Source organism: Physcomitrium patens, chromosome 8 (genome assembly GCF_059467195.1).
Source record: "Physcomitrium patens ecotype Gransden chromosome 8, ASM5946719v1, whole genome shotgun sequence".
Lineage (NCBI taxonomy): Eukaryota > Viridiplantae > Streptophyta > Bryopsida > Funariales > Funariaceae > Physcomitrium > Physcomitrium patens.
In genome coordinates, this window is record NC_143417.1 from 2,647,874 (window position 1) to 2,719,962 (window position 72,089).

Genomic DNA, 72,089 nt, shown 5'->3' on the forward strand with positions numbered 1-72,089 from the left:
TGGAGTTTGTCATCTATTTCCATTTCTGACAATAGTGCACCCAAGGCAAAGTTTGATACTTCTATTTCCATAAAAAAATCCTTAGAAAAGTTGATGTAATATAAAATTGATGCAAAAATAAATTCCTTCTTCATTGCAATAAATGATGCTTCGACTTCTTTATTCTACTCAAGTTTGTCTTTATAAATCAAATGTATAAGTCGAGCTGAAACTTGAAAAAAGTTCTTGATAAAGATTCAATAATAATTAGCAAAGCTCAAAAAGCATTGCACATCTCTTATTATTCTTGAAATCTTCTAATCTATGATAGTTTGGACCTTCTTTGGATCCATCATAAGGCCTTCATTGGAAATGATGTATCCCAAAAAGTCAACTTGAATATTATAGAATACACACTTTTCCATCTTCGCATATAATCTTGCATCTCTTATTTTTTGTAACACACGGCAAACATGAACTTCATACTCTTCTATATCCTTAGAATAGATTAAAATGTCATCTAAATAACAGACATTAAAATCATTAAGAAATTCACAAAAGACATCATTCATTAGATGTTGAAAAGCAATTGGTGCATTTGTGAGTCCAAAAGGCATGACATTATATTCAAAATATCCATACCTAGTTTGGAAAGCAGTCTTCCATTTATCTCTTTTTTTGATATAGAGCAGATTATATGCTCTTCATAGATCTATTTTTGTATAGAACTTTGCTTGATTTAATTGATTAAGGAGACTTAAAATCAAAGGTAGAGGATACCTTTTTTTGATAGTGATCTTGTTAAGTCCTCGATAATCTACACACAACTACAAAGATCTATCTTTTTTCTTCACAAATAAGATAGGAGTGGCAGCTAGAGATTTAGAATGGCGGAGAAAGTTCTTAGCCAAGTTCTCATCAATGTATTCTTTGAATATAGCCAATTCATTTTGTGATAGGTTGTAGATTGGTCCAAATTGTGGTTGAATTCCTTCTTGAAGATTGATGGAACAATCATAAGGACAATGCTCTAGAAGAATATCTACATTCTTTTTTTTAAAGACGTCATAGAAATCTTGATATTAGCTAGGAATATTACTTGATATCTTTTCACCATTAGCAATGAGCGAGGCATATACAACAAAAGATGGTCCTTTATTTGCAATATATATGAGCACAATTAAAAGCTCCAATGATTATTTATAATTATTTTTTTGATTTTTTGTCACGGACACAAAATACAGACTTGAAATCTAACAAGAAGTTCAAGAAGAAGTGGCAGAACTAGATTAAACAGATGAGTACAAGAACAACACTAGAAAGGTGAGCTAGAACTCCAAGAGATGTGTTGTCGAGACTGAAGAACTCTTCAGCCTCGATCCCTATATATACTCCTACTTAGGAAGCTTCTCGAGCTACTTCTATTAACTAGGAAGCTTCTAGAAGGTTCCAGAGGCTTCTTTTCTAGAAGGTTCTAGAAACTTCTCGAGCTACTTCTATTAACTAGGAAGCTTCTAGAAAGTTCCAGGGGATTCTTTTCTAGAAGCTTCTAGAAACTTCTCTCTAAAAGGTTCCAGAGGCTTCTCTTCTAGAAGGTTCCAGAGGCTTGTTTTCTAGAAGGTTCTAGAAACTTCTCTCTAGAAAGTTCTAAGGAATATGTCCCTAACATCACTCCCTCCTTTAGCTTCGAGGTCTCTGAGAAGCAATGTTGTTGATCAGTACCAACGCAAGAAAATGAAGATCTGTCGCATAACTTCTGCTATGAACTCCAACTGTTGTTCACGAGGCAAGTGGTTCATCGACCCTTGAAGCCAACGGTAGTGGCCCACGCCTTCGACTTCTGACCAAGCATGAACTTCCGTGTCCTCATTGTGAAATTATCCTGCAAACACGCCTTCTGGTTGACGATCGTAAGCAGGCTCGATCTCAAATACGATCACCAGTGATCAGTTACTCGGTATCCTCTGTCGTCGTTGTGGTACATGTAGTTCTTCATCTCGGGGTCACCTTCGTGAGCTACTCGGTTGCGATACTCTGACTGGCATAGTATCTATCTCTTGGCTATCCATATCAAAAGACCAAACTATGATCTATCTTGGAGAAAATAACTACATCAACTATGAATTTTGCTGGTACTCTCCCCTTTTCTTATATTGTTGGGAGAACAAGCTTCAGAAAGAAGCTATCATCGAATTGATTTAGGTTTATCGGGATGTCGTTGATGAAACTCCTGTACCTTTTGTAGCACATTCGCAAGATTTTCAGCTGGCTCCCACGTTCGCTCATTAATGTCATAGCCGCACCAATGAACAAGATATTCTAACTTTCTCCACCTTCGCCGTGAATCCAATACCTTTTCAACCTCGTATTCTTCATGGTTCTCGATTTCAATACTAGGTGGCGGACATTGCACTCTTTCAGGAAAAGATGACTCTCGATAAGGTTCCAACAGAGAAACATGAAAGACTGGATGTACCTTCATAGAAGCCGATAACTCCAGCTGGTATGCCACTGGATTAATTTGCTTCTATATGATAAATGGTTCCAATCTTCGATAGTCCAACTTATCACATGATCGCTTGATCTTGATATTTTGTCGAAGAAGCTAGGCTTTGTCTCCAACTTTGAAAGTAGGTGTTGGATTCCGAAATCTATTTGCAGACGTCTTATAGGATTCTTGAGCGGATTGTAATTGAAGCTTCAACATAGTTTGAAGCTCTGATAGTTGCTTCGCAAATCCTTCAGCTGCTGGATTGTTATTTGTTGATGGACTCAATAAATCAAGCTTCGGATGATACCCATAGTTGGAAAAGAATGGTGTTTGTTGAGTCGACGCATGGAGGGTGTTGTTATATGCAAACTCGGCTAGCGGTAGATATGCAGTCCAATCGTCTTGCTGATAGTTGATGCTGCATCGTAAGTACTGCTCCAAGACTTGGTTCACCCGTTCCGTTTGGCCATCAGTTTGAGGATGAAAAGCTGAAGAAAGCTTGATATCCACCTTCAATATCCCAAAGAGAGATCTCCAAAACTTTGATACGAACTGGGTACCTCGATCTGATATGATATCATCTGGTAGTCCATGATATCGATACACATTATCAAGAAAGAGTCTTGCTCTGACTTCACTGGACGATGTCTTCTTACAAGGAACAAAGTGTGCCATCTTCGTAAGCCAATCTACCACGACAAAGATGCTGTCAAATGAGTTTGATGATGGTAAGTCCGTGATGAAGTCCATAGAAATTGAAGACCATGGTCGACGTGGAATTGGCAATGGCTGTAGAAGTCCATAAGGGCGATGTCGAGGATTCTTAGATCTTGAACAGATGTCACAAGAGAGGACAAAATCTTTCACATCCTTCCACATTTGAGGCCACCAAAAATCTCGAGAAATAAGCTTCAAGGTCTTGTTGAATCCAAAATGTCCCGCAGTTGGAAAATCATGGCGAGATTGAAGAACTCGGAGTCGTGCTAGTCCTTTTGGAATGTACAATCGCTCTTCAAAGTATAAAAGATCTCCCTCCACCTTGAACTTGTCGTCATTGGTACGTTGCTTGATATCAATGGCTACTGAATCTTTAATGGTCATAGCACGTACCTGGTTTAGGAAGTCAGCATCAAATGATACAATAGTAGCACAAAGTTGAAATCTCTCTAGCTTCAATAACGTTGTACATTGTTGATCAAACGCTGCTTCTCCAGCCTTTGGTGCAAGATACGATCTCCTTGATAAAGCATCGGATAGTCCTTGCTGCCTTCCAGGTCGATAAGTGATAACAAAATCGAATCTAGATAGCGACATATTCCACCGAGCTTGACGCCGATTTAAAACTCGAGCCGTCATGAAATACTCCAAATTCTTGTGATCCGTATATACGGTTACTGGATGTGCAGCTCCTTCAAGAAAGTGACGCCATTCTTCGAAAGAATCCACTATAGCAAGAAGTTCTTTATCGTGGATCTCATAATTGATTTCAGCAGCAGAGAACTTCCGAGAATAGAATGCAACTAGATGGAGCTTCTTATCTTCACTCATTTGTGAAAGCACAGCTTCCAAAGCAAAATCTGAAACATCAGTTTTTAAATAGAAGGCCTTTGTAAAGTCTGGATGTACCAAAATTGGAGCTGTAGTAAATGTTGTCTTTAAATCTTGAAACGCCTTCTCCGCCAAAGGTCCCCATTCCAACTTATCCTTGCATGTTAATCGAGTGAGAGGAGCAGCAACTTGAGAATAATTCTTGATGAAGATCCGATAGAAGTTAGCAAAACCAAGAAAGCATTGTACGTCTCTAACCGTCTTCGGAACCTCCCAAGACATGATTGCTTCTACTTTCTTGGGGTCCATCTTCAAACCTTCTGTAGTCGCAATGAACCCCAAAAATTCCATCTCCGTCTGGTGAAATAAACACTTTTCTAATTTGGCATATAGTCCTCGCTTGCGTAGTTTCTCCAAGACCAAACGAACATGCTCTTCATGCTCTTCCTCATTTTTAGAGAATATTAGAATATCGTCCAAGTAGATGACAACAAAATCGTCGAGGTGTTCTCGAAAGATGTCATTCATCATATGTTGGAAAACCGCTGAAGCATTGGTAAGACCAAAAGGCATGACATTATATTCGAAATGACCATACCTTGTACGGAATGTTGTCTTCCACTCATCTCCTTCCTTGATTCGTACGAGATTATAAGCTCCCCTTAGATCAATTTTTGTAAAGATCTTCGCACGTCCAAGTTGTTCTAAGAGACTAGAAATCAAGGGTAATGGATAACGATTTTTCTTTGTTACCTTGTTGAGGCCTCGATAGTCCACACACATCCGTAATGATCCATCTTTCTTCTTCACAAATAAGATGGGTGCTCCAGCTGATGATTTTGAATGACGAATGAAGTTCTTGGCTAGATTCTCGTCGATGTACTTTCGTAACTCTGCCAACTCCGTTTGCGATAGATTGTAGATTGGGCCAAAAGGTGGTTGTGCTCCTTCTTGCAAGTCTATGGCACAATCATATGGTCGGTGTTCCGGTAGTATGTCGGCGTTCTTCTTTTGTAACACGTCTTCAAAATCTTTATATTGCTCCGGTATACTTGCTGTTGAGATCTTCTCCTCGGTAGTTGGAGCCGTATAAATGACAAATGGAGTGCCTTCCTTAGATGATCTTATAAACGCTCTTGCTCCAATGAATAAGGATTTCTTTTTTCGAGGTTTTTTACTAGGTTTTTTCTTGGGTGGTTTTGTGGAAAAAGTCCGCAACCTCCAATCTATCAATGGATTATGTTTTTCCAACCAAGAAAGATCAAGAATAATAGGATTTGATGGGGTTCCAATAATATTAAAAATAATATGACTACTATGGTCTTTAAACGTTACTTCTATAGATTTTGATTCATGGGTGATGCTACCAAACAATAAAGGTCGCCCATCTATGACCTCAACATGAACAGGTTTTGATTTTTGTACTAAAGGGATCTTATGACGCTTTGTAAATTCTTCGTCTAAAAAACAAGCAGATGCTCCTGAGTCTAGTAGAGCTAAGGTTCTCAGTTTTTGAGGGCCGATAAACAGAGGGATTGTAAAACAAAGTGCAGGTTGGGCAGAAAGAAAGGAACCTGATTGTTGTTGGGATATTTCATTGTTTAGCCGCACGGTTCCTACTGTGGCTAGGCATCCTCGTTTTCCTGAACAAATACTCCCCTAGTCTTGACTATGCCTCGATTTTGCTTTTTGGGGCAGTTTCCGACTTTGTGGCCTTCTATACCGCAATACAAGCATAAATTTTCCTCCATACGTCGCTTTTTTTCTTCTATAGTAAGAGATTTGATACGTACCACATCAATTTGCATGTCTTCCACCTCTGAATGCGAATTCGCACCGCTTGCCGACATAGTTGGAGCATGGCGAATTGTATGTTGTCTTGAGCGTTGGTCTTGGCGACATTGGAATGGACAATTATCGCACTTCATAGCTTAGCTAATGGCTTCATTGAGCGTTCGTGGATCAGGAAGAGTTAACACCAAATCCTTCACATCATCTCTTAAACTCCAATAGAATTGACTCATCAATGCTTCTTCATCTCAATTGATGTTGCATACTAATTGCCTGAAATCTGAAGCATAGACTGATGTAGAACGCATCCCTTGTCGTAGCGACCGGATCTTTGTTGTAGCCCATCGAACCTTATCGTGTTCACCAAATGCTTCCGCAAATGCTTCCAAAAAGGTTTCAAAGTTGTTTAATATGGATGATCGTTTCTCAAACAAAGGAGCAAACCATGATAGAGCTTGTCCCGTAAGTAAGGTTCCAACAAGCCCAATACGTGACTCCTCCGTTGGATATCGTTCGGGCTGTAAAACTGTTATCAACCTGATTTGATGGACGAATCTTCGAAACTTCGAATGTGTTCCATCAAACTTATCTGGAAGGCTAACTTGAGGCTCCTTATGTTGTAGAACTAGTGGTTCTTGTCGAACCTGAGGTAAAGTTGTTTCTCCAAGTGCCGAAATTTGAGGCTGGTGTAGTTTAGATTGTGCTATCCCAGATACTCCATCATTATGAAGCCTTGCCACCACTCCTTCAATCTCTGCAGTTCTTTGTGATAACGTAGCGAGGGCATTCATAATAGCATCTAACTTAGACTCCGAACTTTCTGTCATACTAATGTCTTGACCTCCGGCCATTCTAAAAGAAGGACAAAAATGACTGTATAAGAGGCAATATTGGTTTATAGGAGGGTAATCCACAACCTATAAAACGCCTTAAGAATTTCAAGAAGAGGGGTAATCCACTCTCTCTAAGAAGAATAAGACTCCAATATTGTAACAGAAGAAGTATCAGTTTAGAGGAGGGTAATCCGCAACCTCTAAAAAATGCTAGTATACCTTCAAGTAGAGGGGTAATCCACACTCTACTAAGAAAGAACTAGCTCTGATATCTCAAGTTAGTGTAGTCTCGACAAACTGTCACGGACACAAAATACAGACTTGAAATCTAACAAGAAGTTCAAGAAGAAGTGGCAGAACTAGATTAAACAGATGAGTACAAGAACAACACTAGAAAGGTGAGCTAGAACTCCAAGAGATGTGTTGTCGAGACTGAAGAACTCTTCAACCTCGATCCCTATATATACTCCTACTTAGGAAGCTTCTCGAGCTACTTCTATTAACTAGGAAGCTTCTAGAAAGTTCTTGAGGCTTCTTTTCTAGAAGCTTCTAGAAACTTCTCTTCTAGAAGGTTCCAGAGACTTCCTTTCTAGAAGCTTCTAGAAACTTCTCTCTAAAAGGTTCTAGAGGCTTCTCTTCTAGAAGGTTCCAAAGGCTTGTTTTCTAGAAGGTTCTAGAAACTTCTCTCTAGAAAGTTCTAAGGAATATGTCCCTAACATTTTTAACATATTTTTATTAATTTTAATGCTAATATGATTAATTTATAGATTTAAATTAGTTTTTTAGTTAATTATGACTTAAATTATAATTTTAAATTATTAATTAGATAGATACTTTTAGTTGTTATATTGAGTGATTATTAAAAACTTTAAAATAATAAGCTTAAAAGGTCTATGATTTCTTTTTCTTAATTTGGTTTAAATCTTCTTTTACTACTAAAATTAGAATTTTAGTAGAAATTTTCTTTTAATTCTTAGAAATCATATCTTGAATTAATCCACAATCTTAATTTTTAATTCCAAGGCTAATTTCTAATTTGACTATGGTTAAAAAACTCTTTAAATCTAATTGCTCTATCTTCATAATTAATTTCAAGACTTTGAAGCTTAAATTCCGTTTTGCAATTTAAATGGATTAAAATTTATAAAATCTTATTGTTAAATTAATAATGATCTTTAAAAGATGGAGACGAGCTATTTTTTATGGTGGAATTTCCTTTCATAGTGATTTTTATCACTATTTAGAATTGAAGAATGGAAAAAAAAAAAAAAAAAAAAAATCAAAAATCAAAACCATATTAATACAAGGCCAAATTAAAATTAGGGGTTGTGATTTGTTAAGACTTTGTACTTAAGGGAGTTCAAATTCAAGAATGGTGATCATGAAGGCTTTGATAGCAAGAATCTTTACTGATCTTCTAATTAGAATACTTAGAATTAAAATTATAATTGAAATTTATAACTAGATTAGCAAATTAATTGATTTAAATGATTTAGAACTCAGATTTGAGCTTGTGAATGGTCAATATTTGGTGAAAATTTATTTTGGAGACATAAATGGTGTTATTTTTGCCAAAATGTTATTAATTTTTGAGTTATGGCATTTCTAGCCCTGAAATCTGGTTTAGGCTTAGATTTTTTGTAGGCCATAGATCTAGATTAGGGATCTTAGAAATTAAGGATGGAGATGTGGCCACCCTCCTACAAGCCTCCACTCAATTATATAAGAGTGGCTTGGTTTTCTAAGCCCTCTCTTTCTCCTTTTTTGTGGCGAAGCTATGCCAATTTTTTTCCTTTTTTTCTAATTTAATAAAAACTCCCTCTATTTTGTAACTGCTTCGGTTTTTGCCTCTCAGTTTTTTTAGTTGTATTTTTTTCTTCCAATATTTTGTGAACACATTTCTCTAGTTATTAGCTTTTCAAAGACGCTAAGTACACATAATTTGGAGCTTTAATGAATTGTTGGCAGAATTTTAAGTGAAGAAGGGTGCTTTGTCATGGCGTCTAGAAACTGCCAACTTCAAAAAATCATTGCTCAATAATCTCTATCTTGCTTCTCAAGTGGTTTTTGATATTTATTGAATTCTAAAGTCTAGTTTTAAAAAAAAAATTAATTAGAATTTTTGAAGCTTTTATGAATTTTTAATGAATTCTTAAAAAAGAAGGGATCTACTGCCGGCCAGTACAAGGGCAGTGCATTAAGGTTAGTTTTGGAATTTTATAGCGGGGTGCTTATTGAAGACTATTTTGTAAAAAATATTTAAACAAAAGCGTCTTAAAGTCTAGTTCTAAAAATAATTTAAATTAAAAATTTTAAAACTTTCATGAATCTTTAGTAAAATTTTAAGTGCAAGGAGGTTTGCTACTCTGACAATTCAGGAGGCAAATTTTAAAGAATCACATCGCAACCATGGCATACTGGAATATTACAAAAAATTGAGAGATAAGAGCTCATTCAAGTGAAGGTTTTGTGAAAAAAAAAATTCACACATGTAAGAGCTAAAGAGGATTTTTGACAGATTTCCAATTGGTCAAGGTTTGCTACGTCAATTTGGCATGATGAAGGTAACCTTTTTTTCCTAATCACCTCTTCATTACACTTGTTAGTACATGGATTGCTGGATTGACTCTTAATCCATCTTATTACCTCTAATTATTACTACTTTAGTGAGCCTTTTATCTCATTTTGGTAATTAATTGTTAATTTTTAACTTCCAATTACCTTCCAACTCTCAATTTTTAACCTTATATTATTTCAATCTTTACTTAACCTTTAACTTTAAATTTACCTTTTTATCTTTAATTTTTGATCTTTATGTTATTCCATTTTTTCTCAACTTTTAATCTTGACTTTACTTTTTACTTTCAACTATTAATCTTTAGGTTATTTCATTTTAATTTAATTTTTAATCTTAATTTATAACTTTTATTTTTTACCTCTAACTTTTAACTTTATTATTTACTTTATTTTTTATCTTTTAGTTTTTATCTTTTATATTAAAAAATTTAAATCCATGTTAATACTGAATTTTAATATTTGAAGCTAATTATTAAAGAATTTTCAACTCTGGATGAAGTTTTGCCATGAGAACTTCATCCATGGATAACTTTTTGGGTCTAACTTTAATTTGCATGGTTGATATCATTTCAGAAAGTCCTAGACTAGCACTCCAATATGGTACCAATTCTTTTTATTTTTATATTAACTCATAAGTTTCAGAGTTTAAGCCTAATCAGATAAGTTTTGGAAGGCATTTACCTAAATGAACTGCAATTGCTAAAAAATAAATCACAAAAATATGTAATTGACTTGGTCATGTTTTGCTAGATAAATTATGATTATTATATCATTTTTTTTGTTTCTTTTTTTTTCTTTTTATTTATTTATCTTGTCTATGATTTACATTTCTATATTAGTTAATATTGGATTCAAATCAAAGTTACTATTTAATTAAATTGGACTTAAGTTAGGAAAAAAGAAACCACTCACAACATGCATAAAAATTCTTGTACCTACCAATAACGATTTGAATGTACTATACTTATGGGTTTCTACTTGCCTAACAAGACCTTGGACTAAACTATGGAAAAAATCAAGATTATGAGAAATTCTGTCTATCTAAAGATTGTATTTTTCTAACTACAAAAATCCTAAAATAATTGAGTTAGAAGGAGATTTAATCACATTAAATATTACTAAACTATTATAAATAATAGTTGTTACTTCTACAAAAATAGTTTTATGTATGATATCTTCAAAAGACAATGAATGTCCATTTATTACTTCTATATGCATAGGTTTGATTTTCTTAACTAAGGATATATCTTATTTTTTTACAAAGTCTTCATCTATAAAACAAGTTGAGGCTCTTGAATCTAATAAGGCTAAGATTTTGTGATTTTTTGGTCCCAAACAAACTTCTATTATAAAACAAGGTGACGGGTCAGAGGAAAGAATAAGACCATTGCTAGATGTTGCATATGATTCCAGCCGCACAATTCCTAATGTAGCTGAAACAACTTATTTTCTGACGTATTGTCTTCTTTGGTAATCGTGCTTCTCATTTTCTAATTGCATTGTTTCTTTGGATAATATTGAATAATATGTTTAGCCTCTTTTGAATATAAGCATAAGTCCTCTTGATGCTATTGACTCTTTTCCTGCTCTAAGAGGGATTTAAAATGTACCATATGAATTTGCATTGGTTTTGGCTTTGATAAATATGTTTCTAAAAATTTAGGAATTTGCATCATTATTTGAGTTGTTCTTCTTTAGCCAAATTTTTGTTCTTGACGTCTTTCAAATAATTGATTGTCACATGTAATGGCTTGAGCAATAAATTGTTCCAAAGATTTTATCTTTGGCATTGTCAATAATAAGTCTTTGACATTATCCTTCAACCCATATTGAAATTCATTGATAAAGGCTTTGTCATTCTAGTCCACATTGCAAGCGAGGTTTTAGAATTCATTAGCATATATGGTGATTGACTGTGATCCTTGCTGTAAAGATAAGAGCATGGTCTTTGTTACTCTTTCTTGATCACTTTCTTCGATTGTGGGAGTAAAAATTTCTAAGAAAGAATTCAAATCATAAAAGAATCACAAATCTTTTTCTATTAAAGGTACAAACCTAAAAAGAACATTTTTTGATAGATATGTGCCTATGAATCCGACTTGAGTAAATCCATCGAGGCATTGGAAATGATGCAACCTTCAATAAAGCTTGAATTGTTACAAACATTCTCAAAATTTTGATCTTGTTCCATCAAACTTCTCAAGTATACTAATCCTTGTTCCCATCATACTTGTAGAAGCAAAACTCCCTAGATTTGGTTATGAAGTCAATCTACTTGCTTCCTTCAACTATACAACTTCTTGCTACAAACTCTGAACTTCTTTTATAGACATATGCATAGTACCTCCATGATTCACATTAGAAATACATGAGATTTCCAATCTAAGAATGTTAATAAGCTCATGAATATCTACAATAGTTGCAAATCTATTCTCACTTCTGCTTAAAGTAGCATCCATAATCTTTCCTTCCATAGATTACTCAAACAAATTCAAAAAATTAAATTAGAGGAGGATAATCCACAACCTCTAATAAAAATTTCTACAAAGAAGGGCAATCCTTTCTCTTTATAGAAAAGATCAATGTTATTTTATTTTATTTTATTTTATTTAAAGGTGCATAGTCCATAACCTTCAAAATACAACAATAAAAGTGGATAATCCAGTCACTTTTAAATCAAAATAGAAATAGTAGGTAAGCATTCTTGTCAAATTTTCAAGGACATGTATCTCAAATAAAGAAAATCTTCAATACACTCTTGTGTCACTTAAAGGAATTAAAAAGTCATTCAAAGATGATATAATATTAAACTAGAATGGCTATTGCCAAAAACAAAAAGATTAGAAAGTCTTGAAACAAGACTAAAGACTAAAAAGGTATTGATAAGAGTGAAGAAGGCTTCATTTTTGCCTCCATATATAGACTTAACTAGGAACTATGTAACAATGTCCTATAAGACCTTCAAAACATGTTGACTTTACAAGACACATATCTTAATTTGTAAGGCAAGTTTCTTATATGTGCACTACATAGTTAGCTTGTTTTGCAAGCTATCGACACGTGGTTAACTTATTAACCAAGTTTTTAACCTATCAATCAACTATAGATATATTTAAAGTCATAGCAGCATCTATGAAACTTTTAAAAAGCTTCTCTAAAAGATCTTATGAAATTAATCTACTTTTATCTTCTTTTACCTACTCCTATCTAATCATACAGATATTTATTAGAATACTTATGTATATCTATGACAATTTTATTGCTTAAAGATGGTAATGATATGGCTTTAAGAAAATTGATTTTTATTGATTAAAAGTTACATCTTATTCTTTTGGTGTAAAAAAAAATACCTTAAAAAGGCATTTGATTAAATTTATTGGTTTTTTTTTTATAAGTAATTTTGAAATCAAAATTTGATAAAGATATGTTCCAACAAGCTTAGGGATGATTCAAAATACATATTGCTATAAAATACTCAAGATTCATGTGATTCATACATATATATGGCAATTGAATTAGAAGCACCTTCTAGATAATGAAGCCATTCTTGAAATGAATCTATAATTCCTAAGAGTTTTTTGTTATGAATCTTGTAGTTGATTTTGACTTTTATAATTTTTCTAAAAATAAAAAGCTATTCAATAGAATTTATCATATTTTTTTATTTGTGACAATATAATATCCAAGGCAAAGTTTGATGCATTTTTTTCTATAAAAAATACCTTGGAGAAGTCAACATAAAATAAGATTTGTACAAAAATAAATATTTTCTTTAAGACTTTAAAAGATACTCTAATTTTTTTGTTCTACTTAAATTTTTTTTTACATATCAAATATGTATTACAAATATATATATTTATTTTGATAATTATCTACATAATTAAGTAGAAATAAATAAAAATAGATTAATTTTATAATATCTTTTAGAAAAGCTTTTTAAAAGCCTCATAGATGCTACTTTGATTTTATATGTATTTTTAGTTAATTGATAAGTTAAAAACTTGATCAAAAAATCAATCATGTATCATACATGTTAATAGTTTGTGGAATAAGCTAATCATATGGCGCACATATAGATAAATTGCCTTATAAGTTAAAACATGTATTTAGCAAAGTCAATACATGTTAGAGGTCATATAGAATATTGCTACATAACTCCTAATTAGAAAGTATATATGGAAATAAGAATAAAGCTTTCTTCGTTGTGATCAATGTCTTTTTATTCTTTAGTCTTATTTCAAGATTTTCTAATCTTCTTGTTTTTGGCAATAGCCATTTTAGTTTAATATATTATCATCTTTTAGTAATTTTTTAATCTTATTGAGTAACATAAGAGTGTATTGAAGATTTCTTTCTTTGAGATTCATATCTTTAATAGTTTGATAAGAGTGCTAAATTATTATTCTTATCTTGTTTTAGAAATGAGTGGATTATTCCACTTTTGTTTTGAAGATTACAAACTACCTACCTTTAAAAAAATAATTTAGTTTTCTAACACTAATTTTTTTCTTAAAGATAGTAGATTATCCCTCTTAATAGAAATTTTTATTTAATATTAGAAATTAGAGATTATCCTCTTTTAATTTAATTTTTTAAATTTATTTGAGCTATCTATGGAAGGAAAGATTATAGATGCTATTCTCAGTAGAAGTGAGAATATATTTGCAACTATTAAAGATTTTCACATGCTTATTAATACTCTAATAGTAGAAATTTCATGTATTTCTAATGTGAATCATAGAAGTATTATTCCTATATATATAAAAGTAGTTTAATGTCTATACCAAAAAGTTGTACAATTGAAGGAAGCAAAGAGATCAACCTCAAAACCAAATCTAAGAAGTTTCTTTTCTACAAGTACAAAAGAGGTAAGAATTAATATATTTCAGAAGTTTGATGGAGCAAGAACAAAATTTCAAAGATTTTTGCAATAATTGTAGCTTTATTTAAAATTACATCATTTCTCAATATTCTAATTGATTTATTCAAGTTGGATTTATAGGAGCACTTCTATTAGAAAGTGCTCTTTCTTGATTTTCACCTTTGATGGAAAAAGATTCATGACTATCCTATAATTTGAATTTATTTTTAGAAATGTTTATTTTTATATTTAGAAAAAAAAATAGTAGAGACCTAGGTCATATTACTACAATAAAGATCATGTTTAGCCACTATATATATTTCTAAATTCCAAAATCTTATGTACAATATGGATTGAAATGATAAAATTATTATTAATTAGTTTCAATATGGATTAAAGATAATATCGAAGATTTATTATTGATAATACCTAGAATAGATTCATTAGAGGAATTTATTGTTTAAGCCATTGCATACAACAATTGATTCTTTGAAAGACATGAAGAACAAAGATTTGATTAGAGAAGTATAATCCAAGCCATAAAAATATCTTCTAAATTTTTAAAAACTTATTTGTTTAGACCAAAGCCTATGCAAATTGAAACAGTATGTTTTAAATCTCTTACTGAGTAAAAAAAATATTCATTGTTATTAAAAAGATTTATGCATATATTATAAAGAATTCAAGCATATTATTCAACATTGTCTAAAGAAGCAATGCAATCTCAAAACAAAGAGCATGATTGCTAAAGAAGAAAATGTGTTGGAAAGTAAGTTTCTCCACCTACAATAAGAAATATGCAGCTAGAATCTTATATAATTCCTAATAAAGGTCATATTTTCTCCTCAGATCTCTCATGCTGTTTTACAATAGAATTTTTTTTAGGAAAAAAAAATCACAAAGTCTTAGCCTTGTTAGATTTAAGAACCTCAGCCTATTTTATAAACAAAGGCTTTGTCAAAAAATAAGATATATCTTTAATTAAAAAAACCAAACATGTACATGTAGAAATAATAGATTGTTATTCTTTTATCTTTTTGGGATATTATATATGAAATTATTCTTTTAAAAATAGATACTAATAGTCATGATAGTATAGTAATATTTAATATGATTAGATCTCTTTTTAGTTTAATTATTTTAGGATTATAATAGCTAAATATATAATATTTAAATAGATTGGATTCTAAGTAATCTTAGTTATTTTTATAGTTTAATCCAAGATTCTATTAGGCAGATAGAAATCCATAAGACTAATACATCCAAATTATTATTGATAGATGTAAGAGCTTTCATGCATGTAACAAAAGAAGAATCAACTTTTGCTATAGAAGCCAAATTTATTGTTGATAAAAAAAAGATTTCAAGTGGTATTTCAAGCCAATACTAAGATTATCAAGACATTTATGAAAAAAAGAATATAGATGTTCTTTTAGAGTATTGCCTTCATAATTATTCCATTGATCTTTAAGAAAGAAGTCAATCACCATTTGGACCAATCTATCACAAAACAAGTTGGCTACACTCAAGGAATATATTAATGAGAATTTGGCTAAGAACTTCATATGCTATTCTAAATTTCTAGCAGAGACTCCTATCTTATTTATGAAGGAAAAAAAACAAATCTTACTAGATGTGTGTAGACTATCAAGGATCCAATAAGATCACTATCAAGAATAAGTATCTTCAATCTTTGATTTTAAGACTTTTTGATCAATTGAATCAATCAAAGATCTATATAAAAATAAATCTATAAGCAACATATAATCTGATATGCATTAAAAAAAAAAAAAAAAAAAAAATTAAAAATTACATTTTGTATCAAATATGAGAATTTTGAATATAATGTCATGCCTTTTGGACTCACAAATACATCATTTTCTTTTTAATATCTAATAAATGATGTCTTTTATAAGTTTCTTAATGATTTTTTTGTCTATTATTTTGACAACATCTTAAACTATTCTAAGAACATTAAAAAAAAAATGAAGTTTATATTCATTGTATGTTACAAAAACTATGAGATGCAAGATTATATACTAAGATGAAAAAGTGTGTATTTCACACTACTCAAGTTGACTTCTTAAGATACATTTTTTTAAACAATAGTCTTATGATGGATCCAAAGAATGTCAAGATTATCATGGATTGGAAGATCTCAAAAATAATCAAAGATGTGTAATATTTTTTGAGATTTGCTAATTATCATAAGATCTTTATTAAGAATTGTTCTCAAGTTGTTGTTCCTTATACATATTTGATATGTAAAGACAAACTTGAGAGAAATAATGAAACTTTAGTATCTTTTTAAGCCTTAAAGATTGTATTTATTTCTACATAAATTTTATATTGTATTAATTTTTTTTAAGGCGTTCTTCATGAAAATAGACATAGTAGACTTTGCTATGGCTATCATTTTGTCACAAATGATAGCAAATAACAAGCTTCATTTAGTAGCATCCATTCTAAGAAATTTTCAGCAACCATGATTAATTATGAGATTCATGACAAAAAAATTCTTATATTTGTGGATTTAGTTTAAAAATGGCATCATTATTTAGAAGGCATCATAACTTTAATCACTGTATATATGGATCAAAAGAACTTCAAGGTTTTTATGACAGTACATATTTTGAATTATTGCTAAGCTTGTTGGAGTATGACTTTATTAAGATTTGATTTCAAGATCACTTATCAACTCAAAAAATAATAATATTTATTAATTACACTTTTTAGACGTTCTTATCTTACATAAAAAAAAAAAAAATGCATCTTTTGATCATTAAAGAACAATTCTATTGAAGTCAAAGCATTTTCATCTTTAAGAAATAAAATCAACATTGACTATTAATTCAACCTTTTTTAAGTAAGCTCAATTGAGTATGTCCTTTGATCTTCTTATTCATGATATTAAAAATAATTTTTTTAAGTCTCATGATTCTTCTAAATTTAAATTTAAGAATAATTAATTTTATTTTTAGAAACAATTATATATTCTAAAAGAAAAAAACATGATTATATATTCTTCAAACGTTATGACTTTCTAATAGTTGGATATTTTGGATATAATAATACTTTTGAGCTAATATCTAGAGATTTTTGGTGGCTTTAAATATGGAAGGAAATTAAAGACTTTATACAATCATATGATATTTTTTTAAGATCCAAAATTTCTCATCATCAACTTTATGAGCTTCTTTAGTCATTATTTATTTTGGAACAATCATAGTCTTTTCTTTCTATGGATTTTATCACAGATCTTCTAGTGTTAGATTTCTATGATTCTATATTCATAATAGTAGATTATTTCATCAAGATGATATATTTTGTCTTATGTACAAAATCTATCATAGGTAAATAAACAGTTAAACTTTTTCTTAACAATATCTATTGCTATTATGGATTATCTATGGATATTATATCAGATAGGAAGCATCAATTTATAGCAAGATTTTGAAGAATCCTTTTCAAGATTTTAAAGGTAGATATAAAGCTTTCTTTGATTTTTCATCTTCAAATTGATAGGCAAAGAAAATAGATGAATTAAATTCTAGAGTAGTATTTGAGATATACCATCAACTATCATGAAGATGATTAATCAATTTTTTTTTTATAAGCAAAGTTTGTATATAATAATTTAATATATTTTCCTATTCAAAAAATATCTTTTATTTTTAATTATAATTATCAACTATGACTTGATACTTTTGGCTTTTTCAAAATTAATAATTCTATGACAGAAGATTTCATAAATCATTTATTAGAACTACATGTAACAATGAAGGCACAATTAAAAGAAGCTCAAGAACAAAAAAAGATCAATGTAAATGCCTATCACAAGGAAAAATCATAATTTAATGTGAGTGACAAGGTATGGTTACTTCATTGCAATATTAAGATTACTTGTTCTTTTAACAAATTGGACTATTATAGACTTGGATTTTTTTTTATTTGTAAACAAGTCAATCTTATTGCTTATCAATTACTTCTATCAAAGTCCATGAATATCCACCACATATTCCATATGTCTCTTCGTGAGTTATATAAGACAATGAATATTTTGGAAAGAAAAAAAATGCCACCTCTTTCTACAGAAGTGGATAATAATTAAGAGTTTGAAGTAGAAGTCTTAGATTAAAGGTATTATTAAAATAGATTAAAATATTTTATTTATTAGCATAGATATGATATTAATAAATGGACATGGGAGCCAATAAAGAATCTTATAAATATAACAAAGAAGATCAAGTTTTTTCATTGTCAAAATTTATTAAAATCAAGTTAAAGAATAATAAATCTTTATTATAAAAGAAATAAGATTCAAAAAAGATAATGTTCTATCTTCTATCTTTATAGCTTTTATATATTTATAATACTAAAGAAATCAAGAATCAAGAGCTAGCAGTTTCAACTTAAGAACTATTGTTTGTTGATTTATTGGATAAGAAATTATGATTGTGACAACTTTTAAGATGAAATAATTGAAATAAAGATCTTCAAGCATAACATATCTTTCCTTGAATAGATGGCAAAGTAGAATATGTTTGGTAACACAATCTTGGAAGAGATTTTTGATATTTAGTAATTTTATTAGAGGTAAAAATTACTCTTGACGATGTTTCAAATATTTTATTTGAAGAGAGTTATGAAGATCTCAACAATGATCAAATAATAGGGTGGTCTTTCCCTCCTAGTGTAAATTATTATTGATGGTTAAAAGGACCTATCAACCATCTTCAAAGGAAATAAAAATAAAAGTATTTAGCAAATATAATTCATCACATTTTGAATTTTTTTAATGTATGATAATTGCTCCTTGTGAAACTTGTCTCTAAAAGAAGAGGATAATATTACGGACATACATATTTATTCCAATAATTACCTATATAATTAAGTAGCAGTAAGTAAAAATAAATTAATTTCATAATATCTTCTAGATTAGCTTTTTAGAAGCTTTATAGATGCTATTTTGACTTTAGATTTATTTATAATTAATTAATAGGCTAGAAACTTCATTGAAAAATTAACCATCTATCATTTATTATCATATGGTATAATTTTCTATCTAAGAATACATTGAGTACTTAGCTATAGAGAGTTTAGGTTTAATATATTGACCAAGCTATAATAAGTGATTTATTCTTATTATAGAAGATAAATAAATACAACAACATAAAAAAATATTCTACTAATAAAAATCTTTTATAATTAAGGAGATTTTTATATAAGGCTTTCTAGAGCATCTAAAAATCTCCTAACATCCTTTGCTATATCAAATCATAACTAACTATTTGTTGGTTAGTTAGATTCCTAATAAGCTCCAAAAAAGTTATAATCTCCTTTAAAAAAATAATCTTTATATCATAATTTTTTCATAGCTCTATGTCTTTATTTTTAATATATATATATATATATATATATATATGAAATCTTAGCTTCCAAAATTTCCTTTGCTTTGCATAAAATATCCAAATTGTAGCAAAATCCTTTCAAAATATTTTTCTCCTACAAAGGATTTTTTTTCTCTAAAATTTAAAATTTCATATCTTTTGATTCGACCATTTAGTTTTTATCACATTGCTAAATAATATAGCTTTTATCCTTAATATTTACTAAAAAAAGAAATAAACTATAAATCTATAGCTGATTTTTTGGCATCTTAAAAATCTTAGTAGGTGCTCTAAATCCTAATATACAAGCACCTGAATACTATTTTCTTCATATCTCACAAATTCCAAATTTACATGCCATAAAATTTGGTATATAGCTTTACAACATAGTAATATACATTTGTAAAAAAATTTAGTTAAAGATTCGTCTAAATGCTTAAGATATAGCTAGAATCAAATTTCTTCTAAATTGGTTTATTGACAAACCGAAATTTGAAAGCATTGTCTTCAAGTAGTCATTACTCTTCTAAATCAATTTCAAATCTTTTGATTTCTTATAAAAAATATATTTTTTTAAATCAAATTTTAAATTATATAGTTTGATTTTCAAAAGCCTTTCATATACGTGCACTATATTCCAAAGAATGATAGTAGGTATATAATCAATACCTTCACTTTAAGCACCTGTATCTCTTTCACAAAAAATCCAAATTATACAAAAAAATTATCAAAACCATAATTAAAATTCTAAACTTGATGATTCTATCCTTTGATGTTTGAATGGTATTGAAAAAATAACCCTCATTCTTAATAAGGCCTTGAATAGCCTCCTTGAAGTCCATTAGGCATGACTTTTGGCTAATAAGAATGGAGATTTTTATCATCCATCTCCATTAATTCATATAATTAACCTAATTATCTCTATTTATATAAAAAAATATTTCTTTAATATTTTTTTTAATAATTTTTGCATAATATGTGTCCTAAACACTAAATAAAAAAAATAAAAAAAATTCAAGAGTCACCAATGTCTAGTAAAGATTTTTTTTAAATATATAAAAATTATTATTAACATAATATCAACTTCAATAATAGCCTTTTTAAATTAATTACTTCAAAATAGAAATTTAACCATATTTTATAATTAATCAAAATTTAACATGGATCTTACTATATTATAAAGTAAATTATATATTAAATATATATATACATTATTTTTACATGGTAGCCAAACCACAATACAAAAATGTATTAGTAGCTTGTGGAATAAACCAACTATGTGGCATACATATAGATAATTTTCCTTGCAAGTTAAGACATATATCTAGCAAAGTCAACACATATTGGAAGGTCCTATAAAATATTGCTATATAGCTCCTAATTAGAGAATATATATGGAGGTAAGAGTGAAGTCTTCTTCACTCTTATCAATGCCTTTTTAATCTTTAGTCTTGTTTCAAGACTTTATAGTATTCTTATCTTTGGCAATAACCATTTTAATTCAATATATTATCATCTTTGAATAATTTTTTAATTTTATTGAGTGATACAGAAATGTATTAAAGATTTCTTTCTTTAAGATTCATATCCTTGACAACGTGTAAATAGAGCTACAATTTGAAAAAATTTATCAATCAAGATCTAATAATAATTAGAAAATCTGAATAAAAATAGTAGACATTACTTATTATTTTAGAACCTTCTAATCTTGATAGTTTAAATTTTCTTAGTATCTACTATTTGACTATCATTTAAAATGATGTATTCTAAAAAGTCAACTTAAATAGTATGAAATATATACTTTTTCATCTTGGCATATAATCTTGCATCTTTAAGTTCTTATAATATACAATGAATATAAAATTCATGCTCTTCTATGCTCTTAGAATAGATTAAGATATTATCTAAATAACAAATGATAAAATCATTTAAAAATTTTCTTATTAAATCATTCATTAGGTGTTGAAAAGCAATTAGTACATTTGTGAGTCCAAAAGACTTGAAATTATAATCAAAATATCCATACCTAGTTCAAAATGTTGTCTTCTACACATCTATTTCTTTGATATGTACTAAGTTTTATACTCCTCATAGATCTACTTTAGTATAGATCCTAACTTGATTCAATTGATCAAAAAGTCAAAATATTAAAGATAGAAGGTATCTATTTTTGATAGTGATCTTATTGAGTCCTTGATAATCTATATATATCTTTAATTATTTATCTTTTTTCTTCACAAATAAAAAAGAAGCCCATATTAGAAATTTCAAATGGCATACGAAATTTGTGGCTTTATTCTCATTAATAGATTTTTTAAATTTAATCAACTCAATTTTTAATAAATTATAGATTAATCCTAATGGCAATTGAGCTCTTTCTTGAAGATCAATTGAAAAATTATAATAGAAATGATTTGAAAGAGTATATATATTCTTCTTTTCAAAAATATTTTGATAATATTGATATTGACTTGGAATGTCATTTGAAGTCTTTCTACTATTAAAAATAGGTGTGGCATAAATAACAAAAGATGATTATTTATTTGCAATATACAAAAAAGTTCTTCTACTTACAAATACAAGTTTGATTGTATTAGACTTTTGACTTTAGACTTAATTGACAAAACTCTTAATTATGCTTTAAAAAAAGTCAAGACTACAAGAAATTTAATTTATTAGAGGATTATATTTTTTTAGCCATGATAAATCTAAAATGATTGAATTAAAAAGAGATTAAATTAAATTAAATATTTAAAAGCTACTATAATCATTAGTTGCTACTTCTATAGAAAAGATTTTTGAGTAATATCTCCAAAAAACAACAAAAAATAATTTATGACTTCCATATGAATAAATTTAGTTTTTTTTATTATAAATATATTATATCTCTTAACAAATTCTTCATCTAAAAAAAATTGAGGCTCCTAAATTTAATAAGACAAAGACTTTGTGATGTTTAGGTCCTAAATAAATTTCTATTGTAAAATATAAAGAAATTTCTAAAGAGAAAATATGACCTTAATTGAGTATTGTTAAAGGTTTTAACTGCACAATCTCTATTGTAGCTAAAAAAACTTGTTTCTAACATATTATTTTTTTTGACAACTATACTCTTTATTTTGTGGTTTCATTGCTTCTTTGAATAATATTGAATAATGCACTATCAAGGAAATAAATCTCAAAGAAAGAAAGTCCTTAATACACTCTTGTGTCATTGAAGAAAACTAAAAAGTCACTCAAAGGTGATATAATACTAACTAGAATGGCTATTGCCAAAAACAAGAAGTTTAAAAAGACTTGAAACAAGACTAAAGACTAAAAAGGCATTGACAAGAGTGAAGAAGGCTTCATTGTTGCCTCTATATATCCTCTCTAATTGAGAGTTACGTGGCAATATTCTATAGGACCTCCAACATGTGTTGACTTTGCTAGCTACATGTTTTAACTTACAAGGTAAGTTATTTATGTATGCGCCACATAGTTATCTTATTCCTCGAGCTACTATATGGAGTTAACTTGTTCTATAAGCTATCAACATGTGATTAACTTGTTGACTAAGTTTTTAACCTACAAATACATCTAAGGTCAAAATTGCATCTATAAAGCTTCTAAAAAGCTTTTCTAGAAGACTTTATGAAATTAATCTATATTTACCTACTTTTATTTAATTATATAAGTAACTATTGAGATAAATATATATGTTTGTGATATTATCCCCCCTTCTAGGGATGAGTTCTATGAAAAGCAATCTTCATATGTTGAGGAAGTCCAAGATGCGATAAATTACATTTGCTACATACTCCAATCTTTGCTCTCTTTGAAGATGGTTGATAGGCCCTCTCAACCATCAATAGTGTCTCATACCACGGTGAGAAGACCATCCTATTATTTAGTCTTTGTTGATGCCTTCGTAACTTCCTTCAAATAAAACATTTAGAATACCATCAAGAATTGTTCCTACTTCTAGTAAAATCACTAAACATTGAGAGTTTCTTCTAAGGTCATGATACCAAACATGTTGTATCTTTCCATCTATTCAAAGAAGGATATGTTGTTCATGAGGATCTTCATCTCGATTTCATGATCTTGAAAGTTGTAATAATTAAAATATCTCATCTAATAAGTTTATAAATGAAAGCTTTAGAGTTAAATTTACACATTATTGGTTTTTCATCTCCTTAGAGTCACAAATATACAAAAGCTACAAAAAAAGATAGAAGATAGAATTTTATCTTCTTTTAATCTTATTTCTCTTATAATAAAGATTTTTTATTCTTCATCTTAGTTTTGATGGATGTCATTGATGAAAGGCTTCAATTTTCTTTGCTGTATTTGTAAAATTCTTTGATGGCTTCTATGTGCATTCACTAATATCATATCCACATCAATGAATAAGATATTCCAACCTATTTTGGTGCTGCCTTGACTCTAAGACTTCTTCCACCTCAAATTCTTGTTTATTATCTACTTCTATAGGAGGAGGTGGCATTTGTCTTCTTCTCAAGATATTTATTGTCTTATATAGTATCATGATGTAATATGACTAATAAGTGAAAGAGTGTAGAAATTATTATAATATAGGAGATCTTAGTTCAAAGTATTAGAGCAAATTATCTTAGAAATATAATTAATAGTCAAAACGGTAGTAAAATTAAAAGGTACCAATGTTGCCTTTTAAAAAGGTGACTTCTACTTACTTTGTAGGACCATAAATAAGACAAAATAAATTAGATTGGAAAAATAAATTATATAGGCATCTTTGGAAGGAAATTAAGATTAAATTCTAGCAAAATTTACTTAGAAAAACTAAATATTGATATCCGGAGAAGGCCGGTTATGAACCAGGGTCGAAATCAGACCTTGAGGCACAAAACTGAGTCTCGACGACGACTCCGAGGTTCTTTTGTAGATTGATGAGTGGAATTTGATAGCAGATTTAATAAGGTTTCAATGAGTATTAGTTTTGGATGATTTGGATCTGTATTGACTTTGTAAGAGCTTTTCAAAGTCAAGGTTTGTTTTAGATGACTTGGATTTTGTGAAATAAAATAGGATTTACATTTTGGATGATTTCAAGAATTTTGTAATAGATCTATGGGTGAAATTTTGTGGATTAATGGTTATAGTTGTGTTTAATATGCGTTGTGAATTTGAGCTCGATCTAATGGTTAAATTGAGGATTATTGGCTCTGAGAGATTGGCATCAAGGTTGAAGAAGGAGGCTGGCCAATACCCAAGCACGTTTTTGAGGTTATCATCTATTTAGTAATTCCGATCCTTTTCAAAAATTTTGTGCGTGTTTTCAACTTAATTTATTAGAAGTGTGAAAAATTTGAGTTAAAATAAACAGTTCATTCATTAATTATTGAGGTTTAATTCTGTTGTAGAAATTACTAGGATTTGGTTAGGATTTGATTTTGGGTTAGGATTTGGTTAGGATTTGATTTAGGATTTAGGATTTGGTTAGGGTTTGATTTAGGATTAGGATTTGATTAGGATTTGATTTAGAATTAGGATTTGATTTAGGATTAAGATTTGATTAGGGTTTGATTTAGGATTAGGATTTGGTCAGGGTTTGATTTAGGATTTAAGACTAGGGTTAGGATTTAGGGTTTGGTTAGGATTTGATTTAGGATTAGTATTTAGATTAGGATTTAGGATTTGATTAGATTTTGGTTAAGATTTGATTAAGATTTAGTTTAGGGTTTAGAATTAGGATTAGGATTTGATTAAGATTTGATTTAGGATTAGGATTTAGGGTTTGGTTAGGATTTGGTTTAGGATTTAGGATTTGATTAGGATTTGATTTAGGATTTAGGATTTGATTAGGGTTTGATTTAGGATTTAGGATTTTATTTGAATTTATTTACAATATAAGATTTAGTTAGTTTTTGGCCTAAAGTTTGAATGAAGTAAGATTTCAATTAAGATTAAATTAAGATTGAATTGAGATATATTTGAAATATGTTTGTAATCATTCTAATATTTCATTAAGATTTCTTATTTTTTCTTTGGAATTCTTTTGACGTTTCTCTGAATTTTATTAAAGCTTATTTAATATTATTAGTATTCTATTAGAATAATATTGTTAGGATTTTGTTGTTGAAATTTCCATTCTACCTTCTACAGCTAAGTGCCTGGAGCATTCTCAAGCAAGATTTCATGTATTACGACAACGGCTCAAAAAAGGACATGTGAAATACAAAGTGGATCTTCATAGAATCTAGTAAATATAATTGATAAGCAACAAGATTGATTTGTTCTCAAATAAAAAAAAGTCCTAGCCTACGATAGTCCAAGTTATCACAAAGATGAGTAGTCTTGATATTGTGACAAAGTAACCATATGTTGTCACCTATGTTGAATTGTGGTTGCTCTTTGCGATAGGCATCTATGTTAATCTTTTGTCATTCTTGAGCTTCTTTTGATTATGTCTTCATCATTGCATGTAGCTCTGACAAACGATTTGCTAAATCTTCTATCACAAGATTATCAACTTTTGAAAAGTCAAAGTATCAAGATGTGGATGATAACCATAATTGGAAAAGAAAGCTGTTTGTTGAATAGAAAAATGTTCTAAATTATTGTATGTAAATTCTGCCAATGGTAAAAGAGTTGTCCAATCATCTTGATGGTAATTGATAATACACCTCAAATACTGGTCCAAAATTTGATTCACCAATTCTATTTGCCTATCATTGTGAGGATAAAAAGCCAAAAAAAGCTTTATATCTACCTTTAAAATCTTGAATAGGATTTTTCAAAAACTTGATATAAATTGAGTCTCTCTATCCTATATATTATCCTTTGACAATCCATGATAGCAATAGATATTGTTAATAAATAGCTTAGTTATTTCTTCACTTGAAATAGATTTTGTATATAGTAAAAAATGTGCCATTTTGGTGAAGTAATCTATGATTACAAATATAAAGTCATATGAATATGAGATTAGAAGATCTGTGATAAAATCCATAGAAACAAAAGACCATGGTTGTTCTAAAATTGATAATGGTTGAAGAAGTCCATTAGATCGATGGCGAGGAGTTTTGGATCTTGAACAAATATTGCATGATTGTACAAAGTCTTTGACTACCTTTCACATACTTCATTTCAAAAATCTCTTAATATTAGCTTCAAAGTCTTATTATATCTAAAATATTTAGTTATTAAAAAATCATAACGAGCTTCAAGGACACATAATTATATCTTGCCTCCTATATATATATATATATATATATATATATATATATATGATCTTTGAAATTTGGTAGGTTATTCTTAAACTCAAACTTTGAAGTGTCATAGGACTTAGAAGAAGAATTCTTAATATCATAAATAAGAAGATCAAAGAACATACTTGATTGAGTTTGTTTGACAAAGGTTGAATCAACTTTTAATGTTGATTTTATTGCTTGAAGATAATACTCAAACTTCAAAAGAATCATTTTTTGTTGATCAAAAGATGCATCTTCTTCTTTTGGAACAAGATAAGAATGTGTTGAAAGGATGTCTCATAGCCCTTGTTATTTTTTTGAATCAATAAATGATGTTGAATTGAATCTAGATAAAAAAATGCTCCAATAAGCTTGACAACGATTCAAAATACATATTGACATGAAGTACTCGAGGTTCTTATGATCCATATATATATAGTCACTAGATTTGAAGCACCTTCTACATAATGACGCCATTTTTGAAATGAATCCATGATTCCAAGGATAAATCATGGATAGTTTTGATCTTCTTGGGATCCATCATAAGGCCTTCATTGGAAATGATGTATCTTAAAAAGTCAAATTGAGTAGTGTGGAATATACTTTTTCAACTTCACATATAATCTTTTATCTCTAAGTTTTTGTAACACGTGATGAACATGAAGTTCATATTCTTTTATGTTTTTAGAATAGATTAGAATGTCATCTAAATAGCAAATGACAAAATTATCTAAAAATTTATGAAAACATCATTCATAAGATGTTGAAAATTGGCGAGTGCATTCGAGAGTCCAAAAGGCATAACATTATATTCAAAATGTCCATACTTAGTTCAAAAAGTAGTCTTCCATTCATCTCCTTCTTTCATATGAAGTAAGTTGTATGCTTGTCATAGATCTATTTTGGTATAGATCTTTGCTTGATTGAATTGGACAAAAAGTCTTGAAATCAAAGGCAAAGGATACCTATTTTTAATGGTGATCTTATTGAGTGCTCAATAATCTACATACATTTGTAAAGATCCATTTTTCTTCTTCATACTAAGATAAGAGTACCAACTAGAGATTTAGAATAGTGTATGAAGTTTTTTGCCAAATTCTCATCAATATACTCTTTTAATGCAACCAATTCATAATGTGATAAACTATAGATTAATCCAAATGGTGGTTGAGCTTCTTCTTACAAATCAATTGAACAATCAATAGGTCAATGCTTTGGAAGAATATTTGTCTTTTTTTTTAAAAAAATATCTTAAAATTCTTGATATTGGCTAAGAATATCACTTGATGTTTTTCCACCATTAAAAATAGGCATAGCATATATAGCAAAAGATGATCCTTCTTATGTAGCATGCATGAAAGTTCTTGTAGCTAGTAGTAAAGATTTGGATGTATTAGACTTATATACTTCTACTTCACTAATCCAATCTTTGATTATACTACCAAAAATATTAAGGTTATGATGTCATATTGCAACACAATTATATGGTGAAAATATAAATAGAAAAGTTTTATTAATATTTAGTCATTTTGGATGTTAGAAACAATGGCCAATTCTAGTGCCAATATTCAGGGGCGAGTTAATGTCACCCCATTGCAACTGTACCACCAAACGTGAAAACAACGTATGCTCCACATGACGTCATTGAATGATTTGCTATGTGAAAATACAGAGGGTATCTAGCTATAGAGAGTGTAGCTTAAACCTTTATATGAATCTTTTGTTAGCCTCCCAAAAATCTTTTATTTTGCATAAAACTCAAAATATAACAAAACCCCTTCAAAACATATTTTTTCCACAAAGGGTTTTCTTGTCTTGAACTTTAGAAAATCATAACTCTTAATCTAACCATTCAGTTTGTCTCAAATTTACAGGATAGGTAGAATTCACTCTTAACTTCTCTTAGATTGGATGCGCTAACTTCAAAATCCAATAACTTCTTCATTCTAACTTGAAATCCAATAAGTAATATGTGAAAAGTATAGCTGCAAAAGTGCTTTCTCTAGTCACGGTTGCCAAACCTCAATTACTATCCGTAAGCATGTGTTATGCCAAAAAGAGTGACAGTAGCTCCCAAATCAATACCTTAACTTTGAGCACTTGTATCTCCTTCATATAAACTCCAAACCATACAAAACTTGCACCAAAACCATAGCCAAAAACCTAAAATTGATGACCTTAGCCTTCAAAACTCAAATGGCCTCGAAAAACTAACCCTAATCCATAATATGGCCTCAGGCAGCCTCCTCAAAGTCCATTGGTCATGATTTTTGACCAATAGGAATGGAGATTTTTATTATTCATTTCCATTCATCTATATTGGTGCTCTAATTACTTCCTTTGCTACCAAAATCCTTCTTCAATCCTTTTTCTTATAAGATTTACATAATTTATGCTCTAAACACCAAATAAAAGAACCAAAAGAAGTTTTTAAAGAATACCTATGTCTAACAAAGGTGAGTCTAAATATTTAGAAGTTACTATCAATCAAAACCAATCTTAAAAGCCACTATCAAAAAGAAATTAAAATTATATAAATTCTATAGTAATCTTTTAAAACAACCTCTTCTCAAGGTAATAATCAAATTATATTCTACAACCAACTAAAATCTATTAATATGGCTCTCACCATGTTATTTAATGAATTATATATTAAGTACATAATTATATTATTTTCATATAGTAGCCAAAGCACAATACGACATCCACCCCTTCTAAACTTGTGCATCCTGTGGTATACACCAAGAAGAACCAAAGTTGTGGTCGGCATCATATTACCTCTTCAGTAATGTCTTCTTCAAAATCCAATTCTTCTTCCTCATACCTAGATAGATCAAATTCTTCTTCAACATCTTCAATGACTAGTTCTTGATCTCGTTGTTTGAAAATTATTATTTTCATATTGTAGCCAAATCACAACACGACACCATTCTCTATGTTGTTTCGGAGAAACGTTCTTTCCATGGAAAGATCCTCTTAGAGGTGAGAATTCCATGGAGGTGGTGTGCTGTTCCAATTCGGAGTTGAGGGGGGAAGAATAGGGGACCTCACAGGGTTAAAGGAAAGGAGAGAAAAAGGAAGAGGGCATTTGGAGATCGGGATTTTGGAGTCGGAGAGCTAGCTTCAAGCTCCTTCAAAAAAGATAGAATTGGATTTCATAGGATTTGGGAAGACTTTTGCAATCATTGCTGAAAGTCGATGTTTGTATTGGTGATTTGGGTTTTTTTTTGCAATAAAGTTAAGGTAGGTACTCTTGACTATTTTGTGAAATTGGAGAAACTTCTGCAGTTGAAATTTAGAGGTGTCTAGAGGATTGAATATACCGAGTGCATGCAAAAGTTTGTATTAATCTGATAGAACAGATAGAGGATATTTGACCATTAGTATAAAGAGGTATCAGAAGTTAGCAAATTGGAGTTGTTTAAGGTTTCTGTAATATCTGGAGATCTACCACCTGAAATAAGGTGACTTTTGGCTTGGTAAGTCGAGGACTTGTAGGCGGCAGTCAAGATACATCAGTGTGGATTTATGGCATTTTTTTGCAATCTGTAAGTTAAATTGGATTGAAACTTCTTGAGCATTTAGAAGGCTTGCAAAGACACTAGTGGTAGAAGTTTATAACAATCGGATGGTCAGATTGAGGATTACAGCTTATCAAAGCTCCCTGCCTAGGATTAAGGTTAGAAAAAATAAAATAAAAATAAAAATAAAAATAAAAAATAAAAATATAAATATAAATAAAAAATAAAATAAAATAAAATAAAATAAAAAATAAAACTAACAAATAACAAAAGACTTTCTGCTTATAATATCTTGAAGTTATTAAAAATAGTGTTTCTAAGTACTTTGTATTGGAATTAAGCTTTTACATTGAAATCCAAAATAGTTTCTAGTTATATGGTTGAAATCCACTAGCCTACCTAGATACTTACAAAACATTGTTTTATCTTCTACAACTAGACACCCGATGCATTCTCAAGCAAGATAGCATGTAATACGATAAGGAGAAATCTAATCTATTTAAGGGTTATATTTTTCTAGCCATGATAATTCTAAAATAATCAGATTAGAATTAAATCTTATTACATTAAATACTACTATGCTATTATGATCTTTAATTGCTACATCTAAAGGAACATCCATGGATAATATTTTCAAAAGACAACAAATGACCATCTATGACTTCTACATATACGGGTTTAATTTTCTTGACTAAAGATATTTTTTGATTATTGACAAAACCTTCATCTATAAAATAGGTTGAGGCTCTTGAATCTAATAAGACAAAGACTTTGTGATTTTTAGGTCCTAAACATACATCTATTATAAAATAAGGTGAGGGATCTAATGAGAGAATAAGACCTTTATTAGGTATTGCATATGATTCCAGCTGCATGGTTCCTAAATTAGTTGGAAAAACTTGTTTTTCAATACATTATCTTCTTTGGTTATTATGCTTCTCATTTTATAATGGTGTTGCTTCTTTGGAAAATGTTGAGTAGTATGCTTAGCTTCTCCACAATATAAATACAAACCCTTTTGGCAACGTCAAGACTTTTCCTACTCCATGAGAAGTTTAAAATATATTATATCAATTTACATTAGTTCCGGCCTTGATGAATATGTTTCAGATAACTTGGAAGCTGCCACGATTACTTGACTTGTTCTTCTTCAGCAAAATCTTTGCTTTTGATGCCTTTCAAATAATTGATTGTCACATGCAATGCCTTGAGCAATAAATTATTAATAATAAATCTTGAATGCTATTCTTTAATTCATTTCAAAATTGATTGACAAGTGCTTTATCATTCTAGTCTATGCCACAAGCGAGGTTTAGAAATTCAGTAGCATATGTAGTGGTTGATCATGATTCTTATTGTAAAGATAAGAGTTTGGTCTGTGCTACTTATTCTTGATCACTTTCTTCAAATATGACCGTAAACTTTTCTAAGAATAAATTTAAATCATAATGAAGTCAAGAATCTTCTTCCATCAAAGGTACAAACCAAAAAAGAACACTTCCAAATAGAAGTATACTTATAAAGGCAACTAAAATAAATCCATTTGCATATTGGAAAGGGTGTAACCTTAAGTAGAGCTTAACTTCTTGTAAAAATCCTCATAATTTTATCTTGTTCCATCAAACTTCTCAAGCATACTAATTCTTATCTGTCTTGAGTTTATAAAAATAAGACCTCCTAAATTTGGTTGTGAGGTTGATCAACTTGTTTCCTTCAGTTGCACAACTTCTTGATATAGACTTTAGACTTCTTTTATAGGTATAGAAATAGTGCTTCTATATTTGATGTTAGTAATGTGTGAAATTTATCATCCTAAGAGTATTGATAAGTTCGTAAAGATTCACAATAGTTATAAATATATTATTACATTTGCTAGAAATAACATCCATAATCTTTCCTTCTATAGAAAATTCAAACAAATCCAAAAAATTAAATAAGAGGAGGGTAATCCACAACTTTGAATAAAAATTTCTACAAAGAAAGATAATCTACTCTCTTTAACAAAAAGATCAATGTTAGAAAATAAGATTTTTTGTTTAAAGGTAGGTAGTCTGCAACCTTCAAAATATAAGAATAGAAGTAGAATAATCCACTCACTTCTAAAATAAGACAAAAATAGTATGTTAGCACTCTTATCAAACTATTAAAGATATGAATCTCAAAGAAAGAAAGTCTTCAATATTCTCTTATATCAGTGAAGAGAACTAAAAAGTCACTCAAAGGTGATGTAATATTAAACTAGAATGGCTATTGCTAAAAATAAGAAGATTAGAAAGTATTGAAACAAGACTAGGACTAGAAAGGTATTGACAAGAATGAAGAAGGCTTCACTCTTACTTCCATATATACTCTCTAACTAAGAGCTACTTGACGATATTCTAAAAGACCTCCAATATAAATTTGGCTTTGCTAGCTACATGTCTTAACTTGCAAGGCAAGTTATCTATGTATGCACCATATAATTAGCTTGTTTCCCAAGCTATTAAACGGAGTTAACTTGTTCCACAAGCTACCAACATGTTGTTAACGTGTTGACCAAGTTTCTAACCTACAAACACATCTAAAGTCAAAACTGTATTTATGAAGCTTCTAAGAAGCTTTTCTAAAAGACTTTATGAAATTAAACTATATTTATCTATTTCTATCTTATCATATAAGTAAATATTGGAATAAATGTATATTTCTGTGATATGTACTTAGATTTTTTATAATATAAATACAATCTTTCTTGTCAACGATGAACCTTTTTTTGCTCAGTAAGAGATTTAAAACATATGACATCAATTTGCATATCTATCACTTTCAAATGTATGTGTTGCAAAGACGTTGGTATTGCTACTAAATTATAAAAATATTAATGTTCATTTGTATGACTCTCAAATCAAAATTCAAAAAGTTAATTTTCATATTTTATAATAAAGTCAATTGCTTGACTTAATATCTAAGGATCAAGTAAGTTAAGCATCAATTTCTTTATCTTATATTATAATCTATAGAGAAATTGGCTAACAAATAAAGTATCATTTTACTTAATATTCATTATAAGTTATCAAAATTATAAAACATATAACATTATTGATTGATTGTTTTGTTCCAAAATATAGATCTTATTGATTGAAAAATATAATACATCTTGCTCTTCACATATAGATTGAAATTGTGAAGTATATAACATTATTGGTCAATTGCCTTATTGCAAGATAAAGATCTTGTTAGTTGCAATACAATTTGTATCATGTTTTTCATACATAGATTAAAATTTTACTAAAAAAGCCTCCAAATTATCGAATAGTAGATCTTATTGTTGAAGAAAAGTTAAAAACAATGATAATGCTAAACTTGAAAGAAGTATATTAATAAATCTAACTTGTAATCTTGGAATTGAATAGCTTTGGAGTTGAAGTATAATCATAAGTTATACTTGATTGATGAATCTTCAAAACTTTAACCTTGTACCATTAAACTTCTTAAACAAAGTAATTCTTAGGTCTATATCATTTAAAGGGTGTTGCACCATAAAAGATCAAATATGATCTGGTACAAATGTTGAAGTAGCTCTAATCATTTCTATATCTTTACTTCTTACTAATTTTGTTACTCCATGTGGTGGTAAATTAAATTGATGCATTTCAAGCATTAAGTCTCTCAATTGTTTTTGTATTTATGCCATTGAATTCTTTATATCAATAAGTTTTGCTATGATAATATTAAAAAAAAGAAGATATTTAATATCATTTCGGACAAGTAAAAAAAAAGGCTTGAAAATATATAAAAAAAATCTTAAGAATAATATCAATTTAAAAGAAGGTAATCCGCAACTTCTAATATATTTATGTCTTATTAAGAAAAAAGGGTAATCCATTCTTAATCAAGAAAAGACAAAGCTCTAATATTATAAGTATATTCTTATTAATCTGCTAAAAGCAAAAACTCAATAAAAGTAAATAAATAATTGAGAATTTTTTCAAAGAAATTTGACAAAATAAAAATAAAAAAATATGTATGTTCAAAAGTAACTAAAATGGCTATTACTAAAAGATAAGAAAACTAAAGACCTTTGAAAGTGGATTAAAAGTAAGAAAATAATTGATACAAATGAAAAAGGCTTCACACTTGCCTCCATATATACTTTCTAATTAGGAGCTATATGGCAAAATTTTATAAGACCTCTAACACGTATCCAATTCGCAAGACATATATCTTAACTTGCAAAGCAAATTTTCTATATACACACAACATAGTTAGCTTCTACCACAAGCTATTAGTACTTGTGACACATGGATAACTTGTTGGCAAAGTGTTCAATCTATCAATCATCTATAGATATGTATAAAAATAAAAATCATGTTTATAAAACTTTTTAAAAACTTTTCCATAATATATTATCAAATTAATCTATTTTTATCTTCTTTTGCTTACTTATATTATTTCGATAATTATTAGAGTAAATATGTATGTTTGTGATAGTTACACATGTTGGTCACTTATTATAGAATTTGGCCATGCAATACATATGTTTGAAACTTATTTTGCAAGTTAGACAAGTATCCTATAAGTTGGATATATATTGGGTGATTTATAAAATATTGTCATGTCGCTTTGTAATTGGATAGTATATATAGAAGCAAGAGTGAGGCCTCTTTCACTCTTATCAATGCCTTTCTTATTCTTAATCTTGTTTCAAGAGTCTCTAGTTTTCTTATCTTTGGAAATAGCCATTTTAGTATTAATAATATAACTATCTTTGATTTATATATATATATATATATATATATATATATATATTTTGAATGATACTTGTATATATTAATTCTTTAATTTTTTTGTGACTAATGTCTTTGGCAATGCACCAACAACCATATTTTGTTACTAATTAAAAATTAAAATTATTCAACTGTTAATAGTCTTAATTTTCTTCAAATCCATAATTAAGAATTTATTTAATATGATATAGTCAAAGAATTCTACTTGAAGTTCATGAAATATAAATTTCTCTAATTTGGAGTATAGTCAATTATCTTATAATTTTTGTAAGACAAGGATGATATGCCATTTATGCTCTTTTAGATTCTTGAAATAAATTAGGATGTTCAAATAACATTCAATAATATCATGAAGGAATCCACAAAATACATCATTTATCAAATATTAGAAATATCTAACACAATTGTAAGGCATGACATTATACTCAAAGTGCCTATATCTTGTATGAAAAGTGGACTTGTACAGAAGTATCTTATTTTGATATAGTTGGTACTTTCAAATCAAGCTATCTTAGTCTATCTTAGATTATTATTTGAGAAGAATTCTTCAATACTGCGTAACTTTGGAGCATTTTTGGTAGCATTTCAAGAAGTGTTTGGTGAACTTGACAAGATTTATTTTGCAAGAATCAGGATTTAAAGCCTTTGATAATGAATATGATGTACATTGGTTTATGCCTTAGATTTTTGACAATTAGCATGTGATATAAATTAGAGAGAAAAGGCATTTAAAAGTTAATTTTATTAGGAATTATGAGATGATAAAACGGACCTATTAATATCTATGTTTGATCCTCAATTGCTTAATAAAGCCATTAGTCAAGATATCATATGCAATAACTAGCTTTTTAATGTCAATTAGATAAACATCCATTGTTTCTGCTACAAATTTATTCAAAATCTTCTATATCTTCTAATTTCAAAAAATATTTGGAAGTAGAAGATATGTAATTTGATACAATTAGCTTCAAATCTTTTTTTGAGTAAAAAAAGAAGTATAGAAAGGAATCCGGCTTGTATTTGTGTTATGGAGAACTTGACCACAAGGTTACTAATTGCTACAAAAAACATTGATGTACATATAAGATGAGAAGTGTGCTTACATCACCAATTGCTTTGTATAAAAACAAGGATGTTTTGCCACAATAGGGACCATGCAACTGAATTCTTCTATCCACAAGCCAAAAAATATCAATGATTATCATCTACTTCTTCTTGTTGCTTTATCATACCAACATATTTAGTAGATTCAATAGCCTTTGCTTTTGACTTAGAATTTTCAAGAACCCATAAAATTCCAATAGTCAAGAAACCCAAGGCTATCCATATAGAGAAGCTATTCTAAACAAATTCATTTACAACTATCTCAACATTTTGATAAGTCTTATTGTAACAAATCCTACACATGGCATCCAAAGAATAGCAATGAACACTTGTACTACTATGCTAGAATCGTCATCATTATCAGTTTTTTGTCATGGACAATAATGTCAAATATTGAATTTCTCCACATATAGACTAAAAACATAAACAGATAAAAAGCAATGAGATATGAACCACCAAACATTCACTCGGTTAGTACTTGATATCATAGTCGACTAGAGATTAACAATATGTAAATTCAATTACATTACAAAAGTATTTGAAGGGCCCAGGTATTACATGCTTGGTCTCCACATATGAATATCAACAAGTCCTATTTATACCGAGTTTGTAGCCTGTTCGTCAATGTCAACATACAGACAAGTAGCTATATCAGGTGCAAGAATGAGCAAATTTGATAAAACAGTGTCCTAAACAGCCTCCTTAGACTTGCAACTCATCAGTCTACAAAGGCAGAGCATTTGCAGTCAGCAGCAGATTGAGATTAAATTCACTGGAATCTGTAATTGCTCCGCTCGTAGAGTCCAGAAGAAGGGATATCTGGATTAAGAAAAAAATGCGACATACGGCTCCCCTTTCCAGTGGTAATAATTGCACTCCCAGAAATTTTCCTCTTACCACAGCCTCTGTAACAGCAAACCAAATGTGAGTATTGATTATATACGCAGAAATCAGCTTCAGGTTAAGAAGAAGCTCAAGTAATAGAATAGGCTCCAGTAATAGACCTTCAGCAAACTGATTATCTTCTTCTCAAAAAGCGGGTATAGCAGATGCTTAACATCCAACACAAGATTTCATCTGGGTATTCTTCAGTTACTTCACACCAGAAACAAGCCGTGAGTGTGACCACCACAAGCTGCATAGACTGTAAGTAGCTCTTTCAGACTACTAATCATCTGTATCATCCGAGAAATACGGAACTTGGGAGCTAGATACACTTGAATTCTTGGATCCTTCAAATAAATCCACGTCGACATCATCTTCTTCGGCTAGACCCTCCACAGTGGATTCAGTAAGCTGGACTTCGCTCCAGTTTGCCAAGCCAAAATGTTCAAGAGATTTCAAAAACGAAGCTGATACTGGTGCAACATCAGCTATTCGCATGCGTTCGATTAGCCTCTCCATGTCATTTAATCGATTATCTCTTGCATAAGCCCTGAGATTCAGCCACCATAAATGCTAAGTACCCTGTTGAATCTGATAACAAAGTGTTCCATTACTATTCTAAAATGATACATTGTAGAGAGGAGGTCTATAGATATGAGCGCTGGTGAATTAATTACTCAGAATAATGTATGAAATAAAAAAGGAGAAAAGAAGCTTGGGCTTACCTAAGAATGATTAGGTATGATGATGTCCGAGGATGTATTTGCCACTCCAAGGCTTCTTTGAGAAGTTCTTCTGCTTCTTCGAAAAAGTTGTGCTTGCAATATGCACTAATCATAGTATTCAACGTAGAGGTTTGAGGCTTTATGCTAGCCTCAAGCATTTGATGGAAACACTCACGCATCTTTTCAAAATCACCCACGCCGCCAAATCCATACATAAGTATCTCAAAACTTCTGAAATTAGGCTTGAAGCTTGCTTCTTCCATCCTGCTGAAGGACCATAGCATATTCTCCATATCTTGTGCCCGGGCGTAACTGCTCATTAGGAGGTTATACGTTTTCAAATCAGGTCTGTGTTTAGACTTAGAACCTGTCATACTTTTAAGCACCTGCAACAATATAGATTCAACAAAATATCACGAAGCTCAAAACATGCACGTGTCAAAATTTTAAAGCTATTCATCAAAGCACTGAAGATTTCCACTAGACACTTACTGCGGTGAACAAAGACACAACCTGCATGGATTGTGAGAAGGCAGAATCAGAACATTCCAAGACAAGAAAACTAGCGTTGCTCAATGAAATGAATTGACAAAATAGGAGTAATCACACTCACTTGCTCCATCTTAACAAAGTCCTTTCCACGGCCATATGCACCGATGAGAGTATTAGAGGTCACATTGTCAGGCTTTATGTGTTTCTGTATTCTCATGACAAACAGCGTCATTTCCATTTGTACATAGTCTCCAGCCTCGGCATAAGCACCAATGACTCCGTTATAAGTAACAAGATCAGGATAGATCTTCGCTGCCTCCATCTCCTTAAAGAATCTGTCCACTTGGACAACATCACCCAATTGTGCACTAGCCCTGAGAAGTATATTGTACGTCACCAAATTGGGCTGGCATCTGTTGACAAAAGACATTCTCCATTTGTTGAGGTGGTTGATTCAACAAATCGATTCATTCAAACCAAATGTCCGATTATTATCAATGCACATTCAATAAAAGATAATGATGTCGTGAAAAGCAGTCCACCAGAAACTACACATACTTTGGTTTTTGCTTCATCTTTTCGAAAAGCTTCATAGCTGCTTCAAATCCCCTTCCTTTATCTCTGCTGTGAAGATAAGCGGTGATAAGTGCATTGTACAAAGACGAGTCAGGTCGACTACCGCTTCGTTTCACCTCATTGAAGAGCCATACAGCCATCCGGAGATCTCTGGCCTTTCCTGAGATAACGATCAGCTTGGCATAGAATCCGTCATCATGATTGTACCATTTCTGCCTTTGCATCCACCTGAAAACCTGAACAAAATTTAAATATGTCAATTTTTTACTAGGGAATTTGCCAAGATTTTGCGTAATTATAACACGTCTTTCAATCTGCAGTTTTTTTTTTGTCTCAGCGATGGCACATACGACTCATAAATATAAAGTCGGTAATAAGTAAAAATAATTTCATTTGCGATAAAAGAACTCAATCTAGAATTCTGGAACGAGAAGCACAAGATAAGATACCACCCTCCAGCTCAGCCTGTGCAAAAGGGAAAGAGACTGATAATACCTCAAGTGTAAGTGCCCACTTGCTTTGATTTGCAAGACCTTCCAAAAGTGAAAGCCAATCAGTTAACTTCATAGAGGGCGACAGACTCTCGAGAATCTGGAAGGACACACAAAGTCATGATCTCAGTAAGAAGAATAATGAAAAGCGAGAGGATACTAGAAGAGACTGCCGGAAACGGGTATGTGAAGCTGGGAATGGAATTGGTAGAGAGACGCGAGGATTCACCTGCACAACGGAGACCTGGCTAGCATTCAGGATTCTGAGAATGGAGGGAACGGAAGGACGGACATCCTGCTCAGCATTGAGATACGAGCGTTTGGCAGCGCGAACGGCGAGGCGGCGGGGAGGAAGGAAGCCAGGAGGACGAGTGGGAGAAAATCCACATGGTGGGAGGCTCCGTGCAGGGACGAAAACAGCGGACATCATCTTCGAACAAGCTCCCAAGCACTCCTCTGCGCCAAATCACAGAAGCTAACAAGAGCAACAACCCAAAAGAACCAAAGCAGGGCAAGTAAACTCCCAAGACTACAATGTAGTCGACGGAGAAAGGGGGAAACGACCAGGGGGGCGGCACTGAAGAGGCAAATGAAGGAGAAACACGATCAATCAAGGTCTGCAGCCGACACAAGACGATCATATTCTCAAGACTCGCGGAAACCCAAAACCCCTGCTCCTCCGCAAAAGAGACTCTGGATACATTTCAACAACTTCCTACAACGCAGAATCCAAGCCCCAATACCGTCAATTCTTCCTCCTTCTCAACTGAAGCTCGGAGATCATAAAACCCTAGAAACACTGCGGCATCGAAAGCTGAACGCTAAGCGGCATTGCGCTGAAGATCACCATAGCCATTGCAGACAAACCACGAAGCAGCCTGTATGGGAATCCCCATGCAAATTCCGGGCTATTATGCCTACAAAACGAAACACATTAAAATTACAATAAAATCTATCTACATAATAAATATATTAAAATTATAACTTCACAAAAGCAAGATAAGGTGAAGGAGGGCATTATACTCCATAATCAGTTTAATATAGAACCGTCAGTTGTGCCAGTAGCCGATCAGGTATATATCCACGGTTTAAGAAAAATACCCTTCACTTCTTGTACCCTTCTCTCAATAATCCTTTGAGGAGGTTCTCAATTTATATACCAGGGTATTGGATTTATACACTCTTGGATACCCGGGATAGCGGATTTTGGACGCATGTTTGCGTTCGCCGACGAGAGAGTGTGAAGTAATGCCTAATTAGTTAAAGATGGTCTTTGGGACGCAACAGCGCCGCGTGAGTAATCAGCCATGCGATGCTGAAGTTCGCATGCCGAGTGAGTCGAGTATCTGAGATGCTCACAGAGTTTCGTATGATCAGATGCAGTCGTTAGAGTAAAAAATGCGTCCTTGTATGCGGTGTCTGTATTTTGCTAGAGTTTTGCTGTGGAAGTGAACAACGACGTAGTTTGCGGAAGATTACGAGAGTTTGCGAGAGCGAGAGAGGAATTCGGATAGATGGGGAGGATGAAGGGTGCAGCGGAGATGCCTGGTGCAGCTGGGTCGGTGCCGTTACCTGAGGTTCTGACCGATTTTAGGCAAGAGAGCTACTGGGATCAATTTTTTAAGGCTAGCCAGGGCCGGCCGTTTGAGTGGTATGGAGATTGGGTTTCGCTGCCTAAAGTGTTTCGGGAGCTTCTGGGCTTGAGGCCTGAACGGAACCCGCCGCTGGAGATTCTTGTGCCGGGCTGTGGGAATTCGAGGCTGTCAGCGGCTATGTATGATGCTGGGTTTCAGAAAATTGTCAATGTAGATTTCAACAAACGCGTCATAACTGAGATGTTGAGGTTAAATGTGCGAGCTCGCCCTTTGATGCGATGGCAGGTTATGGATATCACCAAAATGCAGGTCATCACGCTAACCACCTTAAACCCTGAACCCTTGGTGATCATGACATTTTTTCTGATTGGTTTTGTACAAAATATAAATATAGCTCAGGTTATTTCTCCACTCTTGAGATGTCATTTGCAATGACCGCATTCGGAAATGCCTCTTTCACAGTGCTATGGGAACAATACATAATGTTGAAAATAACCAAACATCAAGTGAGTCTGCTCGGTTTGAAGAATTGCTTACTGTAGCTGTGAACTAGTACGTCTATTTACTGCCTTATCTTGTCTTGAATATTGTATTTCTCCTGTCGAGGTTGATCGAAGCAATTGAATCTGATAATGCTTTGAACTGCAATGAATTTTGTCCAAGTTTTTCAAGTATGATTTTGAAGACTATACCGGCGAGGCTCTTGTTGCTTATTTGTTCATGATAGACTTTTACATTTCAAATTCTACAGCCCTGTTTATCCGTTTCTCTATTTACTGTTAGGCGTGGCACTTATATTAGGTGCATTTCGCAATAGCATCTATATATTGTTCCCTACTTGGCGAATAGCAGTATTGTTGTGGCAAAGTCTTAAACGGTTGATCAATTCGTGTAAGATGCTTGCGGCAGCTCTTGGAGGTTACATTACGTACAAATGGGTAGTAACGGCGATGATTTTGTTGCAAGGGCGGAGATGACGCTGGCATTTTGAGTTGTGTCGGTGATGTCTTTTTGGGGTTTTACAGTTTGCAGATAATTCATTCGATGTGGTGTTGGACAAGGGTAGTTTAGACGCACTTACGGGAGAGCCAGATGAGCCTCAAGTTGCAGCGGAAGGACTTCTTTCCGAGGTCTCATATTATCTTCTGCACTCAGGAAACTGCTTATGTTTGTGTTTTCAACTGAACATGTTTCCATGAAATTAGGATTTTAATTTGCTGGATGTACGTTGAGAATATGTTTCAAATAGGGCTTCAAGCAGTATTGTTATGGAGGCTATGTCTGCATTGTGGACTGTTCTTGCTTAAAAATTTGTTGGCACGGATATGTAAATACTTTCTTTTCACACGAGATATATCTCCCTGTTGGTAGAAACATGCATGTTCTGTCTTTACGACAGGACGCGATTCGCCTGCAGAATATTTTTCTCGAGATAGTTGTGAACACATTTTTGATAACTGTAAAATCTTTTAGTGGCATACTCTTAACAAGTAATATCTCAAACTCTGGGGACTATCATTTGTTCTCCCATGGCAGGTGAAGCGAGTACTAAAACATGGTGGAAAATACATTTGTATTACACTTGCTCAGCAGCACGTAATTGGTATGTGAACTTCCATCATGTGTGCAAAGGAATTCAATATCTGGTGTTACACAGGTTGATGGCATTGATGAGCATGTTATGGCTCTCTTGCATGATCCTTAGGTTTTGATTATTTCTACTGGGGCCTGTTGGGGAACCAGAATTGCTGCTTGGAAACTTCAGGATAGGCTGGGACGTTGTTGTGTATCAAGTGCAAGATGAGTCAAATGATACATCATCTGCCTTACAGCCACTACTTGTGGTGGCTACAAATACTGGTTCTGTTAAGGTTTCTCCGGTAAAACCCTGCTTAGAAGAAGTCAATCCAAGAGCAGCCAATGCAGACCAGGTGAGGCTCTTGTACTTCTTTTCTCGTTAGCAACGTATTGCTACCGATATCCACGACTTTGTGAGAATTAGAACGATGATGGTTTAAAGAGTCCATGCTTTGAAGTTTCTCCTACTTAGGTCTAAGTCTGTGCTTCCATAGAAACTTTTAATCATATTTTTCCTTTTTCTTTTGTACACAATCTAGTAAATTTTTTGAAGATTTTCTGTGATACAGATGAATTGCGTGGTAAGTGTGATTGAAGCGGAAAATAAACTGCGCGCAACTTTTGAAGCTGGTTCGGTGGAGGATCAGGAAGTTGAAGAGGACTATTCTGAGTATGATGAATTAAATCCAGGCAAAGTGAGAACGGTAAAGTTAGGTGGTCATTATCTTGCAGTGGTTCTTGATGCCAAGCCCGAGTCTGGACCTCACGCGTATAAGGCGGCTGTTTTCTTAGTTCCAAGGGTAAGCTTATGAAGACCTCTATCCACAATGTGCAATCTAATCTCTGTTTGAAAAAGTCGCAAGTATTAAAGTTCTTTGTTTACAATTTGTCTACCATCATATCCGAATCATCGCAAAATCAGCATAGCAATACATGTAGGTCCTTGTTTTTCTTTCAAGGTACATCTGCGTCGCGTATGATCGTATGCTTTGGTCCATATTCATGGTGTACTTTAGGAGGGGTGAAGCAAGATGGCTGTTCTTTACGAAGGCTAGCTTGTCCGAGGGAATGCATTATGTTCTTTATATTTCAATTTTTGCTTCATAATCCATTAATGTATATGTGCAGGGTCGAGCACATGAGTGGCTCTTTTCTACTGAGGAAGGACAGTGGGAGATTGTAGAGGCTGCAAAAGCGAGTCGACTTATAATGGTGAATTGCACCATTGTTCCTTATTACCTTTTCTTTTCGCTCAATCTAGTCTTGCATCTACGTTGAATGTTATGTCTGTTAGGTGGAGGCTTACCAGTCGGAATGCGATGATAACTTTAGCGCGGTCTCACAGTTAGAGGACGAATTTCGTCTGTCGATTTTTTTCCCAATACTTTAGTGACTGCACTCTTAGGACGTATAATTATCTCAATGATCGGGTCTCAGGGCTCACTGTGAGTCGTAGAACTAATCTACTTTAGCTACTATTGCTGACATCCCTACTTTTCTTACATTCAGGTCATGTTGGACACTCAGCAATATCCAGGAAGCTTAGCAGCTGTCCAGGTACTTCCAAGTTTCTTTTCGTTTTAATGAATTATTCTTTCTCGTTTACAAGCTTCGTCTGTTTGCTTGAACAAGAGGAAATCTAACTGGTTATGAAGTGCGAGCAGTGGTTTTGATGTCCAAGAACCAATTTTTACTTTGTAGCGCAATATGTGTGTGTGTGTGTGTGTGTAAATAAAATTTTCGCTTCGAGTAATCTATAAATGCTAGCTTATATTTTAGTACTCAGATGTGTCTCCAACTTTTTGTGGTCACCAGCCATAATTAGGGCAGATGGAATGTGCGTTTATTATTCTTATATATTCATCCTTGTTACATATGTCTGAGAATGGACTGTTGCAATGTAGGACGAACTGTCTCATGTTGTGAAGAATTTTTTACCACTTCATTGCAAGGAGTCTAAAGATATTCCGTAAGTTCTCTAGGAATTTCCTGTTGCAATTTTGCATACTTGACGATTGTAAAGATTTATTTAGCTAGCTGAATGTGTTTCCTGTTGCCTTTTGGAAGTGACCTGGCTACTAATGGTTTGCCATTATTATGTAGTTCTAACATCTAGTTGATATTGCTCAACTTTCTTTTTTTTTTCTATCTTTTTTGTCTCTATGGTTTCCAGTCTGCAGCTGTCATGGCTTTGTTGCAAGGGAACAGAATTAACTAATCTGACCATATAGTAGAGGGGTCGTTTTATAAGGTAGTTGCTTATCACTATGATTTTAAGGTCGTATTGTTATCCATCTGATCAGCCCGAGTATCAGTTGGCTAAGAAGTGTCTGTTTCAACAGGTACATGACCACAGATGATGGTGTACACCGGAGAACTGTCCTTGAAGAGGTAAACATTCAAGTCGAAGTGGGATGAAAATTATGGTTAGAGTTCCTTTTTAGCAGTTGATGCTGATTCATTTCGTACCTCTCCAAGTTCAACATATTGATACTGTTTTTCACTACTTTCGAGCGTTTGACACATCCAGTAATTTTGAACTGGTATCTGGGTTTGTGTAGATAAAATCCCCAATTACTGGTACAATTAAGGTTGAAGACGTGGTACTTGAAGGTAAGAAAACCAGTGAAGATGCTGCATCAGCTCCAACACAGAGCTTCTATCGTCGACTCGTCTTCGACAGAAATCCCAATCTTATCCAGTCTGATGCAGTACTAGTGCCTTACTCAGCAGTGGCTGAAGACCCACAATCGAGAAAGCAGACTACCCAGCAGAAAAAGAAGAAGAAGAAGAGTAAAGCCAAAGAACCAGTGCTTGATATTAAAAACGGTATCCTTACATAAGCACATCTCATATTATCATTGTCCTGCTTCTGATAGCCCTTTAGGTTGCACTTGATTAAAATAATGTTTGCTTTGCAGCACTATCCGACTTGTTAAGGAATGGAATGTCGCACGCACGACTAGAATATATTTACTGTATGCTATCTACATTCTATCCTTCTCTTTGTGTGTATGGTACTCATATTTCTGGTTGAGATTGATTACTCAGCTCTCTAATTTAATGCAACTCTACTTTTAAGCGATGTATTCATAAAAGTTTTTGGGTATCGCCAGGTAAGAATTTTGGGTACCTTCTGCTGATTGAGCACATTTATGGACTCACCGTTTGTGAACCGTTGATAACAGAGGTGGAGGAGGAACTCCGGGTGGATCACAGTCAGTTGGGTAATAGCTATCATGCAGGGATGATTGCTGGTGTAGCACTAATCACTCAAGGTCTAGAACAAAGTTTGTCTGTCAAAGATCCAGTAAGTGTATTTAACTACTTCAAAACATTCCAGTTGTTTTCACTGGAATATTTATTTACTAGGACTTGCTCAACATGGCTCTGTCCCATGACAGTGTACTTGGCCTTCGCCATTTCGCTGTCCTTCATTTGATGATGATAAGGGCTTTATTAACAGGACCAAATCTGCAGGTAAGAGTGATGGTAGTGGGGCTCGGAGCAGGGTTGCTACCTATGTTTTTACATAATCATCTCCCGGTTGATCATATTGAGGTTCGTTCTAACCTTCCTTTACTTACTGTGGAACTATTGGTCTATCCAAGTCTAAAACATTAAAGCTGATAGGCGTGGAAAGAACGACCTGATTGCTTAATAATATGAGCTTATGCACTCTGTCCTGTTTTAGGCTTTCTGCATGTAGTCAACTTATCCTGCTTGTTACATTTCTTTTTAGGTGGTTGAGCTGGATGGTGTAATTGGAGATTTAGCTAAGCGCCATTTTGGGTTTGTCGAGAATAATCGCATGAAGGTAACCTTTTTGTACATGAATATTACTGTACATAACCCTGTATAATATGTTGCCAAATCAGTGAGAGGGGCAAGTTCAAATACTTAGAACAGTGGCACCAGTATTGGCATGAATAGCATCTTAACGTAGTTAAGTAAAATGAAGAAGCCGGTCTATGCACAAGTCGTTCTTGGTCTCTCAACTGGACAACAAGAAAGAGAATCTAGATCATCTGCTAGTATTTGAGCTCCCCCCTTACTAATTTCTGCATTTTCACGTTCAATATTTCAGCTACACGTAGGGGATGGTATCGACGCAGTGCATGCGATTGGACGGGTAGCTAAAATACCTGTTAAGGTGCCCACAGTTTCAGAACTTTCAGAAAATCTGGCTACGAGTCATATAAACGAAGGTTCAAATTCTGTGAAGGACCAAAGGTTGCATGTTTTGATTATTGATGCAGATGCTGGCGACTCAAGGTACGCAAGGATTTCTGTTGGACCATCTTTTGGCGGTATATTCAATGAGTCGTGATCACATCTTGTTTGTGTATGGCATGGATGACCACCGAAATCGCGAATTCTGTCATAATATTGGACATGGTTTGGGTTTATTTTACAGCTTGGAAATGAGCTGTCCACCAAAAGAATTTTTGGATGAGTCCTTCCTTGCTGCAGCCAAGGTAGCGCTTGTGGATGAGGGTATGCTGGTCATCAATGTGGTGTCCCGGGCTGCACGAGCAGTTTCTTCTGCGGCTTCAAAGCTCCAGAAGGTAAACAATATTAGGCATCATATGACTAAAAGACCATTTGTTGGAGAATAGAATTCAGTAAATTACTGTATACATACTAGGGCATTACTTAACTCGTCCATGGATGGAATCCTTTTTTTATTAATCGACAAATTCTTACTAAGATTGCTTGATGCTTGCAGGTATTCGAGGAGGTTTATGAGTTGAAGATCGATGAGGACGTGAATCGTGTTCTTTTTGCACTTCCACGTAAATGCCCTGTGCCTAACGACTCTCTAATCAGTGACTTGCGTTCCGCAGCATTGCGTTTGAGGAAATTGTGTACAGATTTTTCACCTTGGCAACATGGTCCAGCCCTAGAAGACTTCTTACAAGAAGATAAGCTACGCCTAATTCCCAGAACTTAGCCGGGATGATATTAGACTGTATTTGCAGAAGCATGTGAAACTTTGTTTTCCTGGGGTTTGGCATTGACAGGGTTGAAAGTCCAAAGATGTCACACAGCTGTGACAGTGAGTCCATCAGTGTGTTTAATATGGGTTCTCATGCCAATTATTTACTGCATTGCAGTCAAACCCAAGGCCAAAAGTAATCTACTAGTTTGGAGAGTCAATATTAAAGTGATATATAGCGCCGTGTCTTTTTTGAAGCCAGAGGAAGAGATCAACCTTTTACTCTGATGAGTTAAAAAGACTGTTTTTCCTGGTGTCCAGTCTTTCTCTCCTAACATCAGACATGTCTTGGCTTTCGTTACTTACACCAGCAGTCCTGTGCAGTCTTTTTATACTCCATGCAGAAGAACTAGTATGGATTATGCTGTCGACTCAACTTTGGTTGGCTTCAAACGTCAGCAGTGCAGTTATTCACTCGCTGAATTTCATACAAAGTGGTAATCCATGTTTCTTAAGTACAAGATCTTGCAAAAATGTTTTGTGATCACTTATTGATATAGGAATGACATGGGCCTTAAGACAAATATGCTTGAGAAGTATTTCAATGAACAATTTAAGGTGGAAAATCTTATGATCTAAAGCTTTGTAATGGATGAGATGTTAGTTTAGTTCATTGTGATTATTATTGATTTTAAAGGAAGTCATATGTATTATGCATTTGAGCTTGAACAAAAGTCGAGTTTTAGAATAAAAAGTTCGATGTTCTACTAGTCCTATTATATATAAATATATATATATACACATATTGTTTTTGTTGTAGGAAAGAATTAGAGGTTGTTTCAATGTGACAATTGTAGTAGAAAGAGCTAAGTGCCATGCCAAGTATTGTACTAACTAGTTGCATTTAGACTTTGTTTAGATTTAGAAGTGAATGCCATAATATAAGCAAATAACTTAAGTCTTGATATCTTCATTAAAATCAATATTATAGTTTTTTTGTTAATTGACTTTATTAGTATCAATTAGGATTTGAAGACTTAGATGGAGAAATCTCCTTGTCATTCTTATCAAGTCAAATCTTGTGAGTGGTTTTGATAGAAACAAAGTCTTTATTGTCAAATTTTGCTTGGCTATGGTGATTAGTCTTTTATTTAAGCTTTTAGGATTTTTTCTACATATACTTGCACTCTTGGATTCTTTCTTTATTATTTAAGAAATAGCTTGATTTAGCGGTATTTAGATTTTCAATCTTTTACTTAATAAGAATGTTTGCTTCTTCAACTTGTGGTATAGGAAATTCAAATGAATTAATTTAAAAAAAAAAAAAAAAAAAAAAAAAAAAAACACTTTTTTATTATGTTATATTTGTATTGGTACTACATTTTAGTGTTGTTGTGTTATAGCATTGTTTTGAGATACTGTACTATTCTTTGTATTATTACAATGATGTTGGATGTTAGACAAAGTTGCGCCAAAATACAATAACTACATATGTTGAAGTTGGTTGTTCACACAACTTTAAAAAGTCATAGTGCCAAATTGTAGTGCTCCTGCAGTGTTAGATTGTGACATGGGAGAGTAAACTATGCTATGTTGAAGGTTGTAGTTTGCTTGTTAATGCAACATAATATTGAAGTTTGGTGAGATGTATGAAAGCAAGTACTAGATATAATTCACTATTTTGTTTTTTTATTTTTGATTAATATATGCAATACAATACTATTGCATGGTTACTATTGTAATCCAAGATTATTGTCAAGGCATGAGATTTTGGTGCATTGGATTGCATGGATGTAGATTAAGGGCAAGCAAATAAGCACAACATCCTAAACGCCAAAGTTGATATAATGGCTGAAATTACAACAATATTATGTAGACAATTGGAGCACCAATAGGTTGGTTTGTATGCATTAGTGCAATGTTGCAAGGATAGTTAATAATCAAAGAACATTGTTTTGTCTTGCCTATTTCTTTCAAAAAACAAGCAATTGGATGCAATATTTTTTGGAGTTTTGTTACAAAATTAGTTTGCAATTTCAAGTAGATATAATTATGGTACATTGAACCAAGACTTGTATAAAGAATCCATGCTTATTGTTAATCTTGAAATTTATATGAAGAAACAAACTTGAGACTAGTAGTAGCCATTTGTGGTATTTAGTATCTTTTTGCAGTAGAAGCATTGGCTTGAGGTGGCAAGGCATACAATACAATGATGCATGGAAATTGGATTTGCATCTTGCTATGGTACTTTGGAATATTCAATGGTACATAATAATAAGCCTTTACACTGAGATTTGATTAACAATTAAAAGATAATAGGATCTATTGTGGTAACAAGGAGCCAAAGATGCAATGAAAGGATCAAACATAGTTTATAAATTAAGATATGCAATCATAGAGGCTTTTATATAAATACATAAATAAAGAAATAAATAAATAAATAAATAATACCTAAAACTTTTAAGTATAAAAGTTTGGAATTTTACTTTAAAAATATATAGAATCTAAATTTGATCATTTTTAATTATTTTTATACAAGATGTGTCCAAAAAAATCAATGATACTTCAAATTTATAAATTGGAGGTAATTTAAAGTACTTAAGAATAATTTATTTAATATTATATGTTTTTTAAGTGAATTTTAATCCTTCTTTTTTTAATATTTTATATTTTAGATTTTTTTATTACAATCTTATTTTATTGTTACAAACTTTGTCAATTTTGACCATTAATCACAAGTAGATGTTGATTGCTCTAATTCACTAGTAATTTTTAATTTTCAATTGCAAGAGAGTTCTAATTATTTGATTCACTTGTAATTTTTATTTTTTTTTGTTAAAAATAATAATCTATTGTAAATTTTTGGTTTTTGTCTTTGATACTTTTTTCTACTTGCGGGTGTTAAGGCCAAAGGTTATTTGGTGTTGTTTTATTTTATATTGTACTAGTCTATGTTAATAGACATATTATCAAAATGATGTCAAATTGATGGCCAACAAGATCCTTTTGTTAGTTGGCTTATTGGTCATATAAAGATCCAAAGGTGATTACTAATGAACTACAAAGATTAGTGGTGGTTATAGGCAGAAGTTCCTCTTAAGCCTTTAGATAGTTCTAGATATTTAAGTAGTAATTTTATGATGCATATTAGGAGTTGATATTACTAATTTCTTTCACAAGATTATTTAAATAATGACCACATCCATGATTTTAAGCCAATGGTAGATATTGATAAGGCTTTTTAATATATTTTAGTGTTGGATATGACCAAAAGATTTTGAATTTGGAGTATGGATACATTTTAAGAGTTAAAAAATAATCCTTACAATATACAGATAGATTGTTTTTTAAGACAAGCTAAGGGTATTTCTTTGCCAAACTAGAAGCTCAAAATTTAAAAAAAAAAAAAAAAAAAAAAAACACCAAAGATCTCCTATTTTTAATGAGTGGTATATCTTTGACCTATTATTATGTCATTTGGAACATGAGGTGCTCCATAGTTATAGGAGATGAATTGATGAGCACTCACTTCAATTACAAGAAGTAAAGCATTATTGAACTTGAAGAATGTGATATTATTAATTTAATTCCTATAGTAAAAAAAGAAGATCTTCTAAAAATAAAAGATATGATATTTTTAGAAGTTATCAAAATAAAGGTAATATCAATGCTCTCAAATAGTATTCTACCTACCTTATTTATAAAGAATTCAAGCTATAAAGATAAATTTGTTTGTAATAGGAAAGCCACTATTATTTGAGCTACTTTAAGTATTTACTATATATTTAAAAAATAAATATAGAAGATTTAGATATAATCAAATGCAATATATTTAAGACTTTTGATATGAAAAAGAAAATACCTCATATTATGTGCATATTTTTTTTACCTTAGTTTGCAATAGAATTAAGAATTATATTTGCTACAAACCAAATTTCCAAGACTTTTTTTATTTAAGATTGGCACACAATTGTTGGAATTAGCTATACTAAAAATTATTCTCAACTATAATGGCAAAGCAATGTTGGCACAAGCTTTTACTGAAGTTCAAAAATATGATAAGGCTCTTTGTTAGCATGATGCTACTAATGTATTTGCTTGAATGATAAATATGTCTATACCTAAGAAAGTTATAATTGCTATGAATAACTTAGCAAAAACTCAACTTAAAAGGACTATACATTGTTAGAGGTGTGATAAATCTAATCACATCAAAAATGATCTCAATTGTCTTAAAAAAAAGATTTTCTAATATATATAGAAGTCTAAGTAAAAAAAAATATATATCTAAGATAAGAAAAAAAGCTAAAAAAAATAAAATTAAAGTATATTTATTGTAATAAATTCAACCATAGTGAAGATAATTGCCTTATTTTTATATAAATAAGCATCCTACTTTGAATAAAAAAAAAGAGCTTTAGAAGCTAAAATTGCCAAGCTAAAAAAGATATTCAATAGTATGGCCTTACTTTGCAAAGTTATTAAATCTTATGTAAATTTTAGAGCTAGAATAAATTCTTCTAATCTAAATACCTAAATGTTTGGTACTTAAGAATAAATAGTAGTTGTGGTTGCTACACATGTCCAAACAATAGCAAAGAATATAGAAAATAAGGCACTAAAAACCTTCTATGGCCATCAAAATAATTGTGGAGATTTTAATACTCATGTTTAATTGCTATTATCATATTGCTTTGCAAATATTAGTTTTGTTGCAAGGCCTAATGTTTCAATTTCAAAAAAAGGTGAAAAAAATAATGTTGAAGATAAGGTACATACTTTTGCTTAAAAAATATTAAATATGCTTATTTTTCCTAATGTTGATGTATTGGCTCTATAATTTATACTAATAGGGATTTTCTAGCTAGTTGATAAGATGTTAGAAGACAAGGTATCTATAACATCTTTATAAATTAGCTTAAGCAATCACAAAGCCTTCAATAAAAGAAAATATGGCTTACTTGCAAGCAAAGCTACAAACTAAAATTATTGCCATTTTTGATCAAGATCATTTAAAAGAAAGAAACATAATTCCCTCATTTGAAGTGATATTGATTATAAAGGTAGTATATTTTTTACACATTATAATTAGACTTGCTCAAGAATATTAAAACTTATATTTAAGAGTTGTATAGTTATTAATGACAATAATATGCTTGTTATTAATTGTACTTGTAGCAATACTATTTGTGCTATACTTTTTCATATTGTGATAGATTTTGGTATCCAATCAATTATGATTGGCAAGCAACTTATCCAAGGGTAAGGTCTTAGTACTAGAAATCTAGAGTCTTATCTTTTTGCTATTGTGATCTCAATAGAGGGCACAAAGTAAGCTATTGGTTATACTAAGTAGCTATTTTAATTGATTTTCTATACTCAATCTAGACTACTTTACTTACACTTGTTTCTAAAGTGAGAAATGACTAATTCTACCAACTATGATATTATTTGGTCAAAAAGTAATTTATTATTTTAATTTTGGTTTAGATAACTTAATTGAAGAAACATAAATTAAAAAAATGTGTTCAAATAGTAATATAAAAAAAAATTATTCTTATCATATTTAAAGCAATAGGTATGATTATGTCAATAAAAATCTTATTTGATTGTAATGTATTAGTATCAAATTTGCCTTATAGACTAATTTTATTAAAAGAGATTGTGAGGATAATTTTTTTCTTTAATCCAAATTACAAGATAGCTTCAATTAAGAGTTGCTTGTAATTGGTGATGTAAAGTAGAAGATGCAATAAATAAGAGTCAAAGAAAGAACAATACAAAATAAGTGAAATAAGTGCAATCAAATAATCGCATTCAATAAAAGTAGTCTACAATCTATTCATTGAATTTTTGCCCAATAAAATATAAAAATAAATATTAATAAGTATATTTTAAATATTTAAGTTATTATCTTTTTAATGTCATAATAAACATATAAATTTGAATTACTGTAAATAAGTTATAAAAGTTTAAAAATAAGAAGTGAATAATTAAAAAATTAAATAAAAATAAGTTATTTCAAGGATAATTTGCTTATAGATGAAGGATTTGAGCCTGACCAAGGCAAATATTTACAAGATTTATAAGATATTCATAAGATATTCACAAGATTATTATGTGATAGAGAAACTTTTAATACTCCATTGATCATATAGATCTCGCAATGACATTTTGATAGTTGTAGTTCACATTTTTTTTTTTGTGCTAGATATCTGAAGGTACAATTTCTTTCTTGATACATAAGGACCTTTCTTCTTCTTTTTATAAAAAATGATCCTCTTATAGCTGATGCTTCCTTTAAACATTTGTAACAACAACCAATAGGAATAGGGATAGTAAGTATTACTTTGTCATTTACTATGATGCTACATTCGTATGTACTTAGAGTGTTGAAACACTCTTCGTACCTCTTCTAATTGGAAGAGATATATATATTATTGGAGATCTTACTATTATCTACTGTTATGTTCTTGATTAGATCTACAATGTAGAACATCATGATGTCATATAGCTTAACAATACCATTGTCCATCCCAATGCTTTCTATAAACCTTAAGAAATCCATTTTTTGTCTTTCGTATATACTAAGTGTTAACATAACAATGAGTGCGAGTACTACATGTAGCTATCTTTAATTATATACGTATGACTGTCTTTTTGATTTTTTATATAGTCTATGCTAGTAAGTATTTACTAATATCACAATGGCTAGTCAGTTCAAGACTATATCTTTTTCTTTTTATTCTATAGAGGAGATTACTCAAATATGCTCAACATAAGTTACTAATAAGAATGACATAGGTTCTCTTACTTTGGAAATAGGAGCTTTGATTTACTGCTCTATATGTTCCGATCCAAAACATTGTCCAAGACATATGGGATTCATACAATTTAAAAAACCAGTATTCAATCTATTATGTTTAAAAGAAATAATAAAAATTACAGAGATGATATGTCCTACGTGCAAGTTATTTGATTCGATAGAAAAGATCAAAGGAAAGAAAGTATGTTCTAATTATAAAGATCATGCAAGAATATACACTTTTGATCCAAAGAGGATGTGTCTTGTTGATAAGAAGGAGCCAAACTATACTAAATCAGCTTCTACTTTGAAGGGTATGTTTAGTACTTTATCAAATGATCAAATAAAGATTATGGGCTACGACCTATCAAATCCTAAGGATTTCATAATGAAACATATTCATGTTGTTCTTAATTGCATTAGACTCTCTTCAGGACCTAAAAAGAGCCTTGCTAGATTGTACAGTTCAATACTAAGAAATAATGGTAATGCTTCTATCATATATAAAGAGTATTATATAAGAATAGAAAAAGATTCATTTGAGAACAATGAAGGATCTCTAATAAACAGAATATCTGGAAATGAATGTACATTTAAAAGGTACATCCTTGATAAGAGAAACAAGCATTATGCAAGAGCTGTGATAACTCTTGATCTTAATATAGATGTTGATGAAATAGGTGTTTTTTTATTCTTCTATAGTAATCTTAAGGTGGAAAGAGACGGAGATTATGTACTACTTAATAGACAACCATTTCTTCAAAAAAAGTCCCTTATTGCATTTAGAGCAAGGATGATGCTTGACTCTTATACTATAAGAATCAATCCATCTGTTTGTCCCACATTCAATGCAGACTTTGATGGAGATGAAATGAACATATTCTATACATCATCATATCTTTCTAAAGCTGAGTGTGATATACTTCTTGTTGTTGATAAGTGCATCTTATTGCCTCAGAATTCGATGCCTACTGTATATGCAATACAAGATATAGTTGCAGGAGCATTCATGATGCACAAGATGAATAAGATACTAAGACAATCAATAGTGCATGACTGTATCATGATGTTGCATGCTCATCTTGATGCTACTAATATATGTACTTCAAAAGATCTCAAACTTACATTTATCCAAATAATGAGCAATGGTAGCAATTTAGCAATTAAATCACTTACATCTACTATAATAAAAAACTTAATCAAGAGCATATTCATAAGCAATGGTGGACCTGGTGCTTTGATGTTTCTGGTACTACTATAGAAGATTGTTGATTGCTGGCTTCTTGAAGAAGGATTAAGCATAGGATATGATGATTGTGCAAACAAAGTTGGTATTATTGTTATAATAGATGTAGATATAGATGGTAAAGATATGGATGTTGTTCTTAATAATATTAGAAATATAAGTCAATGATCTATAGTAGAATCTATCGATAATAACAACTTGCTCTTACAATGATAGAAAGTGGATTTAAAAGAAGCTTTGTTAATTTGGGACAAATATCTTCACTAGTAGGTCAACAATGGATAGGAAGAAAAAGACTAGAAAAGGTGTTATTAGATGATAGAATTTTAGCATGGTGCAGTCTATATGATAATTCATTAGAAGGACAAGGATTTGTTAATAGTTCATATTTGCAAGGGCTTAATTCTATTGAATACATCTTCTACTGCCAAAGAGGTAGAAAAGGAGTAATTAATACTGGTATAAATACTTTTGATGTTGGATATATATAAAGACGTATATCAAAGTCTATGCAAGATGTAACAACATAGTACGATGGTACTGTAAGAGATGGTATAGACATTGTACAATTCTGTTATGGAAGAAATAACTCAAACAACAGTAAGATATAAAAAAAAGTTATTATATTTGTCACTTGTTATTATATTTGGTGCATTCAAATATTGTAGTCATTCCTTCGTCAATTGATCACTTCTAAACATCAATCGACATTGTCTTCTTGCTTTTATATTTAAAACAATGCTCTGCACCTTCTTCTATAAGAGTCCTTGATTCCTTCAATATTATATCAAAGAAAATGGTGTCATTGATATCTTCATAACAGCTAATATTTAATACTTTAATGCCTCTCTTGATCATACATTCAACATTAAACTCATACCACTTAATTATGTCTTTGTAATTGCCTTCTGGATGGAAATAATTCATTGTATCCATGGCAAATGAGCTAGATGAGATAGTAACTATTCTGAAAAGAGAAATGGATAATCGAATTACAACATTTCTAGTATTAAACAATGTCTTAAGAGCCTTCTATGAAACACCATTAAGTAATGTAAGAGTGGTGATGTTTGATCAAAAACCATACAAAGGCATTGGTAAAGTCAATGGGTTATCCTTCTCTATCAATAAAGGTTATCCAATTCGTCCATCATTAACAAATATATTTAAAGAAATATCTAATGAGATAAGAAGCTTTAACATACCTCTTCATGGTGACCTTACTAAATGGTGCAAGTAAGGTGTATTGCTTCTAAACTCAGCATTGACAACTAAAAGTGGATTAAATAGGAGTCATGATGGTCTATAGCAATGATTCACAATGACATGTATAAGATTATGTTCTGCAAAGGGAAGAGTAATATTTATTTTGTGAAAAAAGAGTGCATCTATCTTTGATAAGGAAATCAATACCTCAAAAAATATAATTCTTAAAGCACCACATCCATCATCATTTAGTGCAAACAAAGGATTTTTTAGTTGTAACCATTTTACGATTATAAACAATCTTTTAGATACTCTCATAGATTGGAATCTATGAGTATGTTATCACTTGATGAAGAAGATGCTAGGAAATCGTCATATGTCTTATTATTCTCTATAAGGCACTTTGATATTGGTCCAAAGATGGCAAGGGTTGTTGAAAGGATACTATGTAGTATTAAAGTTTGTGATATGAATATAACACTTCTTGTTGCTACAGTTGTTGTATTAGCAAAGTGTGGAGAAAGGGTAGATATATGATTCTCTATGCTTTGCAATGATATTATTAGTGACATTGTTGATACTAATCCAAACATATCTGGTTCTAAGTTTTATGATAAGACTACAATCAAGAAGAACATCTTTAGATATTGCAGGTTCATATTATCTAAATAACATGATTTCAATCATAAAGGAAATAACAACACATGTGACGAGATAGAGGATATGTAGCTAGTGGTAGTACTCTTGAGTCCAATGAAGGATGGATCTATATATAAGGCAAGAGAACAACCTTATAGTACTACTTACAAGAAACTTTGTAGATAAGAATCTCTTTGGAGCAAATACAAATATCCTTACAAAGAAGGATATATCAAACTTTACACTTGAGTATTATAAGTTTGTACAAGAGGACATCATAAAGTTTGCTACTATAATAGTAATGTCATCAAATACTCTTGATGCTTCCATATTCAAAGGTGATATATCTATGCATGGTATAATAATGTTTATCAAAGAAGAGCTTATGTTCAATCCTACATGTATCGTACTTGTTCCAAAGCACAGTATAGCATCAAACTCAAAAATAGAAGAAATGGAAGAAAAAGAAATATCTCATGATAGCTTGCCAAAGATATATGCTAGAGATCGAATATGTAAGTGGTATGGTGTCATGTTGTAACACGACTATATGGTGAAAATATAAATGAAAAAGATATTATTAATATTTAGTCATCTTTGATGTTAGAAACAGTGGCCAATTCCAATGCCAATATTTAGGGTCAATTAATGTCACTCCACCAACGTCACTAAATCAAGTACCCTCTATACCAATGGAACAACCAAGATCATTTTCTAACCCTATATGGAACAAGCCTAGTAGGTATATGCTAGTGGAGACACCCAATATGCATGATGGGAGTGCTGGAAGACCACTTTGTCGTTTTTGTTGCAGACAGGTTGGTCATTATGCCAATGAATGTTCCAATCCCAAAGCTAGTATTGATTACGTGCTAGTGTATAGGAATTGCAAGCAATCGAGGCATACTTATCAGCAATGTAATGCTCTATCCAATTTCAATAAACAGGATCATCACATCCAAAGCCAAGGAAAAATTGAAGAAATAAATCAAGGTCCTCAAGATTCTCCAGTAAATCAGGTGGAATAAGTCCGAGTCGTTCTTACCAAGAGTCGGCAAAAGGGGAAAGGACCAATTTAATATTCAGGTGAATCTGATGTAAAGGGCCAATTTGACTCAATTATGGGGACATCCAATCCTGGTCCTGATATGGGTCTCTTATCCAGTATGAGACTTGACTTGGTTGGACAATCCAATGAGGTCCCAAATATGGAGGCCTCGGTTCTATTTCAAGCTGTTCTGTTCTCTATGTCGTTTCGAAAGAAATGTCCTTTCTGTGGAAAGATTCTCTTAGAGACAGGAATTTCGGGGAAGTATTGTTGGCTGTTCCAATTCGAAGTCCAGGGCGGGAGAAAATGGGACTACATGGAGTTAAAAGAGAGGAAAGGATAAGGAAAGGGGCATTCGAGAGATCGGGATTTTGAGATCGGAGAGCTAGCTTCAAGCTCCTTCGAAAGGTGGTAAATTGGATTCATAGGATTTGGGAGGACTTTACAATTGTTACTCAAAGTCAGTGTTTGTATTGGTGAATTGGATTATTTGTAATAAAATAACAGCTGGTACTCTTGACTATTTTTTGAAATTGGAGATACTTTTGCGGTTGAAATTTAGAGGTATCTAGAGGGTTTAATATGTCGAGTGCATGCAAAAAGTTGTGTTAATTTGACGAAACAGATAGAGGATATTTGACCATTAGTGTAAAGAGGTATTGAAAATTAGCAGATTGGTGTTGTTTAGGATTTCTATAATATTTGAAGATCTACCACCTGAAATAAGGTGACTTTTGGTATTGTAAGTCGAGGACTTCGAGGCAGCAGTCAAGATACATCAATGTGGATTAACGGCATTTTCTTGCAATCTGTAACTTAGATTGGATTGAAAATTCTTGAACATTTAAAAGGCTTGCAAAGATACTATTGGTAGAAGTTTACAACAATTGGACAGTCAGATTGAGAATTACAGCTTGCCGAAGCTTGCTGTCTAGGGTTAGGATTAAAAATAAAATAAAATAAAATAAAAATAAAATAAAATAAAAATAAAAATAAAATAATAAAATAAAATAAAATAATAAAAATAAAAATAAAATAATAAAATAAAATAAAATAATAAAATAAAATAAAATAAAATAATATAAAAAAATAAAAACTAATAAATAACAAAAGACTTTGTACTTATAATATCTTGAAGTTATTAAAAATAATGTTTCTAAGTACTTTGTATTGGGATTAAGCTTTTACATTAAAATCCAAAATAGTTTGTATTTAGATGGTTGAAATCCACTAGCCTACCTGGATACTTGCAAAACATTATTTTATCTTCTACAGCTAGACGCTCAGTGCATTCTCAAGCAAGATAGCATGTAATATGACAACGAATTTAGAAAAGATAATATAATAAGAATAGAAAGAGATTACTATAATAAAGTTTACTATAGAATAGTAATATAAAAAAATAAAAAATATTGATGTAAGAAGGTACTTTTTATACTAGTATTATTTTTTTATGCCTATCAAGAGACATGGATTCATATATGATAATAGAAGTAACTTTAGTGTGGTGCATTAGCAACATAGATGGAAACATACTTTTTGATACTATATGTGTGTCTGAAGATGTTCTTCTTGTCGAGAGATATATTCGTGATTATCAATGGTACAAGCACTTTTATCCTACTATGGAAGTTGATAACACCTTAAAAGGTAACGATGCACTTCTTATTATGTTTATAATTTCAGCTCTCAAAGATGACAATAAGAGAATATATGTAAAGGCATGCTGACTTTAGCTCACGTGTAATGAAGATGAGATATGTATCATCATATGCCATTTTTGTTGCCGAACTTTTTAGCATGATCAGTACCACTATCTATATTAACATACAATAAGGTATTGAAGTCACAAACATAGAATTGTCTACTAATATAATATGATAAAAGCCAGATTTAGAGCTACTATGTGATGTAGTAATGAACGAGCCTAAACTATGTGAGATCTTTTCATTAAGAGAAAAAGACTATTTCAATATCTATGAAAGTGAAATATTCTCTATATGCTAAACTTGAAATAATAACATTCAAAAGGAGGGAAAGTAAAACCATTACAATATCAAATATCAAGCACAAAGAACATATAGATGATATTATAAATCAGATCTTGTTCTTACTTGATGTCTACAATGAAGTAAAAGATGAGTTTAATAAGTTATATAACTTTATAGTTGAAGAAAAAAAGGTGTCTAAGCATCATATATAAATGTTTGCTCTAAAAGAAGAAGTTCGAGAATTATTTGTATTTGGATATGCAAGAGAGTGCTCTATCAAGCCAATAATAATTATAAATTAGAAGAGGAGAAGTATAAGACTGAGAAAAGACCAACTATGAGGTATAATTGGTAAGACTCCAAAGGAGCTCCAAGAGAATGTACTCTACAAATCTAGCAAGAATAGGTGTTAAAAGAAATAAATCTTCTATATTACATTGTATGCCATATTATATTCCAAGACAAAGCTTAAGCTTTCCTCCTCATGTATGTCTTCAAGAACTGTGGTATTTGATAGAGGAAGAAATATTTCTCAATGCTAGAGATAGAAATATATTTCTTGATCTAACACTTTATTGTAGAGCATTAGAATATATCTTTTCAACTAATATATATATATACTTGATGTATTTGATGATATAAGTGTAAGAATGTCTATACTATGTACTAAAGGACCATACATTTGGAAACACGAGTATGACCAATCTCTCATTGTTTTGTGCTATAGAAATGTTTCTCGATACCCTCAATGTAAGTTAATAATAGGTCATTAGAATAATGCATTGAAGCAATTCAAGATACAAATAACTATCTGTAAGGACACATCAAAACCTAAGCAATACATAAAACAAAAAATAAACAAAGATGAAAAATGCATATCTGTATTAACTAAGAGTGCATGGATTTAATGTCTTTGGAGATTATTAAGCATAGAAAGAGTAAAATCAGATGAGGTATCACAATCTGCACTGATACATGCTCAAAGACTTAGAGCCTACTTTGTACACAACTTATATCATATGTGTAAGCGGTGGATGTTAGGGACATAGTCCTTAGACCTTTCTAGAGACAAGTTTCTAGAACCTTCTAGAAAGAAGTCTCTAGAAACTTCTAGAAGATTCCTTGAATATTCTCTTAGAATATTCTTTAAAGATTCTCTAAAGATTCTTTGAAGATTTCCTAAAGATTCCCTTAGAAGGCTCTAGAAGATTCTTAGAATATTCTAGTAGATTCTAGGAAGTTACTTGAGAAGCTTCCTAGCTCTTGGGTAGTTGCTCGAGAAGCTTCATAGTTCTTGGGAAGCTTCTTGATGCGCTTCCTTAGAACCATAGGCCAGTAGTATATATAGGAGTCGAGGTTGAAGAGTTCTTCAGTCTCGACAACACATCTCTTGGAGTTCTAGCTCACCTTTCTGGTGTTGTTCTTGTACTCATCTGTTTAATCTAGTTCTGCCACTTCTTCTTAAACTTCTTGTTAGATTTCAAGTCTGTATTTTGTGTCCGTGACAGTTTGTCGAGACTACCTTTATCTTAATATTAGAGCTGAATCCTTCTTGTTTGAGAACGGATTACCCCTCTTCTCGAAGGTATTCTAGCGCTTTAGGGATTGCGGATTACCTTCCTCTAAACTGATATTTTCTCAATCACAATATCAGAGCTTAGTTCTTTGAGGCAGAGAGTAGACTACCCCTTTCCTTGGAGATACTTGAGCATTCTAAGGGTTGCGGATTACCCTCTCTTGGACTGATATTAATTCCTTCTTTTTGTTTAGCATAGCTAGTAAAAAAGACTGTTAACATCGATTTCAGAGCTTTGCCTTCTTGATAGAGTGCGGATTACCCCTCTTCTCGAAAGCATTGAGACATTTTTAGAGGTTGCGGATTACCCTCCTCTAAAACTGAAATCGTTTAGTTTTTTTTTTTCTTCTTTTCTCCGAGTAGGTTTTAGTGACAGGTAGTGCTACAATTTTCTCCAAGAGACTTAGCAATTTCTTCTTCTCTCAAAATTTTAATCCATCTATTCTCTAAATATGGAAGTAGACCAGGTCATAGACAGTGCATCTCCACAAGTAGACAATAGAGTGGCAACTCTTGCAGATCTTCAAGCTCTTATGAATAGTATACGAAAGGAGATTGCATTTCTTCGCAATCCAAGTAAAGAACCTCAAATTGATCTAGTGACCGAAGAAGCTAGACGCGAAATTCATAGCCTACAACAAGAGATTATTCGACTGAGAGAAGCAAGACATGTGTCACATACGACCCCTATGGATACTTCAAGGATTAGTACGAAAAAACCAAAAGCGAGTATGCCAGACAAGTTTGACGGAACAAGAGCCAACTTTCGAGGTTTTGTGCAACAAGTACGGCTTTACCTACGCCTATACCCTTCTCGTTATCCGAATGGAATTACCCAGGTTGCTTTCATAGATACTCTTCTATCAAGAAATGCTCGCTCTTGATTTGCTCCACTATTGGAGAAGGATTGTCCAATATTGTACGACCTAGAGGCTTTCATAGAGAGACTTACTGCTGCGTTTGGAGATAGCGATCGAGAAAGAGTGGCTGAAAGAAAGATACAAAATCTGCGACAAGGATCATGTTCTGCTGCAATCTATATTGCAGAATTTCAACAACTTATATGTGATCTTGATTGGAATGATAAGGCGTTCATGACACGATTTCGATATGGACTGAGAGATGATGTCAAGAACTTATTGATCACCATACCTAAGGCGGATACTTTAGAAGAACTTATATCTCAGGCAATTATTTGTGACAACCGCCTCTTTGAATTACGACAAGAAAGACGATCAAGCTGGAGAAATGATAGAGCATTTGCTACATTTTCAAAAGGTCCAGAGAATCACTCCACAGATCCTAAACCCATGCAAATTGATGTGGTAGGTTTCAAACCCCTCACAGCTCAGGAAAGGAAGCGACGGTTTGAACAAAACTTGTGTTTATATTGCGGAGAAGCGGGCCATAAAGCTGTAGATTATCGGAAGAAACAGAAGCCTCAAACAACAAGACTCATGAGTACAAGCATGCAGGAAAACAAGGACGCCTAGCCACAATAGGGACCGTGCGGCTGGACATCTCAACATCCAAAATTAATCAAGGTCCCTTTCTCTCAGCTCAACCTTCAGATTGTTTTATGATACCTTTACATCTGGATATTCAAGAACTAAAAGTCGATGCTTTATTAGACTCGGGTGCATCCGCTTGCTTTATAGATGAAGAGTTTGTCAAGCTTCACAATATTTCTCTTGTAAAGAAACTTAAGCCTGTCCATGTAGAAGTCATAGACGGACGACCATTGTCTTTGGGCAATGTTATCTATGAAACTAAACCATTGAAGGTACGTCTTGAAAACCATGAGAGCAATATTGTGTTTAATGTTATCAAAACCCCTTCATGTCCTATCATTTTGGAACTATCTTGGCTTGATAGATATAATCCATTGATAGATTGGAAGTTGCGGAAAGTGACATTTCCAACAAACTCCTTGAAGGTGGAATCTGCCAAGACAATGTCTAGAAACAAATCCTTGTTTATAGGTGCAAGGGCTTTCATGAAGGAAGCCAAGCAAAATACACCTCTTGTCATCTTCGCAACTCTGACTCGAGAAGATGCAACTCTGACTTTGGTTATTCCAAAGCAGTATGAAGAATTCAAAGATGTCTTTGAAAAGAAGAATGCTGATATGCTGCCAGAGCATTAACCCTATGACTGTGCCATTGAATTGCAAGAAGGAGCACAACCACCTTTTGGACCAATCTACAATTTTTCGCAGACGGAGTTGACTGAGTTACGGAAGTACATTGACGAGAATCTAGCCAAGAACTTCATCGGTCATTCGAAGTCGCCAGCTGGGGCACCAATCTTATTTGTGAAGAAGAAGGATGGCTCACTACGGATGTGCGTGGACTATCGAGGTCTCAACAAGGTGACAAAAAAGAATCGCTATCCACTGCCTTTGATCTCTGGTCTTCTAGAACAACTTGGGCGTGCAAGGATCTTTACAAAGATTGACCTAAGGGGAGCTTACAACCTTGTGCGAATTAAGGAAGGAGATGAATGGAAGACAGCGTTCCGAACAAGGTATGGCCATTTTGAATACAATGTCATTACATTTGGTCTTACTAATGCTCCAGCGGTCTTTCAACACATGATGAATGACATCTTTCGAGAGCATCTAGACGATTTTGTTGTCATCTATCTAGATGATATTTTGATATTTTCTAAGAACGAGGAAGAACATGAGAAGCACGTTCGTCTGGTACTCAAAAAACTATGGGAGCGAGGACTCTATGCCAAATTGGAGAAGTGCTTATTTCACCAAACTGAGATGGAGTTTTTGGGATTCATCGCGACTACGGAAGGCTTGAAGATGGATCCAAAGAAGGTGGAAGCAATCATGTCTTGGGAAGTTCCGAAGACGGGTAGGGACGTACAATGTTTTCTTAGATTTGCTAACTACTATCGGATCTTCATTAAGAATTATTCTCAAGTTGCTACCCCCCTCACTCGGTTAACGTGTAAGGACAAGCTCGAATGGGGACCTATCACAGAAAAAGTATTTCAAGAATTGAAGATGGTATTTACTACAGCTCCAATCTTGGTACATCCGGACTTTACAAAGGCCTTTTATTTGGAGACAGATGCTTCGGATTTTGCTTTGGGAGCTGTACTTTCACAAATGGGCGTAGATGAGAAGCTCCATCTAGTTGCGTTCTATTCTCGAAAATTCTCTGCTGCTGAGATCAACTATGAGATCCACGATAAGGAACTCCTTGCTATAATAGATTCTTTCCAAGAGTGGCGCCACTTTCTCGAAGGAACTGCACATCCAGTGACCGTATATATGAATCACAAGAATTTGGAATATTTTATGTCGGCTCGGGTTTTGAATCGGCGTCAAGCTCGGTGGAGTATGTCGCTATCCAGGTTCGACTTTGTTATTACTTATCGGCCTGGGAAGCAACAAGGGTTGTCCGATGCATTATCAAGGAGATCATACCTCGCGCCAAAGGCTGGAGATGCAGCATTTGATCAACAGTGCACGACATTGTTGAAGCCAGAGAAATTTCGGCTCAACTCAGCTATTGTACCAATTGATGCTGACTTCCTCGACCAAGTACGGGCCGCAACCATTGAAGATTCTCTAACCCTTGATATCAAGCAACATGCTAGTGATGATAAATTCAAGATGGAAGGAGATCTAGTATATTTCGAAGAGCGGTTGTATATCCCAAAAGGGCCAACACGACTCCGAGTTCTTCAATCTCGTCATGACTTTCCAGCTGCGGGACATTTTGGATTCAATAAGACCTTGGAACTTATTTCCCGCGATTTCTGGTGGCCTCAAATGTGGAAGGATGTGAAAGATTTTGTTGTATCTTGTGACATTTGTTCAAGATCCAAAAACCCTCGACATCGACCTTATGGACTTCTACAGCCATTGCCTATTCCGCGCCGACCATGGTCTTCGGTTTCCATGGACTTTATTACGGATCTACCACCATCGAATTCATTTGACAGCATTTTTGTTGTCGTAGACCGGCTTACAAAGATGGCACATTTTGTCCCTTGCAAGAAGACATCGTCAAGCGAAGACACAGCAAGACTCTTTCTTGATAATGTGTATCGATATCATGGTCTATCAGATGATATCGTATCGGATCGAGGAACCCAGTTTGTGTCAAAGTTTTGGAAATCTCTTTTTGAAATATTGAAGGTGGATATCAAGCTTTCTTCGGCATTTCATCCTCAAACGGACGGCCAAACAGAACGGGTGAATCAAGTTTTAGAGCAATATTTACGTTGCACCATCAATTATCAACAAGATGATTGGGTCGCATATCTACCGCTAGCCGAGTTTGCATATAACAACACCCTTCATGCGTCAACTCAACAAACGCCATTCTGTTCCAATTATGGATACCATCCAAAGCTTGACTTATGGAGTTCGTCAACGATTAACAATCTGGCAGTTGAAGGATTGGTGAAGGAGCTTTCGCAGCTTCAAACTACATTGAAGCTTCAATTGTAAACTGCCCAAGAATCTTACAAGGCGTCCGCGGATAAATTTCGGAATCAGGCACCTAAATTCACGATTGGAGACAAAATTTGGCTGCTTCGACGAAATATTAAGACCAAGCGGCCATGTGACAAATTGGACTATCGGAGATTGGGACCATTTGTTATCCAGAAGCAGATCAGTCCTGTAGCGTATCGTCTGGAGTTACCAGCTACTATGAAGGTACATCCTGTCTTTCATGTTTCTTTGTTGGAGCCTTATCGAGAATCGTCTTTTCCTGGAAGAGTACAATGTCCACCACCTAACATAGAAATAGAGAACCACGAAGAATACGAGGTGGAAAAGGTCCTGGATTCACGGCAAAGACGGGATAAATTAGAATACTTTGTGCATTGGAGCGGTTACGATATTAATGAACGAACATGGGAGCCGGCCGAAAATCTCGCGAATGCGCCGCAAAAGGTACAGGAGTTTCATCGACGATATCCTAAAAAATCCAAGCCGGTTCGACGATAGCTTCTTACTGAAGCTTGCTCATCCAGAAAACAGAAAAGAGGAGAGAGCACCACCAAAATCCATAGTTGATGTAGTCATTCTCTCCAAGATAGCGTAGAACTTTGTTAGTAGCCCAAGTTTGTTCCTATTGTTTTAGCCTTTGAATATGGATAGCCAAGATACTACACTTGTCATGTCATCTCAAGCAACTAGCTCACGAAGACGACCGCGAGATGAAGAACCGCTTGCACCACGACGACGTCGAAGGATTCCGAGCAACAGATCGCTGGTGATTGTATTTGAGGTCGAGCCTGCCTACAATGGTCAGCCAGAAGGAGTGTTTGCAGGACAATTTCACAATGAAGACATGGAGGTTCATGCTTGGTCAGAAGTTGAAGGCGTGGGCCACTACTGTTGGCTTCAAGGACCATTGAATCACTTGCCTCGTGAACAACAATTGGAGTTCATAGCAGAGGTTATGCGACAGATCTTCATTTTCTTGCGTTGGTATTGACTGACGATAACATTGCTTCTCGGAGACCTCGAAGCTAAAGGAGGACGTGATGTTAGGGACATAGTCCTTAGACCTTTCTAGAGACAAGTTTCTAGAACCTTCTAAAAAGAAGTCTCTAGAAACTTCCAAAAGATTCCTTGAATATTCTCTTAGAATATTCTTTAAAGATTCCCTAAAGATTCCCTAAAGATTCCCTTAGAAGGCTCTAGAAGATTCTTAGAATATTCTAGTAGATTCTAGGAAGTTACTTGAGAAGCTTCCTAGCTCTTGGGTAGTTGCTCGAGAAGCTTCATAGTTCTTGGGAAGCTTCTTGATGCGCTTCCTTAGAACCATAGGCCAGTAGTATATATAGGAGTCGAGGCTGAAGAGTTCTTCAGTCTCGACAACACATCTCTTGGAGTTCTAGCTCACCTTTCTGGTGTTGTTCTTGTACTCATCTGTTTAATCTAGTTCTGCCACTTCTTCTTAAACTTCTTGTTAGATTTCAAGTCTGTATTTTGTGTCCGTGACAGTGGAATGTAATTAACATTAAAAACATTAGAGATGATGTCTTCTTTGTTCTCAAGATAATAAGAGAAACGTTTTCTATAGCTACTGAGTTTGTAGATTATTATTCGTCTAGGTATCCTTTATTATTTAGTGGCAGTGTTCTTAGAATTATTTGAGAAACATACAACAAGTTAAAAAGATGTTATGAAGATTCAATAATACTTCTTTTAGTAGTATCTTCGAATAAATTCATTAGAAGAAGGAACAACATGATTACTATTATATGTGTTATAGATGATGAACAAATAAAGATTGGTATCAACAATTGAGTTATATGAGAGTTGTACTATTCGAGCATCATCATTATATCAACATAATGTTGGGGTCTCATTGTATGATGGAGGTATTGTGTATGATGTACATGTAGTATATATGGGATGTTAAAAGAGATCATAAGACCTTATTCTTATCCTCCTAATTCTATTTAAGGTGCTACAACTTATAGAACTTGTGCACTTCTTTTTCTACAAGGACTAGACTAGCTATTGGTCCTCTTATTTCATAATAATAAAACTCATAATTTTTCATTTTTGACTTCATCACTTTGTTTAAAAACAGCCAAATAGCCTAAGAACCTTGTATGGCCTTCAAATCTTATTCCATTTTTTCACAATGGCTTTCAAGGAGATAAAACTCAATTTTATCAAAATCTTGAAATCTTCTTTAAATATTCCTAAATAAATCCTAAGTAAATTCTAAATAAATCCTAAAAAATCTTATAATATTTTTATGATGCTAATATTAATTTAATGATATATTTTTCTACTTAATAATTTTTTATAATAATAAAATCAATTTAAATCTATTAAAAATTCTATTTTCTACATAATTAACTAAAAATATATGAAGTTCTTTTTTATGCTTCTTATAATTACTAACTAATTAATGATAGGATTTTTATTAGTATATGTAGATAGGAGGCCAATGAAAATATTGGTTCTAATAACTTATTCTTAATACTTAACAATAAATAAAAATACTAAATCAACTAAGATAATTACCTCTGAGACTTATTAAGATTTCATTTTTATAACTTTTCTTCTAATAAGACTTTTATGACTTACAAATAATTTTAAATTCTAATAGATACTTAAATAATAAAAAAGAAACTCAAATCTTTTGTGAATCCAAATTCCACCACTCTGTGAAATTAATGCTACACAATAGGTTTAAGAGGTAGAATGGAGAACTCTCAATTGTGCAATTGCTAAATTAATTCAATTATAGGTGTTTATATTCGATTTAACTTATTTCCTTCCAAAAAATAGTTACAAATGTTATTTAATATTTTATTATTATTATTAATATTAAAAAATTAAATTAAATTAAATTATTTATTTATTAATATTAATATTAATAATAACAAGAATTTATTGGTTTATTTTAGTATATAAAAATTATCATATATATAAAAGATAAAAAAATAAAATAAAAATAAAAGTGAAAATAGAAGTAGAAGTAAATTAAAAGTAAAATAGAAGTAGAAGCAAAGTAAAAATAAAATAGAAGTAGAAATAAAATTGAAATAAAAGTAAAAAATAAAGATAAAAATAAAAATAAGAAAAAATTAAAATAAATTAAAAGTTGGAAGTTGGAAGTTAAAATTTGAATTAAAATTAAGCCAAAAGTTGGAACGTGAAGAGTAAAAAAAAAAAAAAAAAAAAGAAAAAAAAAAAAAAAAGATAAAGATACAAAGAACTAATTTCAACTGTGCTCCACTTAAGAACAGTAGACCTCTTTCTACTCCAAAATTTTCCAAAATTTTGGATCAGCTTCAAATCTAATGATTCTTACTTGATTAAGAAATTCCTTAAAGATTCTCTTATCACAAAAAAATTCGTAGCAATCCAATACTTAAGCCACAAGAAATGCCTCTTCAAAGTTGAGTAATTGGAATTGCCATAGTAGCCTACTTCCTTTCATTTGGAAATTTACCAAATATTAAAATTGGCTTTAATTCCTATGAAATAAATGCCCTTGGAAGCTCAGCTTATAAACCTTGTTATTCTTAAAATTTCAGAATAATCCAATCATAAGGCTCTCAAGATTATATTTTCAAAATTGAATAATCCAAACAATGAAGGTATCCGACCTCCTTATACTCAACAATTCACCAAAAAATTTTAATAATTTCAAATCAAGCAAATCTTAGCTCGTTAAAAAGCTCAAAATGAGAAGTATGTTTTTTAAAAAATATATATTTTTAAAATCATAAAAACCACAAATTGATTGAAAAAAATCCAAAGACTATTAAACCCCTTTGACTATTGAAGTATTTGGAAGCCACTAATTCCAATGGAGTGTCTTATAAACCACAAAAAGCACCATCCACATATAAAATCAATGCCCCCACACATTCATAAGATACACAATGACATCTACAATCCAAATGACATTAGAGTTTTGGTTTGAGGTCAAAATTTGGCATGGCTTTGTCCTTCACCCAAAAAAATGAGAGAAAGAGAGCTTGGACAACTAAGCCATCTTATACAAGTGAGTGCACACTCCTAGAAGGCAGCCACATCTCCACCTTTGATCTCTAAAATCTCTAATCTAGATCTATGGCCTTTATTCATGCCAGAGTTAATTTCGTTATCAAGGCTGATGGCTATTGTTAGTCGTCAAAAAATCACTTTTTGATAAATCAAACTTTATCATTGTGTTCAAAACATCGTTTTATGCTAAAATCAACTACTCGCATACTACTATCCATGGTCATATGCAGTTTTTAGAAAGATATTCACCTCCAAAGATTTTAGCAATTATTGAAAATTCCTTCAAAAATGACATCTTCATGGCTCCACTTGTATTTTGGTAGAGTGTTAGGGACATAATCCTTAGAACCTTCTAGAGACAAGTTTCTAGAACCTTCTAGAAGTAAGTCTCTAGAACTTTCTAGAAGCTTCTTAGTTGGTAGAAGATATTAGAGACATAGTCCTTAGAACCTTCTAGAGATAAGTTTCTAGAACCTTCTAGAAGCAAGTCTCTGGAACCTTCTAGAAGCTTCCTAGTTGGTAGAAGTTGTTTGAGAAGCTTCCTAAATAGAAGTATATATTGGAATCGAGGCTGAAGAGTTCTTCAATCTCGACAACACATCTCTTAGAGCTCTAGCTCACCTCTTTGGTGTTGTTCTCATCTGATTAATCTAGTTCTTGCCAGTTCTTCCTGAACTTCTTATTAGATCTCGAGTCTATATTTTTGTGTCCGTAACAGTTTGTCAAGACTGTACTCACCTCAGATATCAGAGCTAGTTTCTTCTTTGTTAGAGTGTGGATTATCCCTCTGCTTGGAAGTATACTAGCATTTTAGAGGTTGCGGATTACCCTCCTCTAAACTGATACTTCTTTTGTTACAATATTGGAGCCTTATTCTTCTTCGAGAGAGTGGATTATCCCTTTTCTTGAAGCTCTTAAGGCATTTTAGAGATTGCGGAGTATCCTCCTCTAAACCAATATTGTCTTCTTGTAGAATCATTTTTGTCCTTCTCTTAAAATGGCCGGAGGCCAAGACATTAGTATGACGAAAAGTTTGGAGTCCAAATTGGATGCTATCATGAATGCCCTCGCTACGTTATTGCAAAGAACTATAGAGATTGAAGGAGTCGTGGCAAGGCTTCATAATAATGGAGCATCTGGGATGGCACAATCTAGGTTGCACCAGCCTCAAACTTTTGTACTTGGAGAAGCAACTTTGCCTCAAGTTCAACAAGTATTGCTGGTTCTATAACATAAGGAGCCCCGAGTTAGTCTTCCGGATAAGTTTGATGGTATGCGTTCCAAGTTTCGAGGATTTGTCAACCAAATCAGGTTGATAACAGTTTTATAGCCCGAACGCTATCCAACGGAGGAGTCACGTGTTAGGCTTGTTGGAACCTTACTTACAGGACAAGCTCTATCATGGTTTGCTCCTTTGTTTGAGAAACGATCGTCCATACTAAACAACTTTGAAACCTTTTTGGAGGCATTTGCGGAAGCATTTGGTGAACACGACAAGGTTCGATGGACTATAACAAAGATCCGATTACTATGATAAGGGATGCGCTCTACATCAGTCTATGCATTGGACTTCAGACAATTATCATGCGACATCAATTGGGACGAAGAAGCATTGATGAGTCAATTCTATTGGGGTTTAAGGGACGATATGAAGGATTTGCTGTTAACTCTTCCTGATCCACAAACGCTCAACGAAGCTAT

At 32.3% G+C, this 72,089-nt stretch overlaps 2 protein-coding genes across 2 annotated transcripts; one reads left to right on the plus strand and one right to left on the minus strand.

The window, feature by feature from the left end:
- Positions 1-36,576: 36,576 nt before the first annotated feature.
- Positions 36,577-40,282, minus strand: LOC112285771 (pentatricopeptide repeat-containing protein At3g23020). The gene is made up of 7 exons (XM_073535771.2): positions 39,474-40,282; positions 39,249-39,344; positions 38,736-38,989; positions 38,299-38,590; positions 37,686-38,071; positions 37,080-37,510; positions 36,577-36,980 (listed from the first exon to the last, which is right to left on the minus strand). The coding sequence occupies exons 1-6, from the start codon at positions 39,672-39,674 to the stop codon at positions 37,243-37,245; spliced, it is 1,497 nt and encodes a 498-aa protein (XP_073391872.1). The 5' UTR covers positions 39,675-40,282; the 3' UTR covers positions 36,577-36,980; positions 37,080-37,242.
- Positions 40,283-40,503: 221 nt separating this feature from the next.
- LOC112285770 (uncharacterized) lies at positions 40,504-47,691 on the plus strand. The gene is made up of 16 exons (XM_024526877.3): positions 40,504-41,148; positions 41,865-41,969; positions 42,376-42,442; positions 42,583-42,770; positions 42,987-43,217; positions 43,546-43,629; positions 43,927-43,974; positions 44,322-44,386; positions 44,760-44,808; positions 44,979-45,246; positions 45,606-45,727; positions 45,898-45,978; positions 46,160-46,234; positions 46,505-46,692; positions 46,835-46,985; positions 47,147-47,691. Exons 1-16 carry the CDS (start codon positions 40,759-40,761, stop codon positions 47,369-47,371), a joined length of 2,337 nt encoding a protein of 778 aa, XP_024382645.1. The 5' UTR covers positions 40,504-40,758; the 3' UTR covers positions 47,372-47,691.
- The last annotated feature ends 24,398 nt before the right edge of the window (positions 47,692-72,089 follow it).

Excerpts from the sequence above, each read along its gene's own strand:
- LOC112285770 (XM_024526877.3), top strand. The coding sequence starts at position 40,759 with ATGGGGAGGATGAAGGGTGCAGCGGAGATGCCTGGTGCAGCTGGGTCG. Across the intron at positions 45,728-45,897 it reads GTTTGTCTGTCAAAGATCCA|GTAAGAGTGATGGTAGTGGG; the intron begins GTAAGTGTATTT and ends CCAAATCTGCAG. Across the intron at positions 46,235-46,504 it reads TCGAGAATAATCGCATGAAG|CTACACGTAGGGGATGGTAT; the intron begins GTAACCTTTTTG and ends TCAATATTTCAG.
- LOC112285771 (XM_073535771.2), bottom strand. The coding sequence starts at position 39,674 with ATGATGTCCGCTGTTTTCGTCCCTGCACGGAGCCTCCCACCATGTGGA. Across the intron at positions 39,345-39,473 it reads GCCAGGTCTCCGTTGTGCAG|ATTCTCGAGAGTCTGTCGCC; the intron begins GTGAATCCTCGC and ends GTGTCCTTCCAG. Across the intron at positions 38,990-39,248 it reads AGTGGGCACTTACACTTGAG|GTTTTCAGGTGGATGCAAAG; the intron begins GTATTATCAGTC and ends AATTTTGTTCAG.